This window comes from Mixophyes fleayi, chromosome 12 (assembly GCF_038048845.1).
Source record: "Mixophyes fleayi isolate aMixFle1 chromosome 12, aMixFle1.hap1, whole genome shotgun sequence".
Lineage (NCBI taxonomy): Eukaryota > Metazoa > Chordata > Amphibia > Anura > Limnodynastidae > Mixophyes > Mixophyes fleayi.
This window is the reverse complement of record NC_134413.1, coordinates 64006381-64078469: the sequence shown is the minus strand read 5'-3', so window position 1 is coordinate 64078469 and position 72089 is coordinate 64006381. Positions and strand designations below refer to the sequence as shown.

The 72089-nt window shown below is 39.8% G+C and overlaps 3 protein-coding genes and 1 pseudogene across 3 annotated transcripts; all 4 read right to left on the bottom strand.

Annotated features, from left to right (window-relative positions):
• Positions 1-1908: 1908 nt before the first annotated feature.
• Positions 1909-2721, bottom strand: LOC142108328 (olfactory receptor 6N1-like). Its single transcript, XM_075191959.1, has one exon. The coding sequence runs from the start codon at positions 2719-2721 to the stop codon at positions 1909-1911; it is 813 nt and encodes a 270-aa protein (XP_075048060.1).
• A 15373-nt stretch (positions 2722-18094) lies between these two features.
• On the bottom strand, positions 18095-19051 carry LOC142108327 (olfactory receptor 6C4-like; annotated as a pseudogene).
• A 27617-nt stretch (positions 19052-46668) lies between these two features.
• On the bottom strand, positions 46669-53134 carry LOC142108326 (olfactory receptor 6C4-like). The gene is made up of 2 exons (XM_075191958.1): positions 53087-53134; positions 46669-47622 (listed from the first exon to the last, which is right to left on the bottom strand). Exons 1-2 carry the CDS (start codon positions 53132-53134, stop codon positions 46669-46671), a joined length of 1002 nt encoding a protein of 333 aa, XP_075048059.1.
• An 8704-nt stretch (positions 53135-61838) lies between these two features.
• On the bottom strand, positions 61839-62774 carry LOC142108324 (olfactory receptor 6N1-like). The gene has a single exon (XM_075191957.1). The coding sequence runs from the start codon at positions 62772-62774 to the stop codon at positions 61839-61841; it is 936 nt and encodes a 311-aa protein (XP_075048058.1).
• Between the last annotated feature and the right edge of the window lie 9315 nt (positions 62775-72089).

The window sequence follows — 72089 nt, the reverse complement described above, 5'->3', positions numbered from 1 at the left end:
GAGTGTAGAAACTTCCTCCTCATTTGTGGGATCAAATGAAGAGAGAGTGTCAGAGGGTGCTACAAAGGAATAGAGCCGATTGTTTGTCAAGGGAGATGATACCATTTCAAGCCTGATCTTATCAACTTTGTCCTTGAAATAGGAAGCAAGATCCTGTGCACTGATGTTAGTTGGAGGATTTGGGGCAGGAGAATTCAGAAGAGAGTTAAATGTGTTAAAGAGGCGTTTGCAGTGGGGTGTCCTCCCCGTAGTAGTTTTGAAGCTTCTTTCTCTCTTCTCTTGTGGTGTGCAGGATGTAGGCTGAGCTGTCTTACGTTACGATCTCTGTGCATGCGCAGTAGATCCCGTATGATTCCAGTAATCATATAGGTATAAATATCCCTCCACTGAATGGTGGTTTTCTAGAGATAGGAGGTGCTGAAATGGAGCTTCTTGATTTGTGGATGTAGATGAGGTGCTTAAGTTAAGGTGCTTTTTTTACAGGGATATCTATTTGTCCAAAAGGATGTTATTATAGGATATATTTATATAGTTCATATGATAGTTTATGGTCTATCTAGATGATAACCGTAAAAGTTTTGTAGTAAAATTGATGCTGTAGGTCGGCTATGTGGAAAAATAATTGCTCTTCCCAAGATTATATTGGTCTAAAGATATAGTGTTTCAGAGTCCATGCTTATACAGTCTAATGACCATCTAAAACAGTTTCAAAGAATGTATGTACTGATGTAGTGAGACTGCATTAACAAAAAATGGTGTGTGTTTAGTGCACTATATATATAATGAATAAATTGTATGCCTCAATGTAGAGGATGGGGAGTGTGGTGATGTGTCACAGATGAATGTGCAATAAATGAAGATAGGCTATCTTTAGGATAAGAGGGCTTATAGTCCAGGTAGAAATAGATTCAGTTCTATAGGAAACTCCCCAGGTCAAAATCTATATTGAGACCATGTGGTGCTAGGGATCGCAACTCATAGATCCTCTTAGCCGCTTCTCTGGAGATTTTGGGTGCTTAGTTTCCCCATCTCCAGTTTTGTTTGACCTTTTTTATTCCTAAGAATTAAAGCAAAATAGGATCGCCATTGTGGTATTTCGGTTAATGCATAGATACACTGAACAATGGGCTCTTGGTCCAGATCTTGAGGTTTTCCCATGGTGCCACAAACAGGTTTGCGCAACTCGGTGCGAGTTTTGTACCCATGGCGGTCCAGCAAACCTGTCTGTAGCACACCTCTCAAAACAAAAATAGTGTGGTTTATAATGAATCTAATTAGATTCCACCAGGAAGGTAATATGCTCTTAATCTAATGATGACTCTGTCCTCCAAATGGTTTCTAGGTAGGAAATATTTGTGCAACTTTTTCAGAGATGGATGTAGTTATGTTCTTGATTTGGAGTTCTATAATTACACCTGACATATACATGCCATAATTGATAATAATTATTCACTAGGTGTATTGCCTTAAAGTAACCATATTTTGTTCCACAATTTTGTGCCTGTTGTTTTGACATTTTTAAAGCAAATGCATCCAACTCTAAATGAGACTCAAAAGTAATATTCTGCAGAAGGCCTGGTCAATCTGTGGCTCACCAGGTGTAGTGAAACTACAAGTCTCAGCAAGACCTGCCACCTATAGGCTGGCTATCTACCAGCAAAGCATGCTGGGACTTGTGGTTTCATAACACCTGGTTAGCCACATGTTGGCCAGGTCTGTTCTAAAGGTTTATTGAGGTTTAACTTTAGGCAAAATTATATTTTCTACTTTAAACATGGCTGATGTTAACTACATAAAAAATTCAAAAATAAAAAGGCAAAGTTTTTATGTAACAAAATAGTCTATGGAAAAATGCAACATCTATAAAGAAAGGTATAAAGCCTATTTAATAGGAACATCATTTTACAATTACCTTTGTTTTATAAGACGGTTTATTGAATTCCTGAAAACTTTCTTCACATCCCTGTTTCTAAAGGTATAAATAAAAGGGTTAATCATAGGTGTGAATGCTGTGTACATAAAAGCAAGATACTTGTCATAATGACTTCCCTTAGGTTTGATGTACACAATCATGACTGTACCATAAAGTAGGCTGGTTACAATGAGATGAGATGTACATGTAGAAAAGGCTTTCTGTTTTCCCTCCTCACTCTTGATCTTTAAAACAGTCATTATAATATTGGCATAGAGTCCTATAATTATAATTAAAGGAAAAACATCAATAAATATTGCGCTTATGCTTGTACATATAATGCTAATGAAGGGATCGGAACAAGATAAGTTCTGCAGAGGAGCCAAGTCACAGAAGAAGTGTTCGATCCTATTAGGGCCACAGAATTCCAAGCGTGCTGTGATGATGGCGGGAACTAAAATAATAGCAAATCCCATGATCCACGGTAAAACAGCCAACTCAATAGAAAAAGCATGTGTCATTATAGCTGGGTAGTGTAAAGGTTTGTTAATAGCCAGGTGTCGGTCAAAAGCCATTACTACAAGAAGATAACATTCAGTTACACCTAAGGAGTCAAAGATGTACATTTGGGTAAAACATCCATTGAAAGATATAATATTATTAGCTGTGATTAGATTGGATAAAAGTCTGGGGACAGTGACAGACACAAACATAATTTCTAAAATAGAGAGTACACTAATAAAAAAATACATTGTAGTATGAAGAGAAGGTTCTATTCTGACAAGAACAATTATAGTAACGTTCCCCATGACACATGTAATGTAGGTCAGCAGAAAAATAACGAAAAGTAAATTCTGAAACTGGTGTAAATCAGCAAAAGCCAATAAAATAAATTCTTTTACAACAGTTTTGTTTGTTTCCAGCATTTTGCTGACAGATACCTATGAGAAAAAAGATCAGGTTCCAAAATTAGTATGTAAAGAATAAATATTAAATATTCATAATCGTATGTACCTTTTTGTTATCTAACTAAATGTGAAGGGTTTACTATATACAATAGATTATATTTCAGAAGTTGCTTTTTGATTGTTATAAAAATGGAAGTTTACTACTAGTGCTTTCATGTAAAATACATTATACGATTAGTAGTGTTTTACATAATGTTATCTGATTATATCACATATCTGAGCATATATCATGCATCATACATTCCATAGCAAACAGCAGAAACTGTCTTTAATCAGTTTCATACTAGCTAAACTATTGGAAAGCAATATGAATAAATTGCTGTAAGTTAAAAAAAAAATTGATTTGCTATAGATAAATGTACAATAACGCTAAACGGCAATTTTTTGGGATTTTTTTAGTGAATCTAACTAATATTTTTTTTCAAATCAATGATTAAAGCAGTGTCATGAGATTGGTGTGAGCACTGAGATAAATAATGACAGATTATACCAGAGAAGCATTACACATATTGCTTGGAATTACCTTGGGACCTGCTAATAAGGAGAACTGTAAACATCTTTATATTTTTATGAGCCTAGCGGGAGCAGGGAAAATATCTACATATTGAAAAAAGTGATGTTTGTGTATTAGGGTGCCTATTTCATCTTGTGCATACATACTCAGTAATGTATGATATGTGTTACACTACATTTACTACTATTATATAGTGTTACTGCAGGACATGTTGAGTTTTAAAAGATTTGTTATAATGGACACTCTTACTGGGTAAATGTATTCTCTGCAACAAAAACTAAGTATTTCATAGTTAAGTGACATCAGTCAGTTAGGCATACTACGCAATAGTCTAAGACAACATATCAAATAAATTATGTTGTTTTCTATGGAGCATAAAACATACATCTACTTGTTGCTCATTATTAAAAAAAAAATGCTTTATCCATAAGCTACAAGTTGTTATATACATGCAATCCAAGAATTTACAATTGTAGTAATTAGTTACTTAACATTAATAATGACGTCATTATATTCAAATGTTTACCTTAAGGAAAATCTGAAGTTGTTTTCTGGATAACACATGTATACATAATCAATTACCAATCAATCAATTTATCGTATTTTTTCTTGTCATTTTTTGCAAACGGAAAAATAGAATAGCACAAATATAGTATAAGAAACTTAAATAAATATGTATTTGAGGTGCAGATTCTGTTTCTTATATCTCAGAATAGAGGACTGAAAAAACGAATATTTTGCTGCAGATTCAGTCTTGGCAGTGTAAGAGCCAGGTAATGTAACTTAACCTTATATACCCCTTGTTATAATGTGTGTAAATAAAACATCTTACTCAGGGGACAATTGTTTCTATTGATACTTGAAATAGTTCTCATTATCCATTCATTTTGTTACTTAATTAAAAAACAGTCCTAACAAGGTCCTTGTTGGCTTCATATTTAACTCTACACTGTAAAATTAACTTAGTGCTTATTACTAATTACTGTAATATTGCAGACTACAGAATAATTAGCTTGCTATAAATCAAACCCTAAATATCTGACAGTAAATCTGGAATCAATGCATCTAATTATCCACTAAACTGAACAGATCAATTATTTTGCCTCTTTTACCTAGTAAATATAGATAACTCTTCATAAACATTTTATTTTTCTGTTGTGTTCCTAACTGGTCAATATAATGCTGCAGATTTACATTACAAATACCATAATAAAAATGGGGTCTGCACTCCTAAATACAGACATGCAGCTTTAATAAAATAGCACAATATAAATTTAGCAAACTAAGTGTACTGATCTTATAATGTAAGTGTAAGTGGGGTATGAAAATATTACAAAGCAAAGTTAAATATACATTTTGTAGCAAGGAAAAATTATTTAATGGCAAATTTATACTGTTATTATACCATTTGAATAAAACAGGGCATACAGGTACATAAAAGAAAGGAAAAGTGTGATTTATAGTGTTCTCATACAATAAATCAGATTGCCTAAATAAGTAAAAATAGTAATAATAAAATTATTAAAAATAATTTAAAATGTGTTTATAGCTCCTTGTGAAAACAAGTATTGATGGAAAAATGAAGTATTAGCACTGGTCAGCAAAATAAAATGAAAGTCTATTACCTTGCAATATTTTCCTAAATGTTCCTCCGGTGAGCCATGTTTTCTTTAAGGTTCTTTCTGCTGGTGGCTTAGTGGTTAGCACTTATGTCTCACAGCACTGGGGTCATTCCCGACCATGACTGTGTGGAGTTTGTATGTTCTCCTCGTGTTTGCGAGGGTTTCCTCTGGCTGCTCCGGTTTCCTCCTACATGCCAAAAACATACTGGTAAGTTAACTGGTTGCTATTAAATTGCCCTTAGTCTCTCTCAGTCTGTGTGTGTATGTATGTTAGGGGATTTATATTGCAAGCTCCAATGTGGCAGGGACTGATGTGAGTGAGTTCTCTGTGCAGCGCTGTTGAATTAGTGGAGCTATATAAATAAATGATGACAGTAATCTCCTTTGGCTCACTCAAGCTTGATATGTTCAGAGATGCCGATAGCAAGTTGGTTATTTTGCAAAAAGGCACTTCCTGAATACAAAGGCTAGTAAGCTGACATAGAGGAGGAACTCAAACCCCAGTATGAGGGTTCATAGCACCATGATTAAGGACCTGCTTCAATATTAAAAATACTTTATCTCGGGCAAGTGGCTTTGTGGCTACTTCCTCACAAAATTGGGCACTAACTTGTCCAAACTCTGCATTGTTGACCACCATAGAGTATTAAAAGACTCCTTGGCACCCATTGATTCGGGTTTTGCGTGATTGAAGTCAAGGCAGATTGGGTTCTGTGATGCCTCCCTAATACTAAGCACCAAAGCAGTTTCCTTAATTTGGTACTCATCAATCGCTATATCCTGAACTACATTGCACAGTTGAGACATCCGCAGGCCTGCCAGTGCCCTGTCTCCCACACCAAATGTGGAAGCCTGCAATCAAAAAGAGGCCAGAGCCTCTCTAATGCTGGACAACATTCTTCAGCTTAAACTTGGGATTTCCCAAGTACAGGACCATAAAATTTTCCAGCATATCTCTGATTGAGACCCATCCACCAACCCTCAGGGACGAGCAACACTGAATCCCTCAGCTCTATTTTCTTTCTTCAGTCATCTGCAATGACTACAATTATCTGACATAGCTGCGGCAATTACACTGGACTTTTCACCAATATGTGAAGGTGATGAGTGAGTATAACCTATTTTCAATTTGATCAAAGGAGGTGCTTACCTTGAGGCTGTCTTGTTCCTTTGCTTGGAGGGTTTTTGTTGTCATGTTGACAAAAATCAATTTTTCCACAGAGCTTTGAGATTCCTCCATGCCATCATTGCTTCACTCTGCGCTGTTTCAGTCTATAACTTCCGGAGCTCCACTTTCTGGACAATAGTTGAATTCCATCTTTTGGAAGAACACAATTTTGTCCTACCCCTAAATATGCTTACAACTGGATTGAGGTCGCACCCAGGCGACAGCCCAAGCGGAAAGTTGATATGGCATATTTAAAAGCAGCACTCTACAGAATTCCATTCATGATTGTTTGCGAAATGTTTATGCCTATCTGAATGAATCATGCTGGTTTATAGGCAATAGTAGTTTGGATGTTCTTACGCACCTCAGTTACGCTACATATTAATCTTTCAATTGGGTTCACTTTCATAAGGGCAGTCAACTGCTTCAAGGCCACTTAATAATAGTTCCCCCATTCTTTCTTTCCCCTCATCAGTTTGCCTTGTACAATTAATATTAACAGTTGACCAGCTTTAATTTGCACCCCAACTCTACAATTGGTTTTTGCTCTCTAGGGTGGGAGGGAAGATAAGTTATGTTTAGTTTGAGTTAAGGGATCCAGGTATATTTAATTGGGTATGGATATACTGGGTGGGAATAAGTTCATTCAAATGTACTTTGAGACATGTTTGCTGTTAGGTTTAAGTATGTCTATTTTAATCATTGTGTAATTTTTTATTTGCACTTTTAGTTGTTATATGCGGTTACCCAGGATGGGTGGATGGTCAATATTTTTTCCTCTAAATAAATGATGGGAATATGAATGTTGCTCATCTGTATTTTTTTCTACATTATTCTATCTATGCTGAGGGTGACATCTGGTGACACATATAAGGTGTGTGTTTTACACAGAAACACGAAAACAAAAATCTGGATTTAAATCACTGTATCACTTAAATAATATACAAAATTGAATGGCTAGGTTCTCACAATAAATTAACTCATTATTACTAATGTATCATGACGATATCAAAGAGAGATAATATTTATTGAAATGTAATACAAGGAGTCCGGGAATGTGTTCCACAGTAAAACCAAGCCTCATTATAGATGACCGCAGCCCATTCTCAAATAGATGATATCCAGGAATAGACATAGGTGACTAATACTAATTGTCTTTTCTCCACATTTCAATGACACACAAAAAAATATTATTTCCAAAAGCATACATCTATAAAAGACAGATATAAAATGATACGTTCAATCAGTGATCCAGTCTTCTACTACTTTGAATTGTAGCTCCAGTGGACAGAGGAAACAAAAAAAGGGAAAGTAGAAAAAAAAAAACAGATCAGTAAAACAAACATCTATTCCAAAAAACATTTACGTTCAAAATATTTATTCAAACCCTCAGGCATTAAACAATTGAATTTAAAGATCCAATGCATCTCCTTTTTTGATAGGAGATTGTCCAGATCCCTATATTTCCAATTCCATGAATAATATCAATACCTAAAAAGGTTTGATTCCTAACACAGAACAATTATGATGAAGTTTGAAATGTTTTCACACTGAATGTAACTCATATCCTGTCTTAATATTACGAAGATGTTCATATAATCGCTTTTTTAGTGGACGGGACGTTTTACCTACATAAAAGATTACCTAAAAGAAGGAGTTATCTATATGCTGGAGTGCCCTTGTGGCCTCCAATATATAGGTAGGACGAAACGTTCCTTGAAGATAAGGGTTGGGGAACATATTTACAATATTAAAAAAGGACTCAAGACTCACATTTTATTAATAGTCCGCAATGTAACCCAAAACAACTGAAATTTATAGGCATACAACATGTCAGGAAATTTTGGAGAGGTGGTAACTACCTGGAGAACATTTCACGTCGGGATGTCAAATATATCTATATAATGAAAACCCTTATACTATTTGGACTAAACAGCGATTTTGATTTAGGTTCATTTTTAACTGTTTAATATATATATACATACCCTCTTTTTATATACTTTCTATATACCTTTTATATTCTTACATTATTATTCAAATCTATATGTTTTTATATGGTTTCTGTTTTAAATAAAGATGCATCCAATCAGGAGGAAGGAGGATCTATTTAAACCTTCCTTACTACTTGCTTACAATATCCTTGATAAAGTCCGTATATCTGGCGAAATGCATTGGAGATTTGATCACTATCAGCCACCGTACTTGTGCAGTTCACTGCCCCACTTCCGCGATCCAGACGTAACATGTTTACTTACAGCTCACCAGTCTCCATGGAGGATTGTTTGCATGATACACCGGGATTTCTAGGGTAAGAATATCCTTTTTTCTCATAAAGTAACCTCGGCTGTATATTTGCTTTGTAAGTTATCACAAAATCACTTAAAAGAGCTATAAACATTTGTACATTGGTTTCCGTGTTTACATATATTGTTTTAGGTGTTTCATTTGTGCCCTCTTTTTTTCCCAATACAATCAGTTCTTTTTTCCCAATAAAGACTTATGGCTAGATTTACTAAACTGCGGGTTTGAAGAAGTGGAGATGTTGCCTATAGCAACCAATCAGATTCTAGCTGTCATTTATTTAGTACATTCTACAAAATGACAGCTAGAATCTGATTGGTTGCTATAGGCAACATCTCCACTTCTTCAAACCCGCAGTTTAGTAAATATACCCCTTAAACTCTTTATGAGGTGCTGCAATCAGCAGAGAGCTATTTCCTGTTATTCTTTATAATTATTCAGCCATGCCATTTTGTAAAATCATCACAACAAGAGCCAACATTTTGTGGACCAAATATTTTGGAAACCATTGGTGAGTAAAATGGTTTATGTCAGACACTTACAGAACATTTAAGTATTGCTCCCAATGACTGTCTATTTTCTTTTGTTTAGAATACTCCAAAAATAAATTTAGCAGCAAGCCTCCATCTTTCAACTTACGCCTTTCTGCAACTTCTTCTTAGTGAGTACAATGACCTATGGCAGACACTTACAGGGCACTAAAGTATTGTTCCTAATGACTGTCTTTTTTCTTCTCTTTAGAATGAAATGTGTCTGACCATAAGCAGGCAGGCCTCAGTTAGGCCTAAGGCTCCTCGACTTCAGTGTCAAAGCCCAATTTCACTGCTCAGGAGGTGGAGGTGTTAGTACAGCGGGAGACGTGATGGAGAGGCTGTACTCAACCACGTGGTTGCTCTCCACTCCAGCCAAAGGTAGGATATGGGATGCCATTAAAATGCAGGTCAATGCCGTGGCTCCAATTCGTCACATGGTGACTGAGGTCAAAAAACGATATTTTTTTTTGTGGTCCAATAATTAATTTATTGTTATCTGCAACCCTAGTACAGTTCAGGTTATTGTATAAAAATAACTCAAAGATTTATGTAAGTTAGAAATGTTTTTTTGTGTTTAGGAAGGCTTATTAGTCAAATTTGTACTTTCTTTACTTATGGAAAAATCTTCTTTAAAAATTGTGCATGGCCCTTTAGGTCAAATACTTTTTTTTACAATAAGTTCAACAAATCATAACAAATATTAGCATTCAGGCTAATTTGAAATGTTATTATTTTTTCTCATTTCGCACAGCTGGCCAGACTTTAGGCGTCAGCTAAAAGACAAGTTGACGGGCCACCGCAAGCCTGCTCAGACTACAGGTGGTGGTTCCCCATGGAGACCATGGCATTTGCCTGAATTGATGAGCGGATGGTGCATAGGGTGGACCACATTGATACTGGATGCAACCACCCCTATTAGAACCTCTATCTCCCAGGGGAACATTGTAAAGAATAATAGATTGTTTCACAGAATTTAGTTTTGACACATTTATACCAGGTTGTAACAATTACTTACATTAAAAGTAGGTGGATAACACATACTACCTGTAGCAGGCTGCCTCCAACGTTTAAGGAGGGCTGGTGTAGGCGTCTTCCATCTCCTCGCCAGCAGCCTCAACCTCTTCCACCTATGGAGCCCCACTGCTATGAAACTCCACACACAGAGCAATGATGTTGCATACTGTCCTTGGCGCAAACATCAGTGCACCAACAGACCGGCATCAAAACCTTGCCTTTAAAAGGCCAAATGCCATCTCCATAACTGATTTGGTGGGAGTATGTGCTGAGTTGATCGTGACTTCTGCTCTGTGTGTGGGTTCAAAATAGTAGGAGCCAAGGGCAGAAAGGGTATGCGCTCTCTCCTATGACAGGTAACAAGAAAGACAAAAAGAAAGAGATTAGTTATGATTTATAAAATATACCAAATATGCTTATGGAATATGCCAATATGATATGGTAGGACTGTTTTTGCCAAAATCAGACATTTGCGCCTAGGTGCTTAATTATTTACGGCAAGCAAAGAATCCTAAAATTTTTCATTTGCACTTTGGCTTAACCATGTGGCATCGGAGTAAAAACTACCTTTAAAGTGTGTGTACATATTTCTATTTGGTAGGAAATTTGGATGTTGAGGATCTGCACTCCCTTATGTGTATAGTAGCTTTTGCTGCCCTATGGGGCAAGTAATGCATGAAAGGTGAGTCCCGACCCTTCAGATAGGATAGATAAACAAATAATGCCCCTTGGCACAGGAATGTGCAATCAGGTGGATTAGATAATAATACAGGATAGATATATTGCATGCATAAGTATGAATATGACATACATACATTAATTATATTAAGGTTGCAACCTTATGTGTGGAAAGAGCCTGATGGTTTTCTGTGTAACAGAATAGTCTCAGCCAAAGCTCGTTCCGAAGTGTACATGTGCATGCGTCTGTAGATGAACAGCCCCTACATAATGGTCAGATTAATGAAGACAGAAATAGTTTGGCTTGTCATGTTTTCTGCATGAGTTGAGAGCACTGGCAGGGATGGTGATTCTGCATGTTGGGTAATGGAGGAGAAAGGATAAGCAGGTATGGAAAGGGGGTTATATAAACAAAATGTATGTAATGTTAGGAGCAGTCTATCAAATTCACTCATTTTTTTTAGGAGATTTTATTTTCATTTTGTCATCCCTGAACAACAGCTTCCAGTGTTTTTTTAAGATGTTGTCGATTCTTTTTGAATCTTGGCTATATCTAATAATAAAGGGGATCTATATAAGGTTGCCTTTCTTGTCTTCCTTAGAAAGGAGATTCTGTCTGTCTGTACTTCTTACAGTATAATAAACCTGTTACACAACTCCATGGTCATAGTCCCTCTCTAAAAACCGTTCTTTGAGGGTGTTGCCTGTAATTCGTACTGTTTGATTTTTGTACAGTTTTGCCTTATTCTAGTAAATAAGGTCATTTGGGTATATTCTGTATTCAATTATTGCGATGACTACTGGTGGACGGAATGTATGAGTTAGAGTCTACCTTCTAGAAGAAGGTCCTAGTTTCGATTTGACCATTCTCAAAGTAGATGTCCAGGTCGAGGAACTGGACTGATTGGATGCTAATATTAGTCATATATTGCAGATTCAGATCATTTTGATTAATGTACACTAAAAATAGGTTGAGTTCTTCTATGGAGCCTGTCCAAATAAGGAGGATATCATTGATGCAGCGATATCATACCAGGATGTATTTGACATGTGGATTGTTATCCCACATGGTATTGTTCTTCCACTGTGCTTTTAACAGGTTTGGGTAACTGGATTGCAGTTCTGTGAACCTGTTTATAGAAATGGCCCTCACACCAAAAATAGTTCTGTTCAAGTATGTGGGTGATGCTTTCCACAATGAAATATATTTGGGCCCCTGGAATGCCCAATTCTTTTCTAAGAATGGTTCTTATCTGTGTGCAGAAATTCTGATATTCAGTGACTGTATATAGGGTGGTGACATCACACATGACCAGAGAGCAATCTTCCTCCTATTCGATCCCTTTGAGTTAGAGGTAGCTTTTCTGTTTAACTACCAATGGTTGCAGGAAGAAATCTATGTAGCTAGACAGGTGAGTGTTAAGGGAATAGATCCCTGACACAATGGGCCTTCCTGGAGGATTGTTTTTTATGGATTTTGGGAAGTTTGTAGATTACTGGTGTTCTAGGAAACCTGATGTATAGAAACTCAAATGTGGCCTTATTCACAATCCTTTCTGAAGTGTTGATACTAAAAGGTTGTAAAGTTCATTTTGCAACTTTTATATTTTTGCAATTTTATATATTCCTTCTTTTTTCCTCCCTACCCCTCCAAGTGGCTAAAATGACTGTCAATCAATACTTGAAGTCATAGTAGATTGGTCCCTCATTCACTAATTAGACAACAGATTCTGTCATAGCACCTTTAACAAACACCCTCTCCCACTCCTTTATTCATACTGTCTGTCAGTGACAGACAGTGTGAATAAAGTTTGCTACCCAGCGCCCCCCTCCTTTCCCAGCATGCACCGGCTGCTCCACCCCTCTCCTTTGGTGTAAAGAAGCTGAGGAGCGGTGGGCAGCCATTACAGAAGAGCCTCTCTGCATCTGAAAAGCCTTCAGCATCCAAAACAGTAAGTATCTTTATCTTTTTTTTTTTTTTTGTATTATTAATTTCATTTTATAAAAAATGGGGTACCCAAAGGGGAAGTGTGGAGGCCCAAAAAATGTTGGGGGTGGGATTTTTTATTATTATGTCACACTTTATGGTCTATATTCAATTTAAAAACTATGGTGGATAAAATAATTATTTTATTGCACCTCATGCTCTATATTTGACTTGCTTAAAGTCAATAATAGAGCGTGACGTGCCAATAAAATAATTATTTTATCCACCATAGTTTTTAAATCAAAGATAGAGCATGAAGTTGCAAATAATATTAATATTTCTCCCACATAGCTTGAAAATTAAATATAGAGCATGAGGTGGAAAATAGTATTTTTTCAGTGGTATAAAAATTACTATTTACCACGTCATATTCTATATTTGATTTGCAAAATATGCGATGGAAAAATGACTATTATTTTGCACTTCATGATCTAACTTTGATTTAAACACTATGGTGGATAAAACAATTATTTTATTGGCACCTCATGCTCTATTATTGACTTGCTGCAAGTCAAATATAGAGCATGACGTGCCAATAAAATCATGGTGCTGCAGGGGGGGGGGACAGAGGACATGGTGCTGCAGGGGGGGGGCAGAGGACATGGTGTTGCAGGGGGGGGACAGATGACATGGTGCTGCAGGGGGGGGGGCAGAGGACATGGTGCTGCATGGGGGGGACAGAGGACATGGTGCTGCAGGGGGGGACAGAGGACATGGTGCTGCAGGGGGGGAGACCGAGGACATGGTGCTGCATGGGGGGGACAGAGGACATGGTTCTGCAGGGGGGGACAGAGGACATGGTGCTGCAGGGAGGGGACAGAGGACATGGTGCTGCAGGGGGGGGACAGAGGACATGGTGCTGCAGAGGGGGGGGCAGAAGACATGGTGCTGCAGGGGGGGACAGAGGACATGGTGCTGCAGGGGCGGGGACAGAGGACATGGTGCTGCGGGGGGGGAGAGAGCACATGGTCAAGCAGTGGGGTGGGGCAGTATGATGCAGGGGGAGCAGAGTGTGATGGGTCATTCTCACAAGTTTTTGTTCCCATATCTAATACTTGGATACTTCCCCTCTAGAAATCCTGTGATTGCCCCTGGACAGCAGTGGAGTCTGGACAACGTTCTCTATGAAACATCATGGCAGCCAGACCGCTGTAGGAGGTAAGGCTTATTTTTTTTTTTTTTTTTACCGAAAGTGAAGTGTGTGAGGTTCTGGGAAGTGGGTATTTGGCGTGTCTTGGGGTGGGTGGTGGGGGCGGTATTTTGAAATTTTGCCTAGGGCGCTGAGAACCCTAGCACCGGCCCTGCTCACAGCAATGTTGGTCAGAGGGTTGTTGTCTTGTGTTAGCTGTGTAGAGGGTGATAATAGGGTAACCTAGGGAGATTAAGATGCTGGTTGAGCAATATCATAACCTTGTCTGAAGAGGTGGGTTTTCAGATACCACTTGAAGGTTTGAAGACTTCATGAGTGTTAAGTAGATGTGAGTGAAGCAATGAAGGGGCAATGAAGGGACAGAGGTGTGTGTTGCAGGATGGGTGAGGGATGATATAGTCCTAAATATAATGCCATGAAAGAATACACAAATCAATATACACAAAAAATATGACAACCACCGGTCTGTCTGCATGCGGAGAGTAATGTACAGCCAGAACATATTTATTCAAATGGAATAATTATTTCAGATCTACTTGTATTTGAATATGGTTGTATGTATGCACAAGTTTCCTTCATTTTTTTGTTCTGTCCGTTTTTTTTTTTAAACACAAGTTGTGTGCACATTGCATTCGAAGATTAATCAGGAACTCTGTGGTTTCCTTATTCAATTTTCGAGATACAAGTGGAGTTTCATTTAATTGATAGGAGAAAGAATATCATACATTAATTGACACAAGTAAAGATACAAGGGGTGGGGTACGGTTAAACAGTGCGGAAAATTCCGACACCGAAGACACCTACATGAAAAATCCGAAAGTGTAAAAAAACGATTAGCATTGTAGCAGACTTACCTTCAAAACGACTTTCTACATCTCCGATGGCAGCACCACACTCCCAGCAACATGTCCGGCACCAAACTGTGATGTGATTGCGACGTGAATAAATATTAAATTAAAGCGGCAATGGCGGTACCCCTCAGGCTAAGTGTATAAACACTTAACCTGACATTGCCGCTTTAAATTAAGATTTAGTCAGCTCGCGATCACGTCACAGTTTGGTGCCGGACATGTCTGTATCGGAATAAGTTGCTGGGAGTGTGGTGCTGCCATCGGAGATGTCGAGAGTCGTTTTGAAGGTACCGTATATACTCGAGTATAAGTCGACCCGAATATAAGCCGAGGTACCTAATTTTACCACAAAAAACTGGGAAAACTTATTGACTCGAGTATAAGCCTAGGGTGGGAAATGCAGCAGCTACTGGTAAGTTTCAAAAATAAAAACAGTGCTGGATATCGTTAACACTGGGCTCCCAATAATACAAACGTGAGGTTGTAAATGAATATATCAAAATGTATTGTTATTAAACATCAATAAAATTTTATAAGTACATAATATATACCCATATCCTAATAAATTGTACACAAATGGTTAAACTAAATCCTCTGCACTTGGTATCAAGCCTAATAGGTGAACACAGATATAAATAACATTCACTAAAGACAACTCAGATCATTAATATATAAATCAATGAGACAGTCTGTGGATACTAAATACATGTGCCAGTTAAGTTTATTCGCCTTTAGAAGGTGATGAGCAGTTACTCCTAAGTGTTCAGAACAGTACAGTAATTTAGGCTTTAGTAATGCAAAAGATACTGCACATACACTAAATAGAATTTGATATAATAGCTCAGATAAAGATAAGTTTGATTTTGTTTGCTGGAAGAAACATTTTAACAGAACAATACAATTTGGTTTGTGTGATATAACCCTTATTATACTTGAAGTTTGGGTTGTTTTTAGACTTTTCAATGATTTCACAGTTATGCAAAAGAATCTTCAGACACTTATTAATAGGTGACAAAAAATGAAAATATTGGACTTTATAAAACTGCTGCAAATAATTGCAGTGGACAAGTCAGGGTACTCACATGTGTCTCTGACCAGCGGAGCTAGATGGAAATGTCCCGGTCTTTAGCTTTGACTGACAGGCTCCTTTTCATTTAACTTTATTGTTCCATGTGCAATGAACACACAAAAACGGGCTACAATAAAATGGTGGCTGACAGTGATCCACAGAGGCTGCAGATGCCTGCAGATGAGCGGGGGAGACTGGAAAACGGAGACCAGGTAAGTGGGACTCGAGTATAAGCCGAGGGGGGCTTTTTTCAGCACAAAAAATGTGCTGAAAAACTCGGCTTATACACGAGTATATACGGTAAGTCGGCTTAAATGCTAATCGTTTTTTTACACTTTCGGATTTTTCATGTAGGTGTCTTCAGTGTCGGAATGGTGGTAATCGTTTTCACGATTACTACCGGATACAAGCACAAGAAATTAACTGGACATTGGGTGGACACTTATTTATTTTATATTTTTATTATATAATACATATGACAACGCTGTTTTTTTGCATCAGATGTATTTGTGTATAAGTGCTTGAAGAACTATTAAGCTACAGTATGTCATTTTGTATGAAGAATAAACTTCTCTTACAATAGAGAGCTCCGGCACTAGGACACAGTGCAGTATGTGGTGACCCGGATATAGGGCATAATCTAGGGATTCCTGCTGTGATGTCTTTGTTTTTGTAAAATATTATACCAATTTAAACAAATATTTTACCCAAAAAAGTTATTACTTCTAAAGATTAAATATTATTTGTTTCAATCCTTATTGTATGTTTTTGTTTTGTTTTATTTTTATATAAAATACAAGGGAACATGCAGTAAATATTATTATTATGAAGTGAGATACAGACAACACAAGACAAGCTGTATAGATTGGGTGGGAATCCTTTACTAAATCTGGGTACACACTAATGCATTTATTGTGCAGATCACACAGTAAACGACCATTTGGTCAGATATTACATTAGTTTGTGTGCTCCAATGATCCTGTTTTATCGCAGCAAAGCACATCTTTTTGTTTAAGTTTGGTTTTTTAAACTTCTTAAAGATAAAGATCAGCGATTTAACGATGTCGGGCATATGTGAATGTGTGTATACACTCACAACCAGCAGTGTAGGCAGATCTCTAGAGAGTGTGTGCAGGGTTAGGATCTTTTCAGCAGATGGTTATTAGAGATGAAGAGCACAGATTTGAAGGTAAATCGTGGAAGTGTGAATTAATGAATCGGCATGGTCATTGGGACTTTCATCAGTTGGCAAAATCGTTACAGAAATCGCATTTAATGTAAAATTGCAATAGTGTGCACCCAGCTTTATGCCGCACTACAGTTAACAATTTGATTACTGTAAGTATGAAATTATTATACAACAGAGTGCTTTGGATGGGAACCTTTTACAAATGCCGAAATACATACACAAGTAAAATATTATGGGCCTAAATCATTAAGGAAAGTAAGGCAAAAAAAGGAGTAAATGTTCTGCGGGACAAATCATGTTACAGTGCAAGGGGTGCAAATAAGTTTATTATTTTGCGCATAACTTAAATACTGGCTGTTTTTTCATCTAGCACACAAATACTTGATAGCATTATTTTTACACTGAAATTTAAAGTTGATCTAGGAAATGCCCTATCCTAACTATAAATATGTCCCCACATTTTAAATGTACCTCTAACTCCAATGTAACATGGCTTTGCCCAGGTGCAAAGTTACTCCTTTTTTATGCTTTGCTCTCCTTAATGACTCAGGCCCTATAAGTGTGAGATAAACTGATCAGAAGGTTGCATGACAAATGCTTATTATAGCACATATCTGTGCACCTTATTTAGAGATGGACATAGTTACACACGGCATGCTCTTGAATTAGAGTTGTTTGAATACATGCTATAATTGATAATAATTTTTCATCACGTGTATCGCCCTAAAATACCCATATTTTATGCCACATATTTTGCTCATGTTGCTTTGACATTTTTGATGCAAATGCATCCAACTCTAAATGTTCCTCAAAAGTAATATTCTACATTAGGCATGGCCAAACTGTGGCTCTCCAGGTGTTGTGAAACTACAAGTCCCAACATGACCTGCCATCTATTGGCTGGCTATCTACCAGCAAAGCATGCTGGGGCTGGCAGTTTCATAACACCTAGAGAGCCACAGGCCTGTTCTACATGTTCACTGACATAGGTTTAACATTCGGCAAACTATTTTTTTCTTCTTTAAATGCAGCTGATGTCAACTTATTATATATGTTATATATAAATAAAGAGACAAAGTTTTTATGTGACAAATTAGTCTATGTAAAAAAACATTATCTATAAAGAAAGGTATAAAGCCTATTTAATATGAACGTCATTTTGCAGTGACCCTCGATTTATAAGACGGTTTATTGAATTCCTGAAAACCTTCTTGACATCCCTGTTTCTAAAGGTATAAATAAAAGGGTTAATCATAGGTGTGAATGCTGTGTACATAATAGCAAGATACTTGTCATAATGACTTCCCTTAGGTTTGACATACACAATGATGGATGTGCCATAATATAGGCTGGTTACAATGAGATGAGATGTACATGTAGAAAAGGCTTTCTATTTTCCCTCCTCACTCTTGATCTTTGAAACAGTCATTATTATATTGACATAGAATCCTATGATTATAATTAATGGGAAAACAGCAATTAATATTGCACTTGTGCTTGTACATATAATGCTAATGAAGGGATCTGAACATGCCAAGTTCTGCAGAGGAGCAAAGTCACAGAAGAAGTGGTCGATCATATTAGGGCCACAGAATTCCAAACGTGCTGTCATGATGGCGGGGATTAACATAATAGCAAATCCCATGATCCATGGTAAAAGAGCCATCTTAATACAAAAAACTTGTGTCATTATAGCTGGGTAGTGTAAAGGATTGTTAATAGCCAGATGTCGGTCAAAGACCATTACTACAAGAAGATAACATTCAGTTACACCTAAGGAGACAAAGATGTACATTTGGGTAAAACATCCATTGAAAGATATAATATTATTAGCTGCAATCAGATTGGCTAAAAGTCTGGGGATAGTGACAGTAACAAACATAATTTCTAAAACAGAGAATACACTAATAAAAAAATACATTGTAGTATGAAGAGAAGGTTCTATTCTGACAAGAACAATTATAGTAACGTTCCCCATGACACATGTAATGTAGGTCAGCAGAAAAATAACGAAAAGTAAATTCTGAAACTGGTGTAAATCAGCAAAAGCCAATAAAATAAATTCTTTTATAACAGTTTTGTTTGTTTCCAGCATTTTGCTGACAGATACCTATGATAAAAAGATCAGGTTCCAAAATTAGTATGTAAAGAATAAATCTTAAATATTCATAAATGTATGTACCTTTTTGTTATCTAACTAAATGCAAAGGGTTTATTATATACAATACATTCAATTCTAGAAGCTTTTTTTTTTGTTTATTAAGAAAATGGAATTTTCCTACTAGTGCTGTCATATAAAATACATTATATGATTAGTGGTGTTTTACATAATGTTATCTGATTATATCATATAACAGAGCACATATCATGCATCATATATTCCATAGCAAACATCAGAAACAAATTTTAATCAGTTTGGTACCAGCTAAACTATTGGAAAATAATATGACTAATTTGCTGTAAGTTACATTATTTTATGAATTGCGATTGACAAATGTACAATAATGCTATATGACAATTTTACTTGAATTTGTTTTAGTGAATTTAATAAATTTATTTTTTAAAAACAAGGAGTAAAGCAGCGTCATGAGATTGGTGTGAGCACTGAGGTAATATGTGACAGATTATACTGGAGAAGCATTACACATATTGCTGGGAATTACCTTGGGACCTGCTAATACGGAGAGCTGTAAACATCTTTATATTTTTATGAGCCTAGCGGGAGCAGGGAAATATCTACAAATTGGAAAAAGTGATGTTTGAGAATTAGGCTGCTTTTTTCCATCTTGTGCATACATACTCAGTTATGTATTATATGTGTTATACAACTCTTATCACTATTACATAGTGTTATTTCAAGAAATGTGGAGTCTTACTAGGTTAGTTATAATGGTCACTCTTACTGGGGTTTTGCCTTGACAGCGAAACGTGCATCTTTGCTGGGCATAACTAGTTCATTATCAGATATTTATTTCATTTGAATTAGCACCTTATCAGCTTGTGGTAGGATATTGTCTCAGCCACAAGGAAGTAAACTTGACAGATAGTTAGCATTTAACTCCCTGTCACTGAATGTTTATTTATCCTTCTGAAACAAGACTAAGGGGTATATTTACTACACTGCGGGTTTGAAAAAGAGCAAATGTTGCCTAAAGCAACCAATCAGATTATAGCTGTCATTTTGTTGAATGCATTAAATAAATGACATTTAGTCCGAAATCCAGATTTCTTATTAATCCTATTATTATTAATACCTTCTTAATATCTGTAGTATTTAAGGGAATTCAACACCTGTCAATCAATTTTATACAAACATTTAGTTCTGGTCTCTGTGCACCACATATGTGCCTTAATGTTGTCAGCTGCCAGCAGTCTGTGTTTTAGCTATTAGAACACATAGAGGCTCATGTTAAGTTCTCGGCACATAATACACATTTTTATATCTGAACGTAGCACAAACCACTTGTTTCGGAAATAGTGCTTTGTATGGTTGCGTAGAAGTAAATAAGATCACAATTTGCGCTCAACTTCACATGAGTCTCATAGACGATCATGAACGACATATCAAATACATTACATTGTTTTTTATGGAGCAGAATTCATAACTCTATTTGTTGCTAAACCAAAAAAAAAGAATACTTTTTTCCATAAGCTGAAAGTTGTTATATGCACGCAAACCATTAATTTACATGTGTGGTAATTAGTCACTTTACATTAAAAAGGAAATAATTATATGTAAACATTTACCTTAAGGAAAATCTGCAGTTGATTTCTGGATAACACATGTATACATAATCAATTGCAATTAATCAATTTATCATATTTTTTGTCTTTTATTGTAAATAAAAAAATATAATAGCTCAAGTATAGTAGAAGAAACTTAAATAAATATGCATTTGAGGTGCAGATTCTGTTATTTATATCTCAGAAGTGTGGATCGGAAAGAAGATTCTGCTGCAGATTCAGCCTTTGCAGTGTTAGAGCCAGGTAATGTAACTTAACTTTATATACACCTTGTTATAATGTGTGCAAATACAACATTTTACTCAGGGGACAATTGTTTCCATTGATACTTGAAATAGTTCTCATTAGCCATTCATTTTGGTATGTAATTAAAAATAGTTCTAACAAGGTCCTTGTTAGCTTCATATTTAACTCTACACTATAAAATTAACTTAGTGCTTATTACTAATTACTGTAGTATTGCAGACTACTAAATAAATAGCTTGCTGTAAATCAAACCTAATATCTGACAGTAAATCTGAAAATACTGCATCGAATTATCCATTAAAACTGAACTGATATATTATTTTGCCTAATTTGCCTATTAAAAATATTCACATTTTATTTTTAAGTTGTGTTCCTAACTGGTTAATATAATGGTACAGATTTAAAAGTACAATGATAAAAATGGGATCTACACTCCTAAATACAGACCTTGAGCTTTAATTAAATGGGAAAATATAAATAAAGCAAAAAAAGCGCACTGATTTTATAATGTAAGTGTTAGTGTGATATGAAAAGAGTATAAAGTAAGGTAAAAATATATAACTTGTAACAAGGAAAATAATTTTAGAGCAAAGTTATGCTGTTATTATATTGTATTATTATATTAGTTGCATAAAACACATACAGGTACATAACAGAAAGGACAAGCACAATTTCCAGTGTTCTCATACAATAAATTGCCAAACTAAGTAGTTCAAAATGTGTTTATAGCTCCTTGTGAAAACAAGTATTGGTGGAAACATCAGCTGTTTGCACTGGTCAGCAAAATGAAATCCACTTATGTAATATTTTTCGATTAACTCTATATATATATATATATATATATATTTACATATTTACATATAAATTACATATATATATATATATATATATATATATATATACACAGCTAGATTGCGGGAGACAGGAGCTGGATTCTGGAGGAGGGGGGCTGCCAATATGGCTCTCTTCTTGGGAAATAAAATAGATTACCAAGCTTAGGTCATTGGGACAACATATATCATTTCTAAGAGTATACTCATCACTTCTAATTTGTATACACACTTGCTGGGCTCAGCAGAGGTCTGCGCTGTTACATAACTTGCAAGTCCCTGCAAAGGTTCATTTTATGATATATATATATATATATATATATATTTATATCACACACACACACACGCACACACACACGCACACACGCACACACGCACACACACAGAGCAGGAGACCAGGTGGAGCACCTGGTCTAATCAATTAAGGAGTCAGTCAGAGCAAAGCCTGACAGGAAGCTTAAAAAGCTGGGTTTGAACTGTGTGTGGGAGACTGGTGCTAAAAAGTGGCCAGTGACTAGTTAGGGACCTAACTTTCATCGCCAGAATTGAGGGCTATTGGATTATGTTTATTGCTGTTAAAGCTTCATTTTGTTTGCTGAAGACACTGCCAAGAGTGTTTATCCATCTTGACAAGTAAAATAAACGTCAAAGTGCTTCAGAAAAACCTGTGTGAGCAGCCATCTGTTTGTACGCTTTTCACAAGTGGTGTCATCGTGGGATGTGCAAAAGACAAGCTAGATCATTGCTGTCCCCCAAGTAAACAAATCCAGGGTGGTGAGTTATGCAATGTAACTTAAAACTCCTGACTGTTTGCTGCATGCAAAAAGGTGTTGCAATCTCTGAACACAAAAGCAAATGCATAAAGTTTTTAGTTTTTTTTATTGCAAACACTGCAAAAAAACTTGCTTATTTCAAATTTTTGTTTGCAAATGTGTAAAACTGTTGATTACAAAATCTTTGCTGCTAATGTGAGGAATTTATAGGTGACACAAACCATAATCACAAAGCAAATGTGTGAAACTGTTTATTACAAAATCTTTGCTGCAAATGTGTGGAGTTTATAGGTGATATAAACCTTAACCCCAAAGCATATGTATGAAATTGATTGATGCTTGTTTGTTGTGAGCTAAAAGTGACATAAAGTCTTTCCCACAAACAAGTCTGTTTAATTTATGCTTACGGAAGCAAAGTTTCATTTTCCTTCACACCAAAATAGCAATATGGAGGAACTCTTGAGGGCTTTGGCGAATGTGACCACTAGGCAACAGGAACAGCAGGGCCCAAATGCTACAGACTGCAGAGGCCCAGATAGAGCAAAGAGCTAGCACAAGTGAGGCAGGTGCATGATTTGTCTGAGGTGCATGTCTTACAGAAAATGACCACCTCAGATGATGTGGAGACATATCTCTTAGCCTTTGAGAAAGTCCCCACGAGACTAAAATGGCCACCACGAACTTGGGCGGAGAAGCTGGCGCCATATTTGAGCGTTGAAGCTCAGCGTGCTTATGTTGATTTATCTGATGAGCAGGCTGCTTTCTATCAGGAAGTAAAAGCTGAAATCTCGGCCCGGATAGGTGTGACTGGAGCGGGGAGAGCTCAGCGCTACCATGACTGGCATTATCTCCCAGGAAAATCGGTTCTCTCTAAAGTGATAAAGAGTTGGTTGCAGCCAAATAACAATACACCTGGCCACACGGTGGAGATACTGGCAATTAAACCATTGTGTTCGTGGGCTGGAGAGGAGCTTACAGAGATGGGTGCTACAAGAGGATCCACAGTCTTATGAGGAACTTGCTATGGCGATAGACCATTGCTCAGCACTGCATTGCGTATCTAAGGCTCCAGAGGAGAATCCAAAGCTATTGCTCAAGCCAAAGTGGACACCACGGCTGGCAGAGCCAGTGAGAAAAGATTCTCCACCTGCTTGCTTTGAATGTAATGAACCTGGGCACTTCCGTGCTAAATGCCCAAAGCAACAGGAACCAATGGACTGTACTATGGCTCGACAGAGGTTAACTTTTCCTAGTTGCTGTGCTATATCTTCCTCCATGGGGAGTCCTTCATCATTCTGAGTGCCAGTTCTGGTGAATAGGCGTCCTGTTTCGGCCCTGGTGGATTCTGGAAGCGAGTTGACAATTGTCTCCAGTTCTTTGGTCCCAAAAGAGATGTCTGAAATGTGTTTATCTTGATTAACTTGTCGTTCTTGACTTTTATTCAACTGGCGGACTCTATCTCTCTTCTTCTCATACAAGAATGGACCTGTAGTCCGGTTTCAGGTAGGTATTTTTGCAGCTTGGGCAGGATAAGCAATAGCTTTTTACAGCCCTATGCATTCCTGGCCCATGACCTTTTCTGCCTCCTTCTCCTATTCAGCCTCTTGCTTCTCTACTACCTCCTGGTCTTCATCTGCCTTCTTGTCTTCTTCGGCCTCCTGCTCCTCCCTTGACACCTACCTCTCCCCAGTCCCTCGACACTGGAGGTATAAGCAGCGGAGCATGTAAGGTGGTCTGCTGGAATAATTATGACACATTTGCTGAATTGTGAAGGTTATCTCTCTTCCACACTTACATAAAGACAGCCAGATATTATAGGGCAGCATGGTGGCTAAGTGGTTAGCACTTCTGATTTACAGCTCTGGTGTCATGAGTTCAATTCCTGACCATGGCCTTATCTGTGTGGAGTTTGTATGTTCACCCTGCATTTGCATGGGTTTTCTCTGGGTGCTCCCACACTCCAAAAACATACTGGTGGGTTAATTGGGTGCTACCAAATTTACCCTATTCTGTGTGTGTGTGTGTGTGTGTATTAGGGAATTTAGACCGTAAGCTCCAATGGGGCAGGGACTGATGTGAATGAATTTTGCGCTGAGGAATTAGTAGCGCTATATAAATACATGGTGAATTGTGAAATATCCAATTCCACACATAGACAATTGAGTGGCTTAAAAAAAACACCTCTGCATCATTTACAGATTTATTTGACCTGAGCACTTTATATCAGTCACATAGTAAATCTGAAACACTATTAAATGGCAGGCCTTGCACCTTGTCAAACATAGGCTATTAGCATCCATAGTGCATTGTAATGGGCCAGATCTAACATTTAGCTAATTTGCTAAACATAGACAATAGCGATAAACAGAGAACTCTTGTCTCCTAATCTCAGCTCTCAAATCCTGCAGGAGATATGACTGCCTCCTCCTGAGGTCACTCCAGTGGCACTGTAATTGGACAACAGTACGCCTGCAGCTCTTTTGGAGCTATATGCCTACAGCTTCTCCTCATTCGATAGGTAGTGGCATGTGAGCTCTTACAGGCTGTCAATTACAGCAGGGAGAACTCTCACCTCTGCACAGGAGAAGGTTTCTGCATGCATGTTTGCAAGTGAATGAGACCTTTCAACATGCAACACACTGATTGGTTATCAGCGCATGTAGTGGCGTAGGCACATAACCCGCTGATCTCTTCAATACCGTATGTAAGATGTCTGCCTCACCTATCAATTATTCTGTCATCAACCATATCCTGGCAAATTCGAGCATGCCAAGTTCCTGGCTAATCATACGCAGGCAATCGCAGAAGAACGCACCTACATGCCCTATATAAGAGCGGATGAGACAATCATTTAGCACTGCCATTTTGTGGAATCATAACAACAAGATCCAACATTTTGTGGACCAAATATTTTGGAAACAATCCGTGAGTACAATGGCTTGTGTCAGACACTTACTGGACATTTAAGTATAGATCCCAAAGATTGTCTTTTTTTTCTGATTAGAATATTTCAAAAATAACTTGAGCAACAAGCCTCCACCTTCTAACTTACACCTTTCTGCAACTTCTTCTTAGTGAGTACAATGGCCTATGTCAGACACTTACAGGGCATCAAAGTATTCTTCCTAATGACTGTCTTTTTTTCTTCTGTGTAGAATCAAAAATGTCTGACCATGAGCAGACAGGCCTCAGTCAGGCCTCAGGCTCCTCGGCTTCAGCGTCAAAGCCCAATTTCACTGCCCAGGAGGTGGAGGTTTTAGTACAGCTGGTGACAGAGAGGCTGCTATTCACCACATGGCAGCTTTCCACCCCAGCCACAGGCCATATATGGAATGACATTACAATGTAGGTAAATGCCATGGCTCCTATTTGTCACTCGGTAACTGAGGTAAAAAAAACTTTTTTTTTTTTTTTTTTTTGTGGTGCAAAGTTCTTTTCCGGTTGAAAGAACTAGGCGCCACATTAATTTTACAGAGCAGGAATTAAAGGTGCTTGTGGAGCTAGTGGTACAAAAATTCCATTCAAGCACCAAGTGACTTGCCACCTTTGGGAAATCCCACCTATGGCAAGAGGTCACCATACAAGTGAACGCCATAGCTCCGTGTCGCCATATGCCCCATGAAGTCCAGAAACGGTACTATGAAATTGCTTGTTCAAACCACAATTTCATTTTGATGCCTCGAAACATAGTACAAGTCTGACGACTGTGACCTTGACACATATTGTGCCTGTGTAAGTCATTTGTCTATCAAGCACTTTTTTAAACTAGCAAATGCCCATGGTGGGCTCAAATTGTACTTATACAAATTAACAAGTCACTTTTGGTCCATTATCCACCCAGGAAAAGCAACACACATTTAACAGTGTAGTTGTAGTGCGATTTCTGTTTGTAAATAGCAAATTAACACTATTATGTACCATGTTTTTCACTGTCAAATCATTTGAAGGCTAATATTTATTTTAAATTTCTGCAGCTGGGCTGACTATAAGCAAAAATTAAAAAAGAGTATAACAGACGGAAGGAGGCACACTCAACGAACCGGTAGGGGTCCACCTGAAGACCTGCGCTTAACACCCATAGAGGAGCGTGCAAGTGTCGCCATTTCCAAGGAGTCTCTTGGGCCGAATTAACCCCTATTATGACTGCTATCTCCCCTAGGTACATTATGAATAGTTCATATTTCTGTCTGTTAATGTTTATGTTGTGTTTAGGAACATGTGGCACCTCTATCAGTATGTGCTTTAATGCAACCTTTCCAGTCATACTATGTTTGTGCACCATATAATAGAGAAAGAAATGTCCACACTGATTTTAAAATGTGTTAATCTGTTGTTCCAATCTAATTTCAAACATAAATATGGCTCTTTCCAAATGTCCAAATGGCTGCTAGTTTGGAATACCAAGGCATGTTTGTTGATAAATTCCCTGTAGTCTTAATCATCAAAATGGATGCATCACAATTGCCCAGAATTAACATTTGTGCAATGAGCATTTTTGGAGGTTGCTTAGTTTAGAAGGTAATTTTTAATTTTATTTTATTTTTCTCTATATAGAGAACGTGAGGCGGAGAAGGTGTCTGTAGACATTCCAGAAGTGGGGGTGCCTGCCCGTGATGTGGTGGAAACTCGGTGTGAGGATGCACGACACTTGAGGTAGCAGACATTGTGGCACATAAGCCATCATTTTGAATCAACCATTCAGTCCTTAGACATACATGTTGGTGAAATTTCCACAACCCTCACCCGTGTGGAGCACAAATTGACAAACAACTGGCCACTTTAAATGCTACCCTCACAAATATTGCCACCCTCTTGTACAAAATCTACCAGAACAACTCACAATGCCCTCTACTAACTGTCACTTCTTCACCCATTTCAACTCATACCACACACGCTACTTTCTCCACCTCAGACCACCAGCTCACTCTTCACAATATTTCCACTTCTCTGGCTCCTTCCACTTTTGTGACTGCTGCCCCAGCCCCTTCTGTGCCGGCTGCCCCGCCCCTTCTCTGGCTCTCGCACCCCCCTCAGCATGTCCAGCGTTACACCCTTCCTTCCCCCTGCCTATCCCCCTGCCTATTCCCCTGGCTACCCCCTGCTTATCCCCCTGGCTACCCCCCTGGCCCTTCATCATGCCGTAGGTCACACCTTGCTGACCAAGAGAGCTCCAATGCTTGCTCTGAGCCATCCACATTACGGGTAACTCGAAGCCAGGCACAGGTTGTGAGGGAAGAAAGGAAAAATAAATGTTTTAATTATTTTAATTTTTTTTTAATTTTCCAATTTTGTAAACTATTTGAAATACATAGATATTGTAATTTTAACTAAATCACACTTGAATTTTTAAATGTTTGATTGTTGGATTTTGTAGACATATTAGGGTTTCAGGGCAATTTCCAACATATTGGCGTTTTTCAGTACATTGTTACATAAGTACACTGCGTCTACATCGCTTAAAGCACACATTTCCAAATGTCTTACAATACATTCCAGTTAGAAATGGGCCTGCAAAGTGTTTGCAAATTCTAATCCAAAATTTTGCTGGAGTGAAATCATAAACATAACCAAGCATCCATCCACAACAAGACAATACCCCCAAACTCCAAGGTACATAGTAAACTACGAAGCATAGTTTAGGACACTCAAATTGTTTGCTCCACGGGGACAAGCGTGTAACGTCAGAGTACTCTACAACATTTAAAATTGAGTAGCATGGATGCTTAATTGATGCATTTCTGACAAATCTACAAACATTTAGAGCTGCCTGTCCCTTATTGCGTGGTCCAGAAATATGTGTACTACTTAAATGTAGAGCAAGCAAAAGTTTAATGTGGGCTCTGTGTTGCATGTACATCCTTATTTTCGGCCCTTATGTCCCTAATATATTACTTGGAAACAAAAACCATTAGGCAGATTAGCCTAAAAAGGTGGCCTTGTAGTGTGCGTTAATTGTAAATTGTGTGGTGTGAAGGCCTGAGACATTTAGTGGATTGTGGGAAAACTGACATACTGTAACTTAGCTTCTAAATAGAGACATCAATTACAGCACTTGCAATGTATCATGGTTTGTGTGAGGGAACGGTGTCTACCAAAGTCTCAACAGCCTACAGTGTTCCCCGTTACGTGTGGAAATACTTCCACCAAGGCAGATATCCTACTTTACCAATGGTAGCTTTAATTAATGTAACAGCAACAAAAGGCACAAAACAACATATGGTTCAGGAATATCAATTACAGGTATGCACAATGGACATGAGAGTCGTACATACAATACAATGCTGGTCCTATTATGGGCATCTTTGAAAATCCAACTATAGACTTACGCTTTCCTGGTAGTGCGAAGCCCCAGTGCCTGCCAGCAGGGCACTGGTCTGGCTTCACTATCACCTTGCTTTTGGCAAGCACACAGATTCACCAGACCTGGGGGTAAATGTATCAAGCTGAAAATTTTCCGGCGGGTTTGAAAAGTGGAGATGTTGCCTATAGCAACCAAACAGATTCTAGCTGTCATTTTGTATAATGCACTAAATAAATGATAGCTAGAATCTGATTGGTCTTTCAAACCCGCCGGAAAACTCTCAGCTTGATACATTTACCCCCTGGAGTTACTTTAGCCAAAGGAATAAAAACAAGGTCGCAGTCCTTCTTCCAATCTCCATCCTCTGTCAGCTGGCAGGAACCATTACCTCTTACTACAGCTAGATATTTCTGAGAAGAGCCTCGGGCTGTAGGGGTGTGTTGACTGTCTGCTGTGTCTTAGGATTTTAAGGCATAGGAATACAATACAAATTTCATAATTAAGATGATTACCTCAGGCACAGAAAGCCACATTGTTGTGCTTGTGAATACACTGCGAAATAGTATCTAGTTTGCCGAGTGATGTATCTAAAAGCACAATATTCCATAATTTATTTTTTAGCCTGTAATGTGTTACTAATTAGCAATGTTAATAGCAGGGCTAAATATACACAATCTATATAAATGGTTACAGCATAATGTAATGTTGGCTATTCACTCCATTGTGTTTGAAACAGAACACTTGCCTGACTAGATTTTAACAGAGAATAGGTCACAAGTCCTAGCTAGATCACCTGTTGTTTATGTAAACAAAGATAGGTAAGGTTAAGCAAAAAACTGCAAAACGTGAAAATAGAATTATTGATGTAGTTTTCTACAGATCGAGAAAACACTTATCCTTTTACAGAAGTGAACAATAGGAAGCCTCAAACTAACATGAATACATCACCTACAGCGCAATAGATAATGTTACACTGTCTCATATATGACCAATCTTAAGGCTCATATCCAACCACAGTATAATGGTGAGCACTGACATGCTATGGCAATGAAAACAGACATACTGAATTCCCAGTGTTAATGTGTGCTAGGGTAGACACTCTAGAGGGACATGGGGATACAAAGTACAACTTAAACGGTATCGGGACAGTTTGGTCCTTAAGTTAACTTGTATTTGTCACGAGCCACGGCTGTATGCCACATCCTGGCGTGAACTAGCAGCCGGGCATGTGCTTTAGGTTCTATGCTCTGTTATTTTCCTTGTGGCTTAGATTTAGAAGGGTGTAGGGACAGCCTCCAACACCAGGGGGAGCTCTCTTATGATTTAAACTGGTTTACTCTGCCTGAACTTCACGCTGTTGTCCGCCAATCACTCTACTCCTGGGTTCTCCTTAGCCGGTATACGAGATTTTCGACCCTCTGTCAGCCTGCGGCCAAGTCTGTCCCCACCACTAGGGGCTCCAGCGAACACCAGGCTTTCATAGTAGACTGCGAGTTTTATTGTGCTGGCTAGGGAGTTCCTAACATTATAACCGGCCATAAAAGAAGATTGGTGTTAAGATTGCCATGGACAACGGCAAATCTAATCTGTCTCCAGCCCAGATCCTGGCGAACCAGATCCAGGCAATTTCTCAAGTCATACAGGGCTTATCCCAGCGTTTGGAAGCTCAAGAAGAGGCTTCCAGAACTCTGCAGCTTCAGCAAGCCCCCACTGGTGACACACCAGAGCCTAAAATGAACTTGCCTGACTGGTTCTCTGGAAGCAGGTCAGCTTTCCGAAACTTCAAAGAGAGTTGCAGGTTGTACTTCCGCCTGAGACCACGTTCCTCCGGTTCTGAACAGCAAAGGGTAGGGATCGTTATCTCCCTATTGCAGGGCGATCCTTAGTCTTGGGCCTTCTCCCTTACTTCAATGAGTCCAGCCTTGCAGACCGTGGATGCCTTCTTCCAGGCTCTGGGGTTACTGTACGATGACCCAGACAGGGTGGCCTCAGCTGAGTCTCATCTCCGAGCGTTAAGGCAAGGACGTGGTTCCGCTGAGGAATATTGTGCGGAATTCCGGCGATGGTCCACCTATAGTGCCTGGAATGATCCGGCACTGCGAAGTCAATTTCGCTTAGGTCTGACTCCTTAGTCCAATATCCGGTACCTGACTCGCTGGAGGAGTTGATGCAACTCGTCATTAAAATTGATCGTCGGATCAGAGAGAGAAAGACTGAACGGGAATCATCCATACCTGTTGATTCACCACCCAATTCCTGTGCTACTCTGCCGGATTCCTCTGAGCCCATGCAGTTGGGTGCTTACTGCCTGCCTTCAGCGGAACGCTCCAGGAGACGCTCATAAGGCCTTTGTATGTATTGTGGCCAACCAGGTCACTTAGTATGTTCTTGTCCCAATAAGCCGGGAAACTCCAAAGCCTAAGTGCAGGCAAAGAGGTGCGCTTAGGTCTTCAAATTATCTCTTCAGAGAATTCATTGTTAGTGCCTGGACGTCTAGCCTTCCGTGAGAAATCCATGGATATGACAGCCTTTCTTGATAGTGGTGCGGCAGGTAACTTCCTGGACATACACTTGGCTCAGATGCTTGACATTCCAGATATCAAGTTAGGATCAAGCATTGCCACCTGTAGGTTGGATGGTAACCCCTTGCCTGGGGGTAGAATTCTCGCAAGGACTCCAATGGTTCGGTTGTCTGTGGGAGCCCTCCATACGGAGGAACTCTCATTTTACCTAATTACCTGTCCCTCTGCTCTGTTGATTCTGGGGTATCCTTGGCTTCGCAGCCATAATTCCCTTATTGACTGGAAAAGGGGGGAAATTATCCGTTGGAGTCCAGAGTGCTCTACGTCTTGCTTGACCCTGCCTCTCAGAATCCTGCAGCCTAGTCCAGAATTGTTGCCTGCACCCTACCAGGACTTCAGTGATGTATTCTTTAAACAGAAGGCTGACTCCTTTCCGCCTCACCGAGACTATGACTGGGCTATCGAGCTTGTGCCAGGTTCAAAACTGCCCAAGGGGCGTCTGTATTCTTTGTCTGCTCCTGAAACTCAAGCCGTGGAACAGTACGTGGAGGAGAACCTGAAGAAAGGGTTCATCCGCCCCTCCAAATCTCCTGTAGGCGCTGGGTGCTTTTTCGTGGCTAAGAAAGATGGTAGTCTGAGACACTGCATCGATTATCGCGGGTTGAATAAGATCACAATTAAAAATACTTATCCACTGCCCTTGATTTCGGTTCTGTTCGACCAGCTCAAGTCTGCCACCATCTTTTCTAAAATTGACCTACGGGGCGCTTGCAATCTCATCCGCATCAGACAGGGAGATTAATACCCTCTCTGGGCATTATGAATATCTGGTGATGCCATTTGGATTGAGTAACGCCCCGGCAGTCTTCCAAAATCTAATCAATGATGTCTTATGAGAGTTTTTGGGTAGGACTGTGGTGGTTTATCTAGATGACATTTTAATTTATTCCCAGTCCTTGTCCCAGCACCACCAACACGTCCGAGAAGTCTTGGAGAGGTTACGTCAACACCACCTCTACGCAAAATTGGAGAAGTGCAAGTTCAAAGTGTCTAGGGTGGCCTTCTTAGGTTATATCATTTCCTCGGCTGGCTTCTCCATGGACCCTAATAAAGTCCAAGCAATTCAAGGCTGGGTCCTTCCTATTTACCTCAAGGCGATCCAAAGGTTTCCTGGCTTCGCCAACTATTACCGGAGGTTTATACATTCCTTTTCTTCCTTGGTGGCTCCTATTACTGCCCTTACCCGGATGGGTGCAGACCCAGCTAGTTGGTCTTCAGAGTCGTTGGCAAGCTTTTCTGCCCTTAAAGTTGCCTTCACATCTGCACCCGTCCTCAGGCATCCAGATCCGGAGCTTCCGTTTATTGTAGAAGTAGACGCCTCGGATGTAGGAGGAGGCGCCATTCTCTCTCAAAGAGATCCTCAAAGTAAAAAATTACACCCGTGTGCATTTCTGTCCAGGAAATTCTCATCTACAGAAATTAACTACGACGTTGGGAATAGGGAGTTACTGGCCTTTAAGTGGGCCCTCGAAGAATGGCGGCATTGGTTAGAAGGAGCAGCTCATGTTATTACCATCCTCACAGACCACAAAAATCTTCAGTACATCCAGACCGCCAAAACTCTTAACCCTCGACAGGCCCGCTGGGCTTTGTTTTTCACCCGGTTCAACTTCCTCATCACTTATCGACCGGGATCAAAGAATATCAAAGCTGATTCTCTCTCACGGAGTTTTATGGCATCCCATCCTCAGCCTCCTGACCCGCAACCTATATTTTCCTCAACCTCCATTCATGTTGGTTTAACTCAGGATCTCGGGGTCACACTCCGCCGCTTTCAGAGAATTGCTCCAGCTCAGACACCCGCTAAAAAATTGTTTGTCCCAGTTCATCTGAAGAAGTCGGCCCTCATCGAATGCCACGACAACCGCTCAGCAGGTCATCCCGGTATCCAGAGGACCATAGAAATACTTTCCCGCTGGCTTTTGGTGGCCTACCTTGTCATCTGATGCAGAAAACTATGTCCGTGCTTGCCCAGAATGTTCCAGGAACAAGTCTTCCAGAATCCGTTCTCCGGGTCAACTTCTACCCTTGCCAATTCCAAACAAGCCATGGACCCATATTTCTATGGACTTTATTGTCGACCTCCCTTTGTCCTCGGGTCATAACACCATTTGGGTAGTTGTTGATCGGTTCAGCAAGATGGCACACTTTATACCCTTACTCAAATTGCCAGATGCCAGAAGTTTGGCTACCTTATTTGTTACCCATATCTTCCGTCTCCACGGCCTCCCAGAAAACATCGTTTCGGATCGAGGTTCACAGTTTGTTGCACAATTTTGGAGGTCTTTTTGTAATTCCATAGGAATTAGTATCAGTCTGTCGTCCGCTTATCACCCTCAGTCGAATTGGCAGACGGAAAGGACCAATCTGTCTTTGGAACAGTACCTCCGCATCTATGTTTCCAAATTCCACGATAATTGGTCCTCTCTTTTGCCCTGGGCGGAATTCACGTACAATAATTCCGGCCATTCTGCAACACACACTTCCCCATTCTTCTGTAACCTCGGGTTCCACCCAAAATCTAACTCCTTCTCTTCTGCTGTTTCCCATTGTGATCCTGGAACACCTGCCTTCACTGCCAGGTTGAAGTCCGTTTGGAAGAAGGTACATTCCGCTTTGTGTCAAGCTTCTCTTAGGTCTAAAGCCTTCGCTGATCGCCATCGTGGTCCATGTGTATTGAAAGCAGGAGATCGTGTGTGGTTGTCCATACTGAACATCAAATTGAGGCAACCTTGCAGGAAATTTGGTCCCCGATTCATTGGGCCATTTATGATTGAAAAGAAAGTGAATCCAGTGGGATTCGGACTCAAATTACCACCATCTTTAAAAATTCCTTGTACGTTCCATTGTTCTCTTCTGAAAAAAGCTGTTGCTCCCAGCAAATACAATCAATCTTCCTCTAACAGACCTCGGCCTCTGCTTATAAATGGAGACCGCGAGTTCATCATTGAAAAAATTCTGGACTCAAGGAAGGTTCAAGGGCAGGTCCAGTTCTTAGTGCACTGAAGGGCTATGGTCCAGAGGAGCACTGTTGGATACCACAAAAGCGTCTCCACGCTGAGAGACTCAAGAAGGAATTTTTAAAAATAATTCCCACGAAGCCTGGTTGTCGGGGTTCCTTGACCCCCCCCTCCTCAAGGGGGGTACTGTCATGAGCCGCGGCTGTATGCCGCATCCTGGAGGGAACTAGCAGCCGGGCATGTGCTTTAGGTTCTATGCTCTGTTATTTTCCTTGTGGCATAGATTTAGAAGGGTGTAGGGACAGCCTCCAACACTGGGGAGAGCTCTCTTATGATTTAAACTGGTTTACTCTGCCTGAACCCCACGCTGCTGTCCGCCAATCACTCCACTCCTGGCCAAGCCTGTCCCCACCACTAGGGGCTCCAGCGAACACCAGGCTTTCAGAGTAGACTCCGAGTTTTATTGTGCTGGCTAGGGAGTTCCTAACAGTATTCAAATATTTTTGAAATATCCTTATGGAATGGGTGGAAGATTTGTTGTAGGGTTAGGGCTTGTCCGAGTCTAACTGTATAAATTTGTGTTGAGTGCTTTGGGTGGGCAATGTGATTTTGTTTTTGCATATTTGTGTAATTTTTTTGATATTTCCTTTTTTTGGTGTTCATCGCTTTGTGACATGGTTGCATACAGTTAACATTAGCCAGATTGGTAGTGCTTTCCTTTATAACACAGTCCCTCTAGGTCACAGGATGGCCATGCAGCCATGGCAAATTATTCGACTAGTAGCTACTTAGGCACAAAAAACTCTGCTTAGTGAATGGAGATAATTATAAATGCACCTGGGTGGAAACCGCTATGTTGGGGGTGGAGTTTGACATCTCCCTAGGGAAAGTGTGCCAGTGGTTATTACATACTGCTTGCTTGTCATTCTGGAGGATGGCCACTCTGCTGTGTGAGGAGAATGAAATTGTTGCCTCATAGTGCTATTATGTCTAACACTTTGCAAGTACTTGGGATACATTACATTTAGACACATGTTGAAGCATGCATTGGTCTTACTATGGTAAAAAGTGGCCCAACCAATTAATTACACACACACTTACAATTCCTACTTGCAGATATTCCCATCCTGATTCTGGCTTAAGTCTAATGTTTGTTTCTTTCCGGGACCATTCACAATGTGAATGATATTAAAAATCAATGTTAACTTCTGACACCCAGATCCGATATGAACATTTGAGTTTACATCAATACTGCTTGTCTAAAAACCCTGGTCATGTGAAACTGTGAACATGTTCACATTATATATTCTGTCCGGTTACATCATTAAATCATTAACCATCCTCAGCCCAAAAAGTTTTTTCAATTTAAAAACCCTATTCAAGAAGCCTACACAATAATGGGCATTAAACACCAGGGTCATTCAGGCTAATAATACATAGCTAAGTGTAAGTGACAAAGTGCAGGTTTGTTGAGATTTCATGTTGGTGAACATGACAAGATGCAACCAAAGTCAAACGTCTCGTGTCCCCCGATTGTATCTAGCAACAACAAGTTACATATATGACTGGTGTGTGCAAGATCACAATCGGTGTCTTCGCCCACAATTTAGTCTGCTTTTAAGTGTGTATATGTGTGTGGCTGGAATGGAACATTGCATTAGTGGGTAACAAACAATATAGTTGATGTGTAGAAGTTTAAAAATACATTAGGAAGCAGGTCAAATCTGAAAAGGGTGGATAGTGTCATTTTTTGACTGCTGGTCAAAACCGCATTTAAAGGTAATGTTGATAAGGACTCCAACAGATGCAGGACTTGCGTATGACACCAAGGTATTGGATTGGATTGTGTGGACTTTGTGCTTTGCATTTGTCTGTGGCCATAATTCAAAGCAAAGTGGTGATTGTGACTGGAGTCAAAATTTTGCATTGAGGTTTGAACATGTCCTAGCCTAGGAAGTGTGGTGGGCAACAAATCTAACATTTAAGGACCCTACTTTGACCACATTTACAGAGGTTATTGAAAAATACATAGGATTAAGTTCATATGCCCTGTTCAACTTGCAAAATACAAAATCCTAACATGTATACCAAGAAAAGAATGCATACATACTAACCACACAAATATACCTAATATTAGAAAGTTCTAACCCACAAAATAGAGTGAGTTAAGGGGAAGGGCTGTATGTGGCTAATGCCAAAATAAACAAGGATGGCTACAATAGATAGTACAAGTATACATGTACCTAAATGTGCCCCAAAGGACAATGGAGTGAATGGTGTGTATGACAAGAGGAAAAACAGCAGTGTAGTAAGCAGCAGATACTTCTTTGTGACTGATTGCTGACAATATTGCAGGGTCATATTTATTATTAACAGACATTATTACATATTTTCAGCACAATACATAGAAAGTAAGACAGTGGTCTTTGACATAAAGTTCCTTGGATGAGGAGCAAACAATCAGGGCCAAATGAAGAAACACATAGGCAGGGTTGTAGCATTGGATAAATGCTTCAACGTGTGATAAGACACGAAATGAAGAGTTCTAAAATGCATGACATCTTTGGCTGTTTCACGACTTCAACAAATACATAGAAAGTAAGACAGTGGCTGTTGAAGGGAAAAGAAAAAAAATACTACAACAACATTAGCTCACATATAACTTTACTGCATGTACTTAGTTTATGCCTTTGTGCTCATGAAGGTGGCCATTGTAATCTAACATGCAAAGGGTCTTGTAAGGCTCAACACAGTACTCTCCAGAATAGTGGCTTGTGGGTTTCAGCTATATCTTGGTTTAAGAGTGTGGTTTGTGTTGGTTTTGTTTAGAAAGTACCCAAAAAACCATCAGCTAGTAAGAATGTGGATTGGATAACGTTGCCTAGGCAGACACACAAAACACCATCACAATTTCAAAGGTTTTTAACAGCAATATTGTATGCAGCACCCACAGTTTAAAATACAATTACATGTTATTTATCAGAACACTATAGATACTTACATTCTTCAGCTGGCACCAACACCATAGCCACCTCCTGCAACTCAAAAGGTAACACACTACTTGTTGTACAAATGTTGCATGTTCTTCAGTCTAATGGCAACAAATTATAATATATACTTTAGATTCCTTGGTGAACACTGTTATTCTAGATTTTTACTAACAATGTTAGGCAATAATATTTGAAAGGTAATTGCCATTGCCTTACAAAAAACATTATACAATTTAATCAATGATATTCTTCAAACAGCATATGGGTCATATTAGGACATTTGCAAGCTAAGTCTTAATTTCGACTCTTTAGGACGTTGATGTTTGCACATTAGCCATTAGTTTTTAACAAAAAATTTATTGAGGGGGGGGGGGGTGAAGTGCTTGTCCAAAAAAATTACACTAATTTAAGGAGAGTTCCTAAAGCATTATCAAGTATGCTTACAGGTTACCATAGATATTACAAGCATGGCAAATGGATACAATTTCATTAGGACAACAACACATGTATGTTTGGCGAGCCAATTGTTTGTTTCCAATGTAAGTTTTCATATCATTTTAGTTTGCTCATTTTTACATCAGATAGCATTGGTGTATTTGACATTTGACCTAACAGTAATGATAAAATAGAATTACCTCAAAAATATGTATCAATGACATGCTGCCTAAAGGTGGCCCCCTAATCTGATTCCCGCGGTGTGACTGCAGGCTCCCCTACCTCGTCCATCCCAGCCACCTCATCCACCACCCCTGGAGCCCCACTCTGGATGGCATTATTGTGAAACACCAAACACAGAGCTATGATATCACATACTTTACTCGGCCCATACATCAGTGCACCACCAGACCGGTCAAGACATCTAAAGCGGGCCTTTAATAGGCCAAATGCCCGCTCAATGACCGAACTGGTGGCTGTATGAGCCGAGTTATATGCAACCTCACGCTCTGTGTGTGGGTTCAACATCGGAGTGAGGAGCTAAGGGCGTAAGGGATAAGTGTTGTCTCTTATGTAAGATGAGAGGAAAGACATAAGAAACACACATTAATACACTGTAACACAAACAAATGACCACCCTCAAAATGCTACCATTCAAAAATGTTTCTATTAAATTATAGCAAAGGCAAATTGACAGATAAGTTAGGAATATTACCTTAAATCAACAATACATTGTAAACTAAACACATTTGGAAAAACACAAACCATAGGAGGCGGAAGGCATTTTACAATGAGTTTTCTACGCTATTTCGGAGGGATGGCATGGCCAATCTCTATCTTACATGTAGTGAATACTTTTAAGCTAACCACCTCTTTAACAATTTAAGCTAACAAAATATAATGTAACAATTAGTAAAGACACTTTTCAAACCAACTCGACTTAGGCATATGGCCTTGTAGAGATTACTAACGTGTGTAGCAAAATAGCCACTTTCAAAACATCATGTAACCTTAGATGTTATGTATGTTTATGAAATCTGGCTACATTACCAGGAGCATTTAGAAACGTGGACAAATAAACAAATGCACAGTTTTGTAGCAACTCTAATGAAAGGCCACATGCACTATATGACACAATGTGGAAACATAACATCTGAGGACAAAGATCACATTCAGAGTACGGTTACTTTTAAGTTGATGATTGTTGAAAAGAGGTTAGCAATAATTTGAGTACATTATTCTAATTACCAAGAAGCCACGTGTCTCCATGTGGACTTGCACCCCTTTGCCTCTATTGCAATCTGTGCCACATTCCTGATTGCCTAAACGCGAAGGAGTCATGGGTACTCCCAATCCATTTGGCAACCAGGGCACGAATCTGGAGAGATGGGTCACATATAGCCTGAACATTTATCAAGTGGAAATACTTCCTGTTCAAATACAGAGAAGCATCCACACTCAATGGGACCAAGGCCACATGCGTTCCATTTACTGCCACTATGATGTGCGGAAAGCCGGATATGCGCACAAGGGATTCCTCATCGAGTGGCCGATGGATAAACTGAGAGAGCCGCGACAGGAAGGTCCGGACCACAATCTTCAGCACACGACGGAAGGTGGCCTGGGACATACTTGTCGCGACCACCACTATGGTCTGGAAGGAACCAGACGCACAGAAGTGCAGTACTGCCAACAGTTTGGTCAAAGATGGTACTGTTGTCGGGATGTGGCTCATTGGCTCAAGGTCTGCACAATGCGCAGGGTGTTCAAGATGACATGAGGAGTAAGCCAATAGCAACAGACAACCTCAGCATCTGATATCCCAAAGAGGCTGACATGTGAGCTGAAGACACGCTCCCTTTGACGGTGATGTTGTACCAGTTGCTGGTTTGGACGTTGTGGAGGATCAGCCTCCTCGAGAACCAGATTATCATCCCACTCCAGGATGGCATGTATGTGTGATAAAAGCCTGAGTTTGCAAACAAACAAAAACATTAGCTGAGGCCTTCACAGCTTTACATTTTCACTGTAGACTCCAAACATGAAACTTTTATTTACAACAAAGACGCGATTTATCTTCAATCTTTGTTTTTGCAAGTACAGTCAGTAATTATTGAAATAAAAATAAAAGCAAACTTGCGTCAATACTCAAGCCATAGTGAAAGAGCAAAGACACCACATCAGAGACCACCTCATTATAAAGAGACAGAAAGAGAAACACAACTGACATAAGAGTGGGTGGCACTAGATACTTACCACACACAAAAGACACCTTGGGCAAGGCCAAAATATTTAAAGAAACTTTGTATCAGATGAACTGGTAGGGAGGGGGGCAGGTAAGAAAAAGAGACAAGAAAAGGGGCCACAAATTAAAGCAAACAAAAAATAATTCTGTCAAGATACAGTCCCTAGTCAAAGTGACAAGACACAGTGGAAGAAGGTAGTCAATCCGAAATAATGATCTATACTTTACTACTAGCATTCAAAATCCAAATTAAAATAGCAAATGTAAACCCCTTACTTTGAAAAGTAGAGAAGCTAATGGTTTATTTAACAATAAAACACATCGCAATGCTATTTTCGCTCATAAAACATACTTTGATTTGTGAAAGAATCTGCTCAAAATACCTTTAAGCAGCACTTCTTCGTCTGTTCTACTCACCGAAACGACTGAACTCCCCCAAAAAAACCAAGTGCAGCAAATGCTGTTTTAAAGGGAAGCATAATTAAAGAACTATCTGCAGGTGCATACGCTGACGCTGCTCAGATGACGGCAGACAAAGGTACATTTAGAGAACGCAGGTGTCTAATTTGTGACTTTTTACAATTGTGGTTGCAATTAAAAAGAGGTTGCTTTTAAAAAAAATATACACAAAGTTTAATGTTTGAGCTAAATATAAAATATATATATATATATTTTAAATGTATTTTTCTGGTGAAGTGTATTAAGATGTATGTTGTGCATATTTAGTTGTGAGTGTTTTAAACTAATGATGCTTTTAGAACAGTTTATTGTTGTTGCTCAGCGCTGCTGCTGTAGCTGCATTGGATTTAAACATGACCCTGAGCTTCCTTAACTTTCAGCAAGGAGTTAAGAAAAAACAAAAAGGTTTTTTTCTTAGCTATCCAACAGATTCAGAGGTAACGCCTACTCTTCTTACCTGCTTTCGGATCTCCTCCCATTCCCCTCCCTTTTTTCTTAAGTGGTAAGAAAACTTCTTAAGTGAATTTACGATGGATTTTCACCTTAACTTAAGAGATTCTTAGCATACGCAACGGAATTTCCTTTATATCTCCCTTTTTCTGGACAGGCGCAGAGAAGATTTTCGTAAGATAAGCCAAAAGCGGCAGATCCAATCGCTAATGAATCAGGCCCAAAGTTTTTATGTGACAAATTAGTCTATGGAAAAAACGTTGGGCCTGATTCATTAAGGATCTTAAATGAAGAGGATCCTTATTTCAGTCTCCTGGACAAAACCATGTTACAATGCAAGGGGGGCAAATAAATATTCTGTTTTGCACATAAGTTAAATACTGACTGATTTTTCATGTAACACACACATATCAACTTTACATTTCAGTGTATAAATAAGCTATCAAGTATTTGTGTGTTACATGATAAAACAGTCAGTACTTAACAAAACAGAACACTCATTTGCACCACTTGCATTGTAACATGGTTTTGTCCAGGAGACTGAAATAAGGATCCTCTTCATTTAAGATCCTTAATGAATCAGGCCCATTATCTATAACAAGGGTATAAAACCTGTTTATTATAGGCATGTGCACCGGCGACTTTTGAGGTCTCGTGTTTTGTGTTTTGGATCCGGATTTTCATTATTTTTGGGGTTCGGATTTGTCTCGCAAAACACTTGACAAAAGGTCTCGGTTCGGATTTAAGGTTTTGGATTCGGATTTTTTTTGGAAAAAACATAAAAAGTTTAAAAATCAAGTTTTTGGGCTTATTTTCACTCCTACGCTATTATTAACCTCAATAACATTCAATAACAAGCATTTCCACTAATTTACAGTGTATTCTGAACACCTCACAATATAGTTATTAGTCCAAAACGATGCAACGAGGTATCTTTCTGGACTGCGTAGAGGAGTGGGTCACCACAATATATATAATAAGAAAACCATCAACTTGTATGATTCGCACCAATAAATGTACCTGGACTGCCTAGAGGAGTGGGTCACCACAATATATATAATAAGAAAACCATCAACTTGTATGATTCACACTAATAAATGTACCTGGACTGCCTAGAGGAGTGGGTCACCACAAAATATATAATAAGAAAACCATCAACTTGTATGATTCGCACCAATAAATGTACCTGGACTGCCTAGAGGAGTGGGTCACCACAATATATATTAAAAACCCTGAACTTGTATGATTCGCAGCAATAAATGTACCTGGACTGCGTAGAGGAGTGGGTCACCACAATATATATTAAAAACCCTGAACTTGTATGATTCGCAGCAATAAATGTACCCGGACTGCCTAGAGGAGTGGGTCACCACAATATATATTAAAAACCCTGAACTTGTATGATTCGCAGCAATAAATGTACCTGGACTGCGTAGAGGAGTGGGTCACCACAATATATATTAAAAACCCTGAACTTGTATGATTCGCACCAATAAATGTACCTGGACTGCGTAGAGGAGTGGGTCACCACAATATATATTAAAAACCCTGAACTTGTATGATTCGCAGCAATAAATGTACCTGGACTGCGTAGAGGAGTGGGTCACCACAATATATATTAAAAACCCTGAACTTGTATGATTCGCACCAATAAATGTACCTGGACTGCGTAGAGGAGTGGGTCACCACAATATATATAATAAGAAAACCATCAACTTGTATGATTCGCACCAATAAATGTACCTGGACTGCCTAGAGGAGTGGGTCACCACAATATATATTAAAAACCCTGAACTTTTATGATTCGCACCAATAAATGTATCTGGACTGCGTAGAGGAGTGGGTCACCACAATATATATTAAAAACCCTGAACTTGTATGATTCGCAGCAATAAATGTACCTGGACTGCGTAGAGGAGTGGGTCACCACAATATATATTAAAAACCCTGAACTTGTATGATTCGCAGCAATAAATGTACCTGGACTGCGTAGAGGAGTGGGTCATCACAATATATATTAAAAACCCTGAACTTGTATGATTCGCAGCAATAAATGTACCTGGACTGCGTAGAGGAGTGGGTCACCACAATATATATTAAAAACCCTGAACTTGTATGATTCGCAGCAATAAATTTACCTGGACTGCGTAGAGGAGTGGGTCATCACAATATATATTAAAAACCCTGAACTTGTATGATTCGCAGCAATAAATGTACCTGGACTGCGTAGAGGAGTGGGTCACCACAATATATATTAAAAACCCTGAACTTGTATGATTCGCAGCAATAAATTTACCTGGACTGCGTAGAGGAGTGGGTCACCACAATATATATTAAAAACCCTGAACTTGTATGATTCGAACCAATAAATGTACCTGGACTGCGTAGAGGAGTGGGCACTGGGCACCACAATAAAAAATATATAGAAAACCTTCAACAGGTCTAAATTACACCCAAAAATAGTATCTGGACTGCGTAGAGTAGTGGGCACTGGGCACCACAATAAAATATATAAAAAACCTTCAACAGGTCTGCATTACACTGCACATACGGCTGATCCTCCATCCTCTCCATCATATACATGTTGGAGTTTCAGCGTGTGACAACCTCTTGTTTTTGATAATGTCAGTGCATTTTGAATATTTTTCAATTTGCCCCACACCACTGAATGTACTTTATCTATGATACGCATCTATCTATCTTGACTGCGTAGTGTGGTGGCCCCGGTACACAATTTGGTACAGAGGCCACAATATAATTAAAAAACCCTCCACGGGTCAGAATTCCACCAAAAAAGGGTATGGACTGCGTAGTGTGGTGGCCCCGGTAGTAAATTTGGTGCCGGGGCCACAATACCTCCTCCAACTTCCAAGTGTAGTGTTTATAAAGACAGACAGCGTCGAAGTGTTATTAGTTGACTTTCTTAACCCTAAAATTGTCCCTGTTGCAAATATTCGTGCAATGGACAGTTACTTTTTTATTGAAAGACTCAAGCTTTCAAGTGTAGTGTTTATAAAATATAAACAACAATACAGTAGTTTTAGAGCACGTCAATACCTCTTGTTTTAAATTATGACAGGGCATTTTACTTTTGGTTTAATTTTTTGAATTTGTTTAAATTTGGTTTTACTTTTTAAACATGGCAAACGACTGTTGATTGGTCATATAATGCAAAAAAAAAAGTTCCAAGATGGAATTGTCCTCGGGCCCTCACACCCACCCTTATGTTGTTGAAATAGGACATGCACACTTTAACAAACCAATCATTTCAGCGACAGGGCCTACCAAACAACTTTGGCTGAAATGATTGGTTTGTTTGGGCCCCCACACCAAAAAAGCTATTCATCTCTCCCTGTACAGACTAAACAGGCTCTACTGAGGCAAGATGTCGTCCTCATCCTCAACCTCTGATTCCTCTCCCCCTACAGTGTGTACTTCCTCCTCATCACACATTATCAATTCGTCCCCGCTGGACTCCACAACCACAGGTCCCTCTGTAGTATCTGGAGGGCAGTGCTGTACTTCATTGAGGAATTGATTATTCATTTTTATAAACATCATTTTTTCAACGTTGTGAGGAAGCAACCTCCTTCGCCGCTCACTGACCAGGTTCCCCGCTGCACTAAAAACTCTTTCCGAGTACACACTGGAGGGGGGACAACTCAGTTAAAAAATAGAGCCAGTTTGTACAGGGGCTTCCAAACTGCCTTTTGGAGTTCTACCACGTCACTACCTCTAGTTAATTTAGATTGCAAGGCTTGTAAATATAAATACTTTGAAGATAAAAAAAGCAGGCTGCACAGACTGTGGAGCTAGAAAGTGAAATTAAATGGACCACGTTACTTTGGTGGCTATCTATGCCCCCCCCCCCCTGCCCTACACTTGTAGTTGAATATAAATAAAGCAGCCTGCATAGACTGTAGAACTAGAAATTCAAATATACAAAGAAATGGACAAAGGCAGTTTGGTATCTGTCTGCATCAGATCCCCTCTCCACTAGGAGTAAAACAGAAAACTTTTCAGCCGTTATATAATCTAGAATATAAATAGAAATTGAGAAAGGCAATTTGGTATCTGTCTGCATCATAATCATCAACATCCTCCTCAGCGCCAGCTACATCAATATCCTCCTCCCAATGTACAACATTCACACCTTCATTAGCCAAATCTGTAACTGGACTGTGGGTGATCCTTCCAGCATATGCAGAGGGCGTGCTGCAAATGCTGGATGGAGTCACCTCTTCCCGTACAGTGATGGGAAGGTCAGGGTTCACAACCAACAACACCCTTGGACTCGCCTTGGGGATTTGTGATGTCATCTGTTTAGAAGGCAAAGTTCTTTGCGGTTTTGTTGTTGTTGCTGATAGCATAACTCTCTTAAATTTTTTGTGGGGGGGAGGAGGGCTTAGATCCTTGGGTGAAGCTGGACCACTAGTCATGAACACGGGCCAGGGCCTAAGCCGTTTTTTGCCACTACGTGTCGTAAATGGCATATTGCCAACTTTACGTTTCTCCTCAGATGATTTTAAGTTTCTCTTTTTGCTACTTTTTGAGAACTTGGGCATTTTGGATTTTACATGCCCTGTACTAGGAGATTGGGCATCGGGCTTGGAAGACGACCTGGATGGCATTTCATCGTCTATGTCATGACTAGTGGCAGCAGCTTCAGCATTAGGAGGAAGTGGGTCTTGATCTTTCCCTACTTTATCCTCCAAATTTTTGGTCTCCATTATATGTAGCACAAGATACTGCAGAATGTGTGAACTTGGTAATATTGCAGTACCAATGGGCTTATACTGCTGGATTGGCTTTGCAAATTTGGTTATAATTATTATTTTTTTTAATTTTTTATTTTAATTTTTTTTAATTTTTTTTTTATTTTTTAAAGACTTGGGAATAATGGGGAAATAACTATGCCCTTAGAAGCACACAGCACAGGACACAGCACAGGACCCAGCAGCACTACGGAACTCAGCAGGACAGAGCACAGGACACAGCACCACTGGACTGATACTGCAGAATGTGTGAACTTTGTAATATTGCAGTACCACTGGACTTTTACTGCTGAATGTGTGAACTTGGTAATATTGCAGTACCAATGGGCTTATACTGCAGGATTGGTTGTGCAAATTTTGTGGTAATTAAAAAAAAATTAAATTAGTTTTTGGTATTTTTTTAAATAACTTTTTTTTATTTTTTTAAACACAGGGGAATATTGGGGAAATAACTATGCCCTTAGAAGCACAGAGCACAGGACACAGCACCACTGGACTGAACAGGACACAGCACAGGACCCAGCAGCACCACTGACCTCAGAAGGACAGAGCACAGCACACAGCACCACTGGACTGATACTGCAGAACACAGCACAGCACAGCACAGCACAGAACTAAACAGCACAGCACAGAACTAAACAGCACAGCACGAGATCTACCAGGACAAAGGACCACCTAACACACCCTCCCTCTACCCTGATCAATGCCCGAGTGAAGATGGCGGCGACTAGCGGGGAATTTATAGGATCCGAGTATCGCGAGATCCGACAACGGGATTATGAGTCAGAGCCTCAGTTTCAGATTTGAATTTGGCGCCAATACCCGGATCTGTCTCGGATCCGACTCGGATCGGCAACGTTCGGGTGGGCTCGGATTTCAGAAATCCGAGTGCGCTCATCTCTAGTTTATTATGAAAATCGTTTTACAGTGACCCTTGTTTTATAAGACGGTTTATTGAATTCCTGAAAACATTCTTCACATCACTGTTTCTAAAGGTATAAATAAAAGGGTTAATCATAGGCGTGAACGCTGTGTAAATAATAGCAAGATACTTGTCATAATGGGTTCCCTTAGGTTTGACATACATAATGATGGCTGTACCATAAAATAGGCTGGTTACAATGAGATGAGATGTACATGTGGAAAAGGCTTTCTGTTTTCCCTCCTCACTCTTGATCTTTAAGACAGTCATTATGATATGAATGTAGAATCCTATGATTATGATAAAAGGCAGAACAATATCAAATACAGCAGCTGAACTTGTAGATATAATGCTAATGAAGGGATCTGAACATGCCAAGCTCTGCAGAGGAGCCAAGTCACAGAGGAAGTGGTTGATTATATTAGGTCCACAGAATTCCAAATGTGCTGTGATGATGGTGGGGATCAACATAATAATAATAAATCCCATGATCCATGGTAAAACAGCCAACTCAATACATAAAGCATGTGTCATTATAGCTGGGTAGTGTAAAGGATTGTTAATAGCCAGATGTCGGTCAAAAGCCATTACTACAAGAAGATAACATTCAGTGGCACCTAATGAGCCAAATATGTACATTTGGGTAAAACATCCATTAAAAGATATAATATTATTAGCTGTGATTAGATTGGCTAAAAGTCTGGGGACAGTGACAGACACAAACATAATTTCTAAAACAGAGAATACACTAATAAAAAAATACATTGTAGTATGAAGAGAAGGTTCTGTTTTGACAAGAACAATTATAGTAACGTTCCCCATAACACATGTAATGTAGGTCAGCAGAAAAATAACGAAAAGTAAATTCTGAAACTGGTGTAAATCAGCAAAAGCCAATAAAATAAATTCTTTTACAACAGTTTTGTTTGTTTCCATTATTTTGCTGACAGATACCTATGAGAAAAAAGATCAGGTTCCAAAATTAGTATGTAAAGAATAAATATTAAATATTCATAATTGTATGTACCTTTTTGGTATCTTAATAAATGCAAAGCGTTTATTATATACAATACATTATATTTCAGAAGTTGTTTTTTTGTTTATTAAGAAAATGGAATTTTCCTACTAGTGCTTTCATATAAAATACATTATATGATTAGTGGTGTTTTACATAATGTTATCTGATTATATCATATAACTGAGCAAATATCATGCCTCATATATTCCATAGCAAACATCAGAAACTGTCATTAATCAGTTTTTTACCAGCTAAACTATTGGAAAGCAATATGACTAAATTGATGTAAGTTACAATATTATTTTTATTTGCCAAATTGACAAATGTACAATAACGATGTCAATTTTATTGGATTTTTTTTACTGAATCTAACAAATATATTTTTTCTAAACAATGAGTAAAGCAGTGTCATGAGATTGCTGTGAACACTGTGGAAAAAAATGACAGATTATTCCGGAGAAGCATTACACATATTGCTGGGAATTAACTTGGGACCTGATAATAAGGAGAACTATAAACATAATAGGGTGCTTATTTCATCTTGTGTAAACATACTCAGTAATGTATTATACATGTTACACAACACTTATTATTATTACATATTGATATTTCAGGAAATGTTAAGTTTTACTAGTCTTGAGATAATGGTCACTCTTGCTGGGTAATTGTATTGTTAGCAACCCAAAATAAGTATTTCAGAGATAAGTAACATCAGTCAGTTAAGCATACTACACCATAGAGTAAGAATTTTACATACTGTCACATTAAATGTAAAAAAAGTTCATTGCAATAAGTCTATTGACATTGATATACTGTACACAGTTTTTCAGAGAGAGATGGAAGATAAGGTATACAATGCACTTTCAAAGTAAAATAAAGTGCACAGAGCTTCAAATAGATATAAATACATTTCTTGTAGACACTGATATTGATGGCTTGTTCACATCTATGTGCTTTTTAATCTGAAAATCATCTGTTGACTCAAGTCTGAAAATTGCATTACAACAGAATAAATGGGTTCTTATTGGCTTGTTCCTATCTCTGTGTTCTAATTAGCAGTTCACTCTATTTCTGATGTGTTAATATAACAACCATATCAAAAGCTTGTGGGAAAAAAATCAAAGACGCATAACTAAAATGTGAATCATCTTAGGCACGTGCAACTTTAAGACTGTCTTACATTTTTGCAAATGTTTAGTCCCTAATCCAGATTTCTTTTTAATCCATACTTTCTAAATATCTGTAGTATTATACTATAATAGAATTTGACACCTGTCAGTCTATTTTATACAAACATTTAGTTCTGGTCACTTGTACCAAAGCTGTGCTTTAGTGTTGTCAGCTGCAAGCAGTCTGTGATTTAGCTATTAGAACATATAGAGGATTGGTTCCCAATTCGACAGTTCCATTCTGCACAAGATCTGTGTCTCTCTTCTACTTTCATTACATGCTCCCATTCCTGTTTACAGGATTTTTTCAAGCTGCACCCAGTCTATGGAATTCCCTCTCTCGCACAATAAGACTTTACTCTGGTCTACAAACCTTCAAGCGTTCTCTGAAAACACAACTCTTCAGGCTAGCTTATAATATTCCTCAACCACCCTCTAAACCTCCATAGGTTACCCTATTACCACCCTATACTCAATTTACATTAGACAAAAGCCCATTGACCCTCTGACCAACTGTAGGACTGGATCTTATAGCATGAAAATCACTTTTTACCTGAGAAATATGGCTGGACCGAAATGCAATATATCGACTTAACCTCATGTATTCAACTCAGATAGTCGCACAGATCGTAAGCCTGAGAGCAGGGACCTCTTACCGCTTTTTTGGTATTACCCAGTATTGTTTAATTACTGTGTTTGACCGCAATTGTAAAGCGCTATGGAATTTGCTGGTGCTACATAAGTAAATTTTGGTGTTAAAGATGATAATACACATTTTTAGTTTCGGAACTAGTGTTTGTGCACTTATGCAGAAGTAAAAAAGAATGCAATGGACCACATATTAAATATATTACATTGTATTCTATGGAGCAGAAAACACAAATCTTTTCGTTGCTCATCCATAACAAAGAATACTTTTTTCATAAGCTAAAAGTTGTTCTTTGCACAGAAACCATGAATTCACATTTGTAGTAATTAGTTAATTAACATTAATAATGAAGTCATTATAAGTAACCATTTACCTTAAGAAAAATATGAAGAGATTTCTGTAGAACACATTTATACATAAATAATTATCAATTAATTAAATATATATTTTTAATTTGTCATTTATTGCAAATGGAGAAATGTAATTGCCCCAAATATAGTAGAAGAAAATTAAATAAATATGCATTTAAGTTTCAGATTCTGTTATTTATACCTCAGAAGAAAAGACTGAAAAAAAGAAGATTCTGCTGTGTATTCAGTCTTGGTAGTGTTAGAGCCAGGAAATTTAACTTAACCTTATATACACTTTTATTATAGTGTGTGCAAATAAAACATCTTACTCAGGGGACAATTGTTTCCATTGATACTTGAAATAGTTCTCATTATCCATTCATTTTGGTACTTAGTAAAAAAATAATCCTAACAAGGTCCTTGTTGGCTTCACCTTTAACTCTATACTATGTGATGTTAAAAGACAAAAGTATTATAGGAGTGATACCAAAATAAATTTTTATATTTGCTACAATTATCTCGAGGAATAGCCTCCTTAATTACAAACAGAAGGAGGATAACAGCAGGGTGCCCCTAGTGGTCATTTACAATCCCCACATGAACATCTTGGGGAAAATTGCTGCTGATCTTCAGCCCATATTTCAGAAAGACAATAGACTGAAGGAAAAATTCCCAGATATACCTCTCCTTTCATACAAACAACCTCCGAAATTAAGAAATCTCCTCGTTAGAAGTATCATCACCATCAGAGACTGGCACCTTCTCTTGCAAAAACAAAAAATGCAAAACCTGCACCCATGTCCTACCAACAAACACAGTCCACATACCCAGCACACAACGGGACAATAAAATCACTGACACATTCTCATGTACATCCTCCAATGTGGTGTACATGAAACAGTGTACAAGGTGCCCTGAGGGACTCTACATTGGAGAGACCAAGCAGAAACTGCAATCCTGGATGAATCATGGGCAGCACGGTGGCTAAGTGGTTAGCAGTTCTGTCTCACAGCACTGGGGTCATGAGTTCAATCCCCGACCATGGCCTTATCTGTGTGGAGTTTGTATGTTCTCCCTGTGTTTGCGTGGGTTTCCTCCGGGTCCTCCGGTTTCCTCCCACACTCCAAAAACATACTGGTAGGTTAATTGGCTGCTATCAAAATTGGCCCTAGTCTCTCCCTCTCTGTCTGTGTCTGTCAGTGTGTGAGTGTGTGTCTATGTTAAGGAATTTATACTGTAAGCTCCAATGGGGCATGGACTGATGTGAGCGAGTTCTCTGTACAGCGCTGCAGAATCAGTGGCGCTACATAAATAAATGTTGATGAAGATGATGAGGATGATGATGATCTACACAGACACACAATAAAGAAGTCTCTGGACACCCTCATGGGTAAACACTTCTCTGGACCAGGACACAGAGTGACAGATTTAAAAGTCTTAATACTGAAAGTTTTTTTTAAAAATGACAAGTAGAAAAAAAATCTGGGAATTCAAGCTGATAAGAACATTCCAGTCATTGACACAAGGACTCAATCTAACACCTGGATTTATGACCCACTACATGGACACACTTCACACCCCACAGCAGAGTGGTGTTACGGTTCTGATGCCTTAGTCAGTATTTGCACAGGCTTACCTAGGGCGCGGAGTCTAATGGCCTTCCGGTCTTCACCAAGAACCACCGCAAGGTAGGGTGGACTTTGCTGCCGAAGAACCGCAGGTCGCGGCCCCCAGGTTAGCCTACTGATGTAAGGGAGAAGGCTCTAAGTTATGGGTAGTCAAACAGGCAATATGACAAAGTGATGCAAATACTGGCACTAACCGTGAATTCCAGGTTTTGGAGGTCTGGAGCAGTAACCGGTTAGATGAATGGAGTCGGTTGAGTGCGTAGCAGGAGATGGGTCCAGAGGAGTAGAAACACAGCCGGGTCGGTACACAGGAGGTTATCAGGTATACGGTGCCAGAGGGAAATCCAGAGAGTAGTCGATAACACAGCCGGGTCGGTACACGGGATGGTCAGTCCAATTCGCGGTGCCAGGGATTAAGCCAAAGAATAGTCAGGTCACAGCTAGGTTGGTACACAGGAGTAAAAGGAATATGGGAGTACACAGGGAGCAGGGTCACAGTAATCAGGTACACAGGAACAGGTAGCCAGGAACAGGAAACACATTGCTCTGACACAAGCAGCGTGTCAGAGCAGAGTAGATATGTAGATTTGAATTCCCCACCCAGGAGTCACATGACTAGATGCAGAGAGAACCTGGAAGTGCGGGGGCGCCATCGGGAGAAGCGCTGAACAGCAGAGCGGATACAGCTGCCAGACAACGCTGACAGCGCAGCAGAGCGGGGACAAGGTAAGATCATAACAGTACCCCCCCTTCAGGGGTGGCCTCCGGACAACCTATAAGGCTTTTGAGGGAACTTGGTATGGAATCTCTTCAACAAACTTGGAGCATGAAGATCTCGTGCAGGAATCCAAGAACGCTCTTCAGGACCGTAGCCTTTCCAATCAACCAGGAACTGCAAGGAACCTCTGGAAATCCTAGAATCTAGAATCTCCTTAACCTCAAATTCCTAATCTAGCGCAGAAATAGCAGCAGGAGGTTTTTTTAAGAGAAAAATTTGTTAATATCAAGTGGCTTGAGAAGGGAAATGTGGAACACATTGGGAATCCTCAAGGTAGGAGGTAACTTTAATCTAAAGGCCACCGGATTAACGACCTCTATGATCTTGAAGGGGCCAATAAATCGGGGAGCGAATTTCCTAGAGGTAACCAGCAAGCGAAGATTCTTCGTAGACAACCATACTTTGTCACCAGGAGCAAGTAATGAGATGGTCTTCTTTTGTCAAATGCTCTTTTACTGATGGCAGAGGTGTGAAGCAATTTGCGTTTAATAAGATCCCACCTAGCCGAGAAGTCCAATAGAAGGGAATCAACTGCAGGAACTCCAGAAGCGGGTAAATCCTTGAAGGGTGGAACTTTAGGATGAAATCCCTGAAGAGCAAAAAAGGGAGAAGTGGAGGTAGAATCATGCAAATTATTATTGTGAGCGAATTCTGCCCAAGGTAATAAAACGACCCAATCATCATGTTTAGCTGAAATGAAACATCTGAGAAATTTCTCCAATTCTTGATTCGTCCTTTCAGTGAGACCATTACTTTGAGGATGATATGCAGAAGAGAAATTCAACTTAATGCCACAGAGACGAGAAAAAGCCCTCCAAAATCTTGCCACGAACTGAGTTCCCCCGTTTAGAAACGATAACATCTGGACAGCCATGTAGGCGGAAAATCTCTTTGATGAAGAGTTGAGCCAGAACAGGAGCAAAAGGGAGACTTTTTAATGCTACAAAATGAGCGGCCCGGGAAAGGCAATCAGTGACCACCCATACTACTGAGAAACCTCTGGAGGAGGGTAAATCTGTGATAAAATCCATGGAAAGATGACTCCAAGGTCGATCTGGAATTGGTAGAGGTTGCAGCAGACCGTAAGGAGCTTGACGAGGGACTTTGTTCTGAGCACAAGTGGAACATGCCGTCACAAACTGTCGAACGTCTGAGTGGATAGACGGCCACCAATAACCACGGGAGATAAATTCCAAGGTTTTCTTTATACCGGCATGACCAGAAAAACGGGAGGCATGAGCCCATTTAAGGAGTTTTCATTGGAGATGTGGAGGAACCAAAGTCTTCCCGTGAGGAATAATAAAGTGAGTGGGAGTAGTAGCCAAAATACATTCTGGATCTAGGATGGGTCTAGAACCCTCTTCTTCTGTATCCATGGAGTCGAAGGAACGAGAGAGAGCGTCAGCCTTTTTGTTCTTGGACCCTGGTCTGAAGGTAATGATCATATCGAAGCGGGAGAAAAAAAGGGACCATCTGGCCTGATGAGGATTGAGGCAAGATGCAGTTTGTAAATACAGCAAGTTTTTGTGATCTGTACAAATAGTAACAGGAAATCTGGCTCCTTCCAAATGGTGTCTCCAAGCTTCCAAGGCCAATTTGATAGCGAGGAGGTCTCTATCTCCAATGCCATAGTTTTTTTCGGTAGCCGAAAATTTACGAGAAAAGAAGCCACAGGGAGAAAATTTTCCAGTAGAATTTTTCTGAGACAAGATAGCTCCCACTCCAGTAGAGGATGCATCTACCTCAAGGAAAAAAGGGAAGGAAGGATCTGGTTGCTGAAGAATAGGAGCCGAGATGAAGGCTTCTTTAAGGTACTTGAAGGCTTCCACGGCCTCCGGTGGCCAAGTTTTAGCGTTGGCGGACTTCTTGGTCAAGGAGGTGATGGGTGCAATCACGGAAGAAAACCCTTTGATAAAGTGGCGGTAATAATTAGAAAATCCAACGAAACGCTGGATGGCCTTAAGACCTACTGGTTGGGGCCAATCAGAGATTGCCTTTAATTTCTTGGGGTCCATACGTAATCCGGAGCCAGAAACCACATGACCAAGAAAAGAAAGATGCGTTTTTTCAAAGACACACTTGTCTAAATTACAATATAGATGATGTGAGCGAAGGCGTTGAAGAACTAAGGAGACATGATGGCGATGAGTAACCATATCAGGAGAAAAAATCAGGATATCATCCGGATAAATCACAACATATCAATACAGGAAGTCTTGAAAGATCTCATTAATGAAATTTTGGAAAACAGCAGGGGCGTTGCAAAGTCCAAATGGCATAACTAGGTACTCGAAATGCCCATCGTGCGTATTGAACGTTGTTTTCCATTCATCCCCCTGTTTGATACGGATTAGGTTGTAGGCCCCTTTCAAATCAAGTTTAGAAAATATAGAAGCTCCCTTGACCCTATCAAAGAGTTCAGAGATCAATGGCAAGGGGTACCTGTTCTTCTTAGTCATGGCGTTGAGACCACGATAGTCTATACAAGGACGCAATCCGCCGTCCTTCTTTTTTACAAAAAAGAAACTGGCTCCTGCTGGTGACGAGGAATTCCGGATAAAACCCCTGTTCAAATTCTCCTTGATATATAGGGACATAGCATCTGATTCGGGTAAAGATAATGGAAATACACGTCCTCTGGGTGGTATCTTGTCCAGCAACAATTCAATGGCGCAATCCCAAGGTCTGTGTGGGGGTAACTTGGAAGCCTCCTTTTCACAAAAGACGTCAGAAAATGAATGATATTGAGGAGGAATACCGGAGGATGTGGGAGGACCGGCCATAGCGGGCCTATGAATCTTGGGAAGACATCTGGGGGTAAATGTATCAAGCTGCGATTTTGCAACTCCAGCGATTTTCTTGGGAGAGTTGAAACTCGCCGATGTATGAAGCTGAGTTTTCATATAAAATCGCCAGAGTTCTGCTTCTGTCAAAGTCGCTACTTGCAAAATCGCCAGAGATCAAACTCACCACTGTTTGCCACTGCAGCTATACAAGTCTCCAATGTATGAAGCTGCGAGTTAGCAAAATCAGGAGAGTTTGCTTCTAAACACGCCAGATACAACACGCTGCTTGATAGCAGCGTGTTGTATCAACACATCACTGTTGCACTGCCCTGGCAGTGTTAAAAAGTGAGAGAACAGATCAAAGTTAAAAAAAAAAAAAGTGCGTGGGGTCCCCCTGCTATTTATGCTTAACCCTAGTGCTGCCTGACTAGTGCTGGTCCCGTGAAAATCGGGGAAAAATTTTGCGTGGGGTCCCCCTGATTTTCGCTTTACCAGCACTAGACAAACCAGCCAGGGTTGGCGGCACTATAGCAGGGGGATGCGCGGCAGGGGTCCCCCTGCCATAATGACTAACCAACCCTAGACTGTTCAGCGCTGGGCTGGATTCCCTAGGGAGTGGGGTCCGCTGAAATAAACGAGTGGGCCCCCCCTAGAAAGAACCAGCCAAGTGCTGATAGCACTAGGGCTCTTCCTACTACCCCTGGGCTGTGGGTAGTAGGGTAATACGGCGATAAAGTATTAAAAAAACAAACTGACACCAATTTTTTTTGTGGAACTACAAGTCCCAGCCAGCCAGGTTGCCAAAAACAGTGTGGCCATGCTGTTGCTTGTATAACTACAAGCACCAGCATACCCACGGCAGCCAGGGCATGTTGGCACTTGGAGAACCACAAGTGCCAACATGCCCTGACATTCCTGGCTTGCTGGGCCCTGTAGTTCCACAAAGAAAAAAGTTAACAAAACAACAACACCCTCATACAAACTACATATATTTATTAAAAATAAAAACCCCACAATAAAGACACTAACCACCCTCTTTTTAACCACAACTATTTAATAAAAAAAAAAAATACTTACCAATGATGTCTTCTTTCTTGATCCAATGTTCCTGGCTTGCCCCAGTCCCTTATTATTTGTATATCCATCTTGCCAGCTTGCCCCAGTCCCAGCCATTTGTACCTCCAAAATCGATTCTTTGCCAACTGTAACACTTCGCCCAGAAGGGGCACATATTTGTAATATCCCGATTCTTTAGTCTTGATTGAAGCTCAAAAAAAAAAAAAGCAAGGAGCCGCCCCAAACACCTCCTACCTAGTAGGGGGTCCGTTCCGCAATGCTCTTACGTGGTTTGCGTAAGAGCAAAGTACTGTAATATGGCATTTTCCCACGCTAGTGGGGAAATCACATATTACTGTATTTAGCGATTTGCCGCGATTTCAACACGCTGGCAAACTCGCAGTTTGATACATTTACTGGAATGACATCCTGGACCCCATGCAAGAACTTTAGGCTTCTGCCAATCTAGAGTGGGGGAGTGAAGTCTGAGCCAAGGTAGGCCTAAAATCACAGGGTTGATAGCCTCTGGGATGACTAAAAAGGAGATTTCCTCAGTGTGTAAGGCTCCGATGCGTAGAGAAAGGTTGACAGTTCTGTTCTTAATGGATCCTCCAATAATACGGCTGCCGTCTATAGCTGTAATAGCGACAGGTGGATCCAATGGTTGCATGGGTAACGACAACCTCTCTACAATGTCAGCTCGTAGAAAATTCCCCGCTGCTCCGGAGTCAATAAGTGCTGGAAAAGACAGTTGTTTATCAATATATCGCAGAAGGACCTGGATAGAAAAACTAGAATCCACAGGAGAGGGAATAGACCTACCTAACTTAGCCTCTCCAACGTCAGTTAGGTCCGGTCGTTTCCTGGACGCCTCCCAAACTGGCTCAAAACAGGACCAGGTTCCCCGCAATAGAGGCACAAACGGTTCTTGAATCGCCTCTCTCTTTCCTCCTGGGATAAACGTGCCCTTCCCAACTGCATAGGCTCTTCCTCAGGAGTAATTGGACTCTGAAATCGGGGTGCCAAGCGGAATGTGGATCAACGGGAACTTTCTCTCTCTTGAGTGCGTTCACGGAACCGGATATCAATCTGGTTACAGAGAGAGAAATCAATTCGTCCAGAGTAGTGGGTAACTCTCGGGCCGCTAACTCGTCCTTAATACGATCTGACAAGCCTTGCCAAAACGTGGCCACCAAAGCTTCATTGTTCCAACGTAGCTCAGCCGCCATAGTGCAAAATTGGAGAGCGTACTGGCCCAGAGTAAGGGTACCTTGGCGTAGACGGAGGAGTCCTGAAGCAGCACTGGAGACACGTCCGGGTTCATCAAAGATGCATCTGAAGGTTTCCAGAAAAGTGGCACAATTGTGAAGGATAGGGTCATCATGTTCCCAAAGAGCAGAAGCCCAGGCAAGCGCTTGACCAGACAATAAGGAGATTATATTAGCGACTTTAGTTTTCTCTGTAGGAAAGTTTCCGGGCTGTAGTTCAAATTGAATAGCACACTGGTTCAAGAACCCTCGGCATTCCTTAGGATCCCCATTGAACTTAGGTGGGTTAGGTATGCGGAGTTGAGAGATGGCTGGAGCAATAACGGCTGCTCTGAGAGGGAGCAGGTTGTGGAGCCGGAACAGGCGGAGGAGTAGGAGCTGCCACCTGAGCTGCTTGAGCAGAGCCCGTACCTTGGAGCGTGTCCAACCTGTTAGACAGAGTCTGCAGAATCTGTAATAACTGTTCTTGATTCTTCCCCTGGTCTTCAACCCGAACCGCTAAGTGATCCAGTAATTCCCTAGCGGAGGGATTTCCTGACTCTTCCATCAGTTAGATAAGTGGGTCAGAGCAAACTGTTACGGTTCTGATGCCTTAGTCAGTATTTGCACAGGCTTACCTAGGGCGCGGAGTCTAACGGCCTTCCGGTCTTCACCAAGAACCACCGCAAGGTAGGGTGGACTTTGCTGCCGAAGAACCGCCGGTCGCGGCCCCCAGGTTAGCCTACTGATGTAAGGGAGAAGGCTCTTAGTAATGGGTAGTCAAACAGACAATATGACAAAGTGATGCAAATACTGGCACTAACCGTGAATTCCAGGGTTTGGAGGTCTGGAGCAGTAACCGGTTAGATGAATGGAGTCGGTTGAGTGCGTAGCAGGAGATGGGTCCAGAGGAGTAGAAACACAGCCGGGTCGGTACACGGGATGGTCAGTCCAATTCGGGGTGCCAGGGATTAAGCCAAAAAATAGTCAGGTCACAGCCAGGTTGGTACACAGGAGTAAAAGGAATATGGGAGTACACAGGGAGCAGGGTCACAGAAGTCAGGTACACAGGAACAGGTAGCCAGGAACAGGAAACACATTGCTCTGACACAAGCAGCGTGTCAGAGCAGAGTAGATATAGAGATTTTAATTCCCCGCCCAGGAGTCACATGACTAGATGCAGGGAGAACCCGGAAGTGCGGGGGCGCCATCGGGAGAAGCGCTGAACAGCAGAGCGGATACAGCTGCCAGACAACGCTGACAGCGCAGCGGAGCGGGGACAAGGTAAGATCATAACAAGTGGTTCCAGATCTCTGAACTCCTAGGGCTTTCACTCTTCCATCAGTAACGAAAACCTCCATTTTATTACTTTAGTTTATCTTAATGATGTATTCCCCCCTCTGTACAAATTGTTGATGTAACATCTCTTAAATGTTGTGCCCTTTTCTTAGCCATTAATTTGTAAACCTGCCTTATAAAGGGGCCTTTGTGCTCTGAAAGTTAGCAAATATAAAAATGTATTTTGAATAGCCAATAAAGGTGTCACTCCTAGAATACTTTTGCCCTTTTTGACACAAAAGTATTCAACATCACATTCATTTTTCTGGCTGTCATGGTACTGCAATAAAAAAAAATATTTTTTTTTCCTACAAACTCTACACTATAAACTTTACTGGCTTATCATTAATTACTGTAGTATTGCAGACTACTGAATAATTAGCTTACTATAAATCAAACCCAAAATATCTGGCAGTAAATCTGAAGACAATGCATTAAATTATCCAATTATTGAAACAGAACTGATAAATTATTTTGCCTCTTTTATCATGTTTGTGAAGATAACTCTTCACAAACATTTTATTTTCATGTTGTGTTCCTAACTGGTCAATATAATGGTATAGATTTAGATTAAAAAAACAATAATAAAAATGGTATCTGTGGTGTAAAAAAACAGAGCTTGCAGTTTTAATAAAATAGAAAAATATAAATATAGCAAATAAAATGCTCTGATCTTATTATGTAAGTGTTAGTGGGGTATGAAAAAAGTATAACGTAAGGTAAAAATATATAGCCTGTAGCAAGGAAAATATATAAAGGGAATGTGGAGATGTTGCTCATCTGTTTTACTATGTATTTTTCTCTACATTATCCTATCTATGCAGAGCTGATGTCTGATGACACATACTGTATGTGATTTGTGTTCTACACAGAAACATTGTAGGCAGCCAAATTCTAGCTTTTAAAAACCTTGGGTGGGGTGGGGTGGGTTTCCATGCTGTTCCCTCCTCTAACTCATAGAGAGTGTCTGTATTAATTAAGAGACATTTACAACTTGTTTTGGAACAGATCCAGAGCGTCCCCTATGGTTACTTTGTGTTCTTCTGTGTACTGGTAGATGCCTCCTCTCTTACATTTTTGGAAATTTACATATTTACATACATCCCTCCACTTTCAATACTGTTGTGCTCAATACCTCAACAACATTTGTCGCCCTCTTCCCGAACTCTCCAGTAATTTGTATGGGCGACTTCAATTATATTATGGATGTTGGTCTTGACAGATGGATTGAAGCAGCCTCCATTGACAGATATGGGTGTTTATAATTTGCCAGGTTCATATTGAGCTCATCTCCTCACACTAAATAGTTTTCTTGTCACTCTTTGTCACATCAAACCCTTATTGACTTTGCTTCATGTCTAATAGTCTGACTTTCTTAGTCCGGGAGGTAGAAATCTGTGCAGGGGTATATCAAACCTGTTACCAACTCTGAGGCTATCATAGACTCTTATGACCTGCTCGGCCTAGCACTGCCCGACTAGGAATTGCGGAGTCTAATTAGGCAGAAGGTATTCTCCAGTGACCCCATCTAGAAGGTATGGACTTTGCGGCTTCCGCACTGCATTTCATGGAAGGGTGCCAGGCAAAACCAGTAGGAGAATACTAATTGTTAACAGTATTAAGTGGATCAGGAATAAAAGAGATGAAGTTTGTCTGTCGTTTAGAGATGACCAGTTGTCCAGGTAAAGCTGCAAAGCTTGTAAGCAGATGCAGGAGATCAGGGGAGATAAAAGTTTATACTCAAGAGCCCACACAGAGGACCAGATAAGCTGGAAAGCTGCTGGATACAGTTAGGAGCAATCAGGCGCGGGCTGGCAGGTTTCGGCCTGGGGGCGCAAAGGCAGCCGCATCATGTGACACGCGATGCGGCCGCATCATAATGTGCAGGTACAACGCAGAGACGCCGTTGTTCAAAATTACTAGATTGCAAAGACATATCCACAGATGAAAGCTAAAAACCGTAAATGCCCCCCCCCAAAAAAAGACAATCAATTTGAAGTCCAATTATTATTATTATTATTATTATTATTATTATTATTATACCTGACTGAATTTCCATATCCAAATATCTAAACTGTCCATGTACCAAGGATGTATGCCTATAATATTTCAAAGTATAAATATTGACATTAAAAAAATTAAAAAAGGTAAGTTATTGTTATGAGAGAAGTTGTTGCTTAGCTTTTTTCATTCACATATCATTTTAACCACTTGGAGATTGGTGTAGCGGTTAGCCACTCCACCTTTCAACAGTGGAAATCTGAGTTTGAAATCTCATCAATGCCCCTGTCTCTGTGGGATCAATAATATGACTCCCATATTTATGTGGATGTCCAAAGTGTCCCTGTTGTAAGAAAGAGTATGCTTGGCTCAAGTTTGCACAAATTATCCGTAAAATTGTCATAAATTATTTTTTATATCATTACTAGCGTATTGTTGCCTATTTTTTTTACAAACACTAACAACGAACTGTTGACACATCAGCCACTTTACATTGCGAATTTATTACAATTGTGGTTGTAATTAAAAAGGAGGTTGCTTTTAAAAAATATACACAATTTATAATGTTTGTGCTAAATATAATTTTTTTTTAAACTATTTTTCTGGTGAAGTGTATTCAGATGTATGTTGTGCATATTTAGTTGTGGGTGTTTTAAACGAACGATGCTTTTAGAACAGTTTATTGTTGTTACTCAGCACTGCTGCTTTGGATTTAAACATGACCCTGAGCTTCCTTAAGTTTCAGCAAGGAGTTAAAATAAAACTCACAGGTTTTTTTCTTAACTGTCCCATGGATCCAGAGGTAACACCTACTCTTTTTAAGTCAGTACAAATAACTCCTACTCTTCTTACCTTCTTTCGGATCTCCTCCCATTCCCAACCCTTTTTTCTTAAGTGGTCAGAAAACTTCTTAAGTGCTTTTACAATGGATTTTCATCTTAACTTAAAAGATTCTTAGCATATGCAAAGGAATTTCCTTCGTATCTCCCTTTTCTGGGCATGCGCAGAGAAGATTTTCGCAAGATCCGCAAAAAGAGACAGATCCAACCGCTAATGAACCAGGCCCAAAGTTGTTATGTGACAAATTGGTCTATGGAAAAAAACATTATCTATAGCAAGGGTATAAAACCTGTTTATCATGAACATCATTTTAAAGTGAACCATGTTTTATTAGACGGTTTATTGAATTCCTGAAAACATTCTTCACATCCCTGTTTCTAAAGGTATAAATAAAAGGGTTAATCATAGGCGTGAATGCTGTGTACATAATAGCAAGAAACCTGTCATAATGGCTTCCCTTAGGTTTGACATACACAATGATGCCTGTACCATAAAATAGACTGGTTACAATGAGATGAGATGTACATGTGGAAAAGGCTTTTTGTTTTCCCTCCTCACTCTTGATCTTTGAAACAGTCATTATAATATGAATGTAGAATCCTATGATTATGAAAAAAGGTAAAACAACATCAAATACAGCAGCTGAACTTGTTGATATAATGCTAATGGAGGGATCTGAACATGCCAAGTTCTGCAGAGGAGCCAAGTCACAGAAGAAGTGGTGGATCATATTAGGGCCACAGAATTCCAAACGTGCTGTGATGATGGTGGGGATCAACATAATAATAAATCCCATGATCCATGACAAAACAGCCAACTCAATAGATAAAGCATGTGTCATTATAGCTGGATAGTGCAAGGGATTGTTAATAGCCAGATGTCGGTCAAAGACCATAATTACAAGAAGATAACATTCAGTGGCACCTAAGGAGCCAAAGGCATACAATTGGGTAAAACATTCCTTGAAAGATATAATATTATTAGCTGCGATTAGATTGGCTAAAAGTCTGGGGACAGTGACAGACACAAAGATAATTTCTAAAATAGAGAATACACTAATAAAAAAATACATAGTAGCATGAAGAGAAGGTTCTGTTCTGACAAGAACAATTATAGTAACGTTCCCCATGACACATGTAATGTAGGTTAGCAGAAAAATAACGAAAAGTAAATTCTGAAATTGGTGTAAATCAGCAAAGGCCAACAAAATAAATTCTTTTACAACAGTTTTGTTTCTTTCCACCATTTTGCTGATAGATTCCTATGAGAAAAAATATCAGGTTCCAAAATTAGTATGTAAAGAATAAAAATTAAATATTCTTAATTGTATGTACCTTTTTGGTATCGTAATAAATGCAAAGGGTTTATTATATACAATCCATTATATTTCAGAAGTTGTTTTTTGTTTATTAAGAAAATTGAATTTTCCTAATAGCACTTTCATATAAAATACTTTACACAATTAGTGATGCTTTACAGAATGTTATTTGATTATATCATATAACTGAGCAAATATCATGCATCATATATTCCATAGCAAACATCAGAAACTGTCTTTAATCAGTTTTGTACCAGCTAAACTATTGGAAAGCAATATGACTAAATTGATGTAAGTTACAATATTTTTTTTTATTTGCCAATTTGACAAATGTGCAATAACAATGTCAATTTTATTGGATTTTTTTAGTAAATCTAACAAATATATTTTTGCTAAACAATGAGTAAATCAGTGTCATGAAATTGCTGTGAGCACTGTGGGAAAAAAATGACAGATTATTCCGGAGAAGCATTACACATATTGCTGGGAATTACCTTGAGACCTGCTAATAAGGAGAACTGTAAACATCTTTATATTTTTATGAGCCTAGCGTGAGCAGGGAAAATATCTACATATTAAAAATAGTGATGTTAGGGTGCTTATTTCATCTTGTGTAAACATACTCAGTAATGTATTATACATGTTACACAACACTTATTACTATTACATAGTGATATTTCAGGAAATGTTAAGTTTTACTAGTCTTGAGATAATGGTCACTCTTGCTGGGTAATTGTATTGTTAGCAACCCAAAATAAGTATTTCAGAGATAAGTTACATCAGTCAGTTAAGCATACTACACCATAGAGTAAGAATTTTATATACTGTCACATTAAATGTAAAAAAAGTCCATTGCAATAAGTCTATTGACATTGATATACTGTACATAGTTTTTCAGAGAGAGATGGAAGATAATGTATACAATGCACTTTCAAAGTAAAATAAAGTGCACAGAACTTCAAATAGATATAAATACATTTCTTGTTGACACTGAAATTAATGGCTTGTTCACATCTATGTGCTTTTTAATCTGAAAATCATCTGCTGACTGAAGTCTGAAAAGTGCATTACAACAGAATAAATGGGTTCTTATGGGCTTGTTCCCATCTCTGTGTTCTAAATAGCAGTTCACTCTATTTCTCAAGTGTTACTATATCAACCATATCAAAAACTTGTGGAAAATAAATCAAAGACGCATAACTAAAATGTGAATCATCTTAGGCACGTGCAACTTTAAGACTGTCTTACATTTTTGTAAATGTTTAGTCCCTAATCCTGATTTCTTTTTAATCCATACTTTCTAAATATCTGTAGTATTATACTATAATAGAATTTGACACCTGTCAGTCTATTTTATACAAACATTTAGGGCTAGATTTACTAAGCTGCGGGTTTGAAAAAGTGGGGATGTTGCCTATAGCAAACAATCAGATTCTAGCTGTCATTTTGTGGATAGTACTAAATAAATGAATGCTAGAATCTGATTGGTTGCTATAGGCCACATCCCCACTTTTTCTAACCTGCAGCTTAGTAAATCTAGCCCTTAGTTCTTGTCTACTTGCACCAAAGCTGTGCTTTAGTGTTGTCAGCTGCAAGCAGTCTGTGATTTAGCTATTAGAACATATAGAGGATTGGTTCCCAATTCGACAGTTCCGTTCTGCACAAGATCTGTGTCTCTCTTCTACTCTCATTACATGCTCCCATTCCTGTTAACAGGATTTTTTCAAGCTGCACCCAGTCTATGGAATTCCTTCTCTCGCACAATAAGACTTTACTCTGGTCTACAAACCTTCAAGCGTTCTCTGAAAACACAACTCTTCAGGCTAGCTTATAATATTCCTCAACCACCCTCTAAACCTCCATAGGTTACCCTATAACCACCCTATACTCAATTTACATAAGACAAAAGCCCATTGACCCTCTGACCAACTGTATGACTGGATCTTATAGCATGAAAATCACTTTTTACCTGAGAAATATGGCTGGACCGAAATGCAATATATCGACTTAACCTCCTGTATTCAACTCAGATAGTCGCACAGATCGTAAGCCTGAGAGCAGGGACCTCTTACCGCTTTTTCGGTATTACCCAGTATTGTTTAATTACTGTGTTTGACCGCAATTGTAAAGCGCTATGGAATTTGCTGGTGCTACATAAGTAAATTTTGGTGTTAAAGATAATAATACACATTTTTAGTTTCGGAACTAATGTTTGTGCACTTATGCAGAAGTAAAAAAGAATGCAATGGACCACATATTAAATATATTACATTGTATTCTATGGAGCAGAAAACACAAATCTTTTCGTTGCTCATCCATAACAAAGAATACTTTTTCCATAAGCTAAAAGTTGTTCTTTGCACAGAAACCATGAATTCACATTTCTAGTAATTAGTTAATTAACATTAATAATGAAGTAATTATAAGTAACCATTTACCTTAAGAAAAATATGAAGAGATTTCTGTAGAACACATTTATACATAAATAATTATCAATTAATTATATATATATTTTTAATTTGTCATTTATTGCAAACGAAAAAATGTAATTGCCCCAAATATAGTAGAAGAAAATAAATAAATATATATTTAAGTTTCAGATTCTGTTATTTATACCTCAGAAGGAAAAGACTGAAAAAAAGAAGATTCTGCTGTGTGTTCAGTCTTGGTAGTGTTAGAGCCAGGAAATTTAACTTAACCTTATATACACTTTTATTATAGTGTGTGCAAATAAAACATCTTACTCAGGGGACAATTGTTTCCATTGATACTTGAAATAGTTCTCATTATCCATTCATTTTGGTACTTAGTAAAAAAATAATCCTAACAAGGTCCTTGTTGGCTTCACATTTAACTCTATACTACGTGATGTTAAAAGACAAAAGTATTATAGGAGTGATACCAAAATAATTTTTTATATTTGCTACAATTATCTCAAGGAGTAGCCTTCTTAATTACAAACAGAAGGAGGATAACAGCAGGGTGCCCCTAGTGGTCATTTACAATCCCCACATGAACATCTTGGGGAAAATTGCTGCTGATCTTCAGCCCATATTTAAGAAAGACAATAGATTGAAGGAAAAATTCCCAGATATACCTCTCCTTTCATACAAACAACCTCCGAACTTAAGAAATCTCCTCGTTAGAAGTATCATCACCATCAGAGACTGGCACCTTCTCTTGCAAAAACAAAAAATGCAAAACCTGCACCCATGTCCTACCAACAAACACAGTCCACATACCCAGCACACAACTGTACATTAAAATCACTGACACATTCTCATGTACATCCTCCAATGTGGTGTACATGAAACAGTGTACAAGGTGCCCTGAGGGAATCTACATTGGAGAGACCAAGCAGAAACTGCAATCCTGGATGAATCATGGGCAGCACGGTGGCTAAGTGGTTAGCAGTTCTGTCTCACAGCACTGGGGTCATGAGTTCAATCCCCGACCATGGCCTTATCTGTGTGGAGTTTGTATGTTCTCCCTGTGTTTGCGTGGGTTTCCTCCGGGTCCTCCGGTTTCCTCCCACACTCCAAAAACATACTGGTAGGTTAATTGTCTGCTATCAAAATTGGACCTAGTCTCTCCCTCACTGTCTGTGTCTGTCTGTGTGTGAGTGTGTGTCTATATTAAGGAATTTATACTGTAAGCTCCAATGGGGCATGGACTGATGTGAGCGAGTTCTCTGTACAGCGCTGCGGAATCAGTGGGGCTACATAAATAAATGTTGATGAAGATGATGAGGATGATGATGATCTACACAGACACACAATAAAGAAGACTCTGGACATCCTCATGGGTAAACACTTCTCTGGACCAGGACACAGAATGACAGATTTAAAAGTCTTAATACTGAAAGTTTCTTTTAAAAATGACAAGTAGAGAAAAATCTGGGAATTCAAGCTGATAAGAACATTCCAGTCATTGACACAAGGACTCAACCTAACACCTGGATTTATGACCCACTACATGGACACACTTCACACCCCACAGCAGAGTGGTACCAGATCTCTGAACTCCTAGGGCTTTCACTCTTCCATCAGTAACGTAAACCTCCATTTTATTACTTTAGTTTATCTTAATGATGTATTTCCCCCTCTGTACAAATTGTTGATGTAACATCTCTTAAATGTTTTGCCCTTTTCTTAGTCATTCATTTGTAAACTTACCTCATGAATGGGCCTCTGTGCTCTGAAAGCTAGCAAATATAAAAATGTATTTTGGATAGCCAATAAAGGTATCACTCCTAGAATACTGTTGTCTTTTTTGACACAAAAGTATTCAACATCACATAGATTTTTCTGGCTGACACGGTACTGCAATAAAAAAAATAAATCTTATTTTATTGCTACAAACTCTACACCAGTGGATCCCAAACTTTTTCAGTTCAAAGCACCCTTAGGGTCTCCATAATTTTTTGAAGGCACCCCTAAGTCAAAATTATTACCAATTAGTACCCCACCTTGCTTACCACTGGCCCTGGCCGAGCCACCCCTGTGAGATCGCCGAGGCACCCCAGGGAGCCTAGGCACACAGTTTGGGAACCACTGCTCTACACTATAAAGTTTACTGGCTTATCACTAATTACGGTAGTATTGCAGACTACTGAATAATTAGCTTGCTTTAAAGCTAACCCAAAATATCTGACAGTAAATCTGAAGACAATGCATCAAATTATCCAATTATTGAAACAGAACTGATAAAATATTTTGCCTCTTTTACCATGTTTGTGAAGATAACTCTTCACAAACATTTTATTTTCCTGTTGTGTTCCTAAGTGGTCAATATCATGGTATAGATTTAGATTAAAAAACAATAATAAAAATGGTATCTGTGGTGTAAAAAAACAGATCTTGTAATTTTAATAAAATAGAAAAACTTCAATATAGCAAATAAAGTGCTCTGATATTATAATGTAAGTGTTAGTGGGGTATGAAATAAGTATAACGTAAGGGAATGTGGAGATGTTGCTCATCTGTTTTACTATGTATTTTTCTCTACATTATCCTATCTATGCAGAGTTGATGTCTGATGACACATACTGTATGTGATGTGTGTTCTACACAGAAACTAGGGATGTGCACCGGACACTTTTGGTGTTTTGGGTTCTGATTACCTTAAGGTTTTGGGTTCTAATGGGTTTTGCCAAAACACCCCCCTCAAGGTTTTGGTTTTTGGGTTTTGGGTTCTGATTTTTTTTAAAAAAAGCATAAAAACTACAAAAATTCTGGTTTTTTTTGGTTTGTTTTCACTCCTACGCTATTATTAACCTTAGTTACATTTATTTTCACTAATTTCCAGTCTATTCTGAACACCTCACACCTCACAATATTGTTTTTAGGCCAAAAGGTTGCACCGACGTAGCTGGATGACTAAGCTAAGCGACACAAGTGGGCGGCACAAACACGTGGCCCATCTAGGAGTGGCACTGCAGTGGCAGACAGGATGGCAGTTTGAAAAACTAGGCCCCAAAGAGCACATAATGCCTAAAATAGAGGTGCAAGATGGAATTGTCCTTGGGCCCTCCCACCCACCCTTATGTTGCGGAAAAAGGACATGCACACTTTAACAAACCAATCATTTCAGCGACACGGCCTACCAAACTACTGTGGCTGAAATGATTTGTTTTTTTGGGCCCCCACACAGAAAAAGCTATTCATCTCTCCCTGTACAAAGTAAACTGGCTCTACTGAGGCAAGATGTCGTCCTCATCCTCATCCTCTGATTCCCCGCCCCCTTCAGTGTGTACTTCCTCATCCTCACACATTATCAATTCGTCCCCGCTGGACTCCACAATCACCGGTCCCTCTCTAGTCTCTGGAAGCCATTGCTGGTCTTGATTTGATAATTCATTTTTATGAACATCATCTTCTCAACATTTTGCGGAAGCAACCTCCTTCGTCGCTCACTGACCAGGTTCCCCGCTGCACTAAAAACTCTTTCCGAGTACACACTGGAGGGGGGACAACTCAGGTAAAATAGAGCCAGTTTGTACAGGGGCTTCCAAACTGCCTTTTTTTCCTGGCAGTAAAAGTAAGTATTGTCTGACATGTCTACTTGGATGGTGTCAGCAAAGTAATCCTCCACCATTTTTTCAATGGTGACATCATCCAATGCAGTGACAGTAGACATGTCTGCAATGGTGTGCTGGTCCTTCAGTCCACACCAGATGTTCTCTGCATCCCCGCCAGCGGGTCGTTTATGAAATCTCAGCTGTTTCCTTGCAGCCACAGGTGTGGAAGAAAATGAAGGAGGCGCTGTTGCCATGTCATATTCCTCTTCAGATGATAATCTCCTGACCAGCAGGTCTTTGCACCGCTGTAGACTTGTGTCCGCCGGAAACAGAGATACAACATACGCTTTAAACCGAGGATCGAGCACGGTGGCCAGAATGTATTCCTCTGACTTTAAAAGAGTGACCACCCACGGATCCTGGCAAAGCGTACAAAGAGCTTCATCCACAAGAGCTACATGCTTTGAGGAATCGCAATGGTTTACCAGCTCCTCCCTCACTTTCTCCAGCTGCTTCTGCAACAGCCTGATCAGGGGAATGACCTGACTCAAGCTGGCAGTGTCGGAACTGACTTCTCGTGTGGCAAGTTCAATTGGCTGGAGAACATTGCACAACACGGAAATCAGTCTCCACTGCGCTTGACTCAGGCGCATCCCCACTCCTTTGCCTATGTCGTAGGTGGCTGTGTAGGCTTGAATGGCCTTTTGCTGCTCCTCCATCCTCTGCAGCATATAGAGGGTGGAGTTCCAGCGCGTCACAACCTCTTGTTTGAGGTTATAGCAGGGCAGGTTCAGGTATTTTTGATGCTGCTCCAGTCTTCGGTAGGCAGTGGGCGCAAGCATATCCTGCACACCCCTGTCACTTTTCAGATAATGCTGCACCACCAAATTTATTGTGTGGGCAAAACATGGCACGTGCTGGAAATTGCCCATATGTAATGTCCGCATAATGTTACTGGCGTTCTCCGACACCACAAATCCCCAGGAGAGTGTAAGTGGGGTAAGCCACTGCGAGATTATTTCCCTCAGCTTCTCTAATAGGTTGTCAGCGTTGTGCCTCTTACTGAAACCGGTGATACACAACGTTGCCTGCCTTGGAACGAGCAGGCGTTTTGGAGATGCTGCTACTGATGCTGCTGCTGCTGCTGCTGCTGTTGCTGCGGAAGGCGATGCATCTACCCAGTGGGCTGTCACAGTCATATAGTCCTTAGATTGCCCTGAACCACTTGTCCACATGTCCGTGGTTAAGTGGACAGTGGGTACAACCGCATTTTTCAGAGCACTGAGGACACTTTTTCGTACTTCTCTGTACATCCCGGGTATCGCCTGCCTAGTGAAGTGGAATCTAGACGGGATTTGGTACCAGGGACACAATACCTCCATCAACCGTCTAAATCCCACTCCACTGATGGCGGACACCGGACGCACGTCTAACACCAACATAGCTGTCAAGGACGCAGTTATCCGCTTTGCCATAGGATGACTGCTGTCGTACTTCGTGGTCATGGCAAACGACTGTTGTATGGTCAATTGCTTTGTGAAAGACGTATCGGTCTTACGACTTCCCCTCTGGAAAGATGACCAATGCCGAGCAGCAACAGCAGCAGCGGCAGTAGTAGGCGTAGCGCTACAGGATCCTCCGGAAGAATCCCGGATTGAAGAGGACTCAGTCATGCCGGTGATATGGCCTGCAGGACTATCTCCGATCCAGATTGAGGAGCAAATTGACGAGGAGGGTGTTGCTGGTGTGGATACAATGGGACCAAGGGATTTAGGTGTCCCTGGACTGCTGACGGTCCTAGCCACAGTTCCTGAACTAAACACTGAATTATGAAGGGTCTTCAGGTGACGTAGAAGGGAGGATGTCCCTAGGTGGCCAAGATCCTTACCCCTGCTTATTGCAGCTTTACATAAGCTACATATGGCAATACAATTGTTGTCCGGATTGGGATAGAAATAATTCAAGACCGAAGAGGTGGATTTTTTGGTCTTCTGCCCAGGCATGACGATGGGCTTTTTCGTCCCATGGACAACAACTGTTTCCCCCCCCTGTTGCCTCATTTAAAATAACCACATCAGCATCCTCCTTGTCAATTTCCTCCTCAGCGCCAGCTACATCAATATCCTCCTCCCGGTGTACAACATTGACACCTTCATTATCCAAATCTGTAACTGCACTGCGGGTGATCCTTCCAGCATATGCAGAGGGCGTGCTGCAAATGGTGGAAGGAGCCACCTCTTCCCGTACAGTGATGGGAAGGTCAGGCTTCGCAACCACCAACACCCTTGGACTCGCCTAAAGGATTTGTGATGCCATCTCTTTAGAAGGCAGAGTTGTTTGCTGTGTTGTTGATGACAGCTTAACTCTCTTAAATTTTTTAGAGGGGGGGAAGAGGAGGAGGGCTTAGATCCTTGGGTGAAGCTGAACCACTAGTCATGAACATGGGCCAGGGCCTAAGCCGTTCCTTGCCACTCTGTGTCGTAAATGGCATATTGGCAAGTTTACGTTTCTCCTCAAATGATTTTCATTTCTTTTTTTTGATCATTTTAGTGACCTTTGGCTTTTTGGATTTTACATGCCCTCTACTATGAAATTGGACTTATAGTCTTTTACTGCAGGATCAGTGAACGTAGTTATTATATTGCAGTACCAATGGACTTATAGTCTTATACTGCAGGATCAGAGAACGTAGTTATTATATTGCAGTACCAATGGACTTATACTGCAGGATCAGTGAACGTAGTTATTATATTGCAGTACCAATGGACTTATACTGCAGGATCAGTGAACGTAGTTATTATATTGCAGTACCAATGGACTTATACTGCAGGATCAGTGAGCGTAGTTATTATATTGCAGTACCAATGGACTTATACTGCAGGATCATTGAACGTAGTTATTATATTGCAGTACCAATGGATTTATACTGCAGGATCAGTGAACTTCTATAGCAGTTCCACTGTACTGGACACAGGACAGCACCACTGAAATAATGGCAGCACCACCACTGGACTGAGCAGGACAGAGCACAGGACAGCACCACTGGACTGAGCAGGACAAAGCACAGGACACCACCACTGGACTGAGCAGGACAGAGGACACCTAACCTAACACACCCTCCCTCTTGCCTGATCAATGCCTGAGTGAAGATGGTGGCGGCAAGCGGGGAATGTAAAGAATCCGAATCTCGCGAGATCCGACGGCGGGATTATGACGAAATGCCT

Excerpts from the sequence above, each read along its gene's own strand:
- LOC142108328 (XM_075191959.1), bottom strand. The coding sequence starts at position 2,721 with ATGGGGAACGTTACTATAATTGTTCTTGTCAGAATAGAACCTTCTCTT.
- LOC142108326 (XM_075191958.1), bottom strand. The coding sequence starts at position 53,134 with ATGGCTGTCCAGATGTTATCGTTTCTAAACGGGGGAACTCAGTTCGTG. Across the intron at positions 47,623-53,086 it reads ACGGGGGAACTCAGTTCGTG|GTATCTGTCAGCAAAATAAT; the intron begins GCAAGATTTTGG and ends TTTTTCTCATAG.
- LOC142108324 (XM_075191957.1), bottom strand. The coding sequence starts at position 62,774 with ATGGTGGAAAGAAACAAAACTGTTGTAAAAGAATTTATTTTGTTGGCC.